This window comes from Haemaphysalis longicornis, unplaced genomic scaffold, assembly GCF_048455015.1.
Source record: "Haemaphysalis longicornis isolate Haplotype H1 unplaced genomic scaffold, Haemaphysalis longicornis Haplotype H1 scaffold_4, whole genome shotgun sequence".
Lineage (NCBI taxonomy): Eukaryota > Metazoa > Arthropoda > Arachnida > Ixodida > Ixodidae > Haemaphysalis > Haemaphysalis longicornis.
Window position 1 is genome coordinate 139,099,036 of NW_027526361.1, and position 72,089 is coordinate 139,171,124.

Here is a 72,089-nt window from a genome sequence, read left to right on the forward strand (position 1 = left end):
ATTAGGGCATTTCACATTTCCTCGGTAGCCCCCTTTCCATCCACTCGTGGGGGCAGGAGTAATAGCCACACACAACCGTATCCTTCATAGGATAGCCTCCTCCCTCCTGGTAAGGTTGAGGGGGCGAAGAACCGAGCCCGGAGGTATATGAGCACGCGTTTGGTGTCGAAGATCTTCTTTGCAGCCGTTTGTGTGGTCGGTAGGTTCGTCCTGGTTCGGTTTTTTCGGGTGACTGTATTTTGTTAGTTGTTACTATTGTGCTTGTTTAACGCGAGTAGAGAACATAAGCTTAAATGATGAATAGCGCAACAAAAGGACGAAGGACTGAAAGGATGCACAAGGACAAAGCGCTTTGCCCGCGTGCATCCTTTCCGTCCTTCGTCCTTTTGTTGCGCTATACATCCCTTAGATATGATCGAACGACTAGCCCAATAACGAAAAAGTACCTTATTAACAAAAGCTACGTTTGGAGTTAAATCATCTTCCTTCGTGCGCTCTCGGCATTCAAAGGAAGGTTATTTATGAACCAGGAAGCGTATATTACGCGTGAACAACCACTTTCCTAGTGTCGGCAATATAATCCCCGTTAAAGTTAGCTGTCCTGTAATACGGACACGGTAACGCTGTAGGTCAATGTTTAGTCCCGAGCACAGTAGCAGCAGAGCAGCCCGAAAGAGTTCGGGAACTTTGGGAGGAAATAAAGGACGACTGCACTATTCACTTGACCGGTGGATCACATCCATTACCAGCCTTGTGCATAACGCGGGTCGCACGAAACCCAATATAATTAATCTAGCTCGCTCTTTCACACCCGAACTTGCTATAGGAGGGCGCCAGGCCACAGAAACCCAAGAAAAAATTTTGACAATGTTTTCCCGCGTACAGGGTAAACACTAAGGTGTTGCTTGAACCAACCGCCTTCGACACAAAGATTGAAAGCCCTTCAGAAGACACCACCTATGTCCTTGCCTTAACATAGATTAAACGTCTAGTCTATGGTTAAGCAAGATCCAATGAAGCTGCTTCATTAAGGCTTCCTTGCAGTTGACTCAAAGCATGTCGGCCATTATTAGCGACTGCTGCGCCACAAAAGTTCAACCCCTGCCTTCTACACTCAGCTAGAAATTCAGACGGTGGAACGTCCTAGAGGTCCCAACTTCGACTTCACTCGCTGGCATGTTCAAAAAATGCCCTGCTACCTTCATTAGCTGTTCTTTCCATTCGCCAGTGCAGTTCCCGCCCACGCCCGTAATACGTATGACTTCACTGAACAGTTAAGCACTTCAAAGTCTGTGACACTTGTTTTATTGCCTCCTTCTGAATTATTTATTTGTTCATGTGCATACCCTCTGACTTAGCAAGGAGGGTGTGCCACGGGGCTGTCCGTTTGGAGCCTTTATTGCTGGAGGGGTTAGAAGACGTACAGAACACACATAATCTAACAAGAGCACCACCGCGAAGTCCGTGGCATAGCGATGGGGGCGTATTTTAGCGCGAGAGCATCTAGCTTGACCGTGAAGGCGCTGAAACACTTAGCGCACGCTTCTTTTGTTCTAGTGCCGATGGCTTTGCTCTTTTATGTGACTGACCGTTTTTTTTATCATACATCAGAAAGCGCCCTCTTCAACAGCATGAATGTTGCCATACGGTTTATCATGCGAAATGACGTTAATGCACACTTTCGGTTTTCACCCGGTTCGCCGAATAAGGAGGGGAGCACCTGGCAGTTAAGGCATATCCAAAGAGCAGACATGCCGGTGGTCATCGCCTTAACTCTATTCAACTTGCCTCAAACTAACAGTCTTGGACGTAGCCGTAGAACCTGCAAAAAACGTGACCTGTCGAGCGACGTTAAAACTATACGTTAAAGCTTCTGGAGTGCGAGCTACCTTGGCGGCATTGCTTAATCCATGGAAAGAAGAATGGACTCCCAGACTGCACCCAGTGCCAGCAAAATGAAATGGGCAGCCGTTGCGTATGTTCCCGGCACAATGTTCTGCGTAGGCACAATGTGCGCGTGGCAAACGCACAGCCAAAGCAGCTGTGACACACGCTGACCATGTAAATGGCAGCTCTCAATGCAGAGAATCCTCGATTTGTTTAACGAATTCTCGGCGCAAATTGCACCTTTGCATACTTTAAGAGAAACATCCTGTTTTCTAAAGCGGTGAAAGCAGCCATATCGCGATATCAAACCAAGAATGTGGCCTGGAATTCCCTCAACAAACATGCAGGAGAGACAAGCTATTTGATAAATGGGGCCCCGTCATCAACGGAGAGGAATTCCACCGCAGAGAGGAATTCCAACCTGGAATGACTGAGTGCAGGGCACAGCACAAACCATAACCGCACAACTGGAACCCTGCATTCCTTGCACGCGTACTGCCATAAACAAAACCTACAGCCAAATAATTTCTCCTGGTTAGGGCATTCGGATGCACTAATTTTCTTACGGGAGTGAGTAATGGTAACCGCCATGCGTGGGTTCTAAATTTTCTTTCATGTCGCGAGAACAGCAAGATGCGTCAAGTTGTGATTGCTGTAGCCAACAGAGCACCTCATCACCCGACTTAGCTTGTATTGGTAACCAAGCTCCTTTCCATCTAACTACTAATCGGTGCCGTTGAGACATGGCCGCCATCGAACAACGTCAGTGCTGTTAGCGATAGGAATAGTGCTGAATGTTGGGATGACACAAACTTGAGGGTTTTTTTTAAAGTAATCTGTGAGACCACACTGAAAGAGGTAAATTTCGTATCGGCGAAATATTTTACACTTATTCACACGAGGAGATTTAAGTAGTGCATCAGAAACCCCTTATTTTAACTGTAACAAAACCACAGGTAAAATTTCATTTCTGTAGTTATTTTGTGACTGCCGTGCGTTTTTTTAATTGCGCCGAACCGAGGGTACTTTCTCGAAGGCAGGCTTTCAGAGGGCGTATACTAGCGCGGCAATATACTTCCAAACAAAAACTCATATTTTTTTGTTCCAGTGAAAACTGCAAAGATGCGGTATGATGTATTGGCGAAAAACAAAACTTCTACACTACGCAGATGTTCTACTTACGTCATCGTATTCTTTATAGGTGTTCGCCCAGTAGAGTCACACTTGTACGTAAACCCCAAACGATCGGAGGACAAAACACATATACCCGTCATGGGCCATGAGGAAATTGTAATACTTTCCACGTGCACCCTGCTTCTAATGCGACGTGCAACCAGTGCCACGAATAACGTAGAAAAAACATGTTGGAACACATTATTTCATCATGAGGTCTCCTTGATATTGATACGAGACTTTGTCATCGGGCGAATCTCCAATTGTGATATCCAATAGTGAATCATTTTCTTGCTTCGGCTTTCATCGGCTGTCACTGGTTTCCAACCAAAATGAGCGTGCCAGCAAGTGATATCGCCGCCAGAAACGTTTATTCCTTGTTTGGAGTCATAGGTAAAGCTAATACTTCTTTGGTAGTCGCACACAGCCTCCTTATCTCGCCGTCGCTCGCGTGTAAGCCACTCAAATGACCGCGTTTTATCGTTCGCTATCCGTACCCCGAGATTCGCGGCACTTGGCGACGTTATCGCTTGCTTGCTTCAGATGCCCGGTACATGCAAAGGAAGGGAATCACCCGCCGAATAGGGTAGTGTAAACTTTTTTTATAGCAAAGGATTGCTTTAGTCTTGGATGGGGTGTGTCTTCGTTCAAAGAACCCGAGGTCTCTTGCTGCTCGCCTTGCCAGGGTTATTCACGTTAGCTGCTCGTTGGGGTATAGCCTCATCACCAGAGTCTCCCATTTGTCTTCTTCTGGTAATATTCTTGGGAAGCCCTTAGTTTTATATTCTAATGTCATATGGTTCAGAGCGTTAGCAGTTTCTTATGAAGGAGCTTGTATGATGAGACGGAAGACAGCGGTGGGGAGTGTGTCTGACCAAATGCCGACGACGAGGAAGTTGATTATGAAGATCAGGTAGCAGACCATGGACAACCGCCCTCTGTGGGTATGTGCCAGCAAATTGTTTCCAGAAGGAATCCGGCAGAAAAGCCCAAGATGTTAAAGCGGCGTCGGAGGAAGTGGAAGAGGTGATGGTGGAGGGGTGACGAAGCAACTTGGCCAATCCCCCTAAGTGGGTATGCGCCATTTTTCGGACCACCACCACTATCACCAGAATGGAATCGGAGGAGCCGGGATTCTGAGGGCTGCCCGGGGTAGTCGATGCGCTAGCCGTGGTCTGCCGAGGCCGTCGTTGAAAACGCCGAAGACCCAGCCAGGCCGCAGGGACAGCCGTGCCTACAAGCTGCCCGTCGACGACCCCAAATTCAATCGCCGGCTTCGACTGTGCACCGTAGTGTACCTCGTGTGCACCACCAAAAAGCCCCCGACAACTAGGACAGTAGCAGCGTCGACTGCATCGACGGTGTTACAGCACGTGAGACGTTTGTTTCATTACCGGTTTCTGTTATAACTGAACTTGAACGGTTTAGATTTTCCCCTAGCCAACCTTTTCGTGTTCAGGATGAAGTTCTTTATCACATTCTTGTTTCCCTTGTTAAGCCATTTTCATTACCTCGTCCCGTAAATGTTCGTAAATGTTCGCAATGTTCGTCAGTAAATGTTCGTTACCGTCTTGTACGCCCGTTTTGAGCGCCTGTCTCGTTTCTACGACGCGAATCTCTAGGGCTAGCCACGAATACCACCGCAGCTTGGATACATCGCATTCAGCAGTGTGCCTTGGAGGTGGGTTCCCGCTTGTAGTCGTCTTTAAATGACTTGCAGGTTGAGGCGATGTACTTATGGGAGCTGGGAAGTATTTTCGTCTCTGTCGACAATTGTCCTGTATTTAGCTTTGCTTTCATGATTCATGGTTCAGGGGGCAATCTCCGCATGTGACTGCGATGACCAGGCATGTGGAAAGCCAGGGCCAAAGAAGGTGAGTAACAGGAAGCGCAAAGCTACTTCGAATTTGCCCGGAAGAAATGGACTAAGCGGAGAAATTCCAGCCGAACTGATATGAGGTCGTGGCGAGTGGGACAACGACCGGCGAGGCTTATAGAAGTACAGCCGATGCAAGAAAGCCGCCGCGACGGGCGGGAAAAATATGGCCGAGACAAGTTGTCTGTGTGGGAGCGCAAGTACCAGAAGGAGCAAACCGTGCGACAGGCAGCCGGCCTCGGGGGAGCAAGCGAAGGGTATGCGGGAAGGCCATCGATTACGCCACGCAAGCCTGGGCAAGACCGGGCCGACGTCGCATTGGCTAAGGCTTCTTAGTCGTACTGCCAATCCGCAGTCGTACCGTCTTTGGTGTCCCCCGCGGCGACTGTGGAGCCCTTGCGTCCAGCATCTACAGCCGTCAACATATGTCGTGACGGTCCCTACACGCGGCGTTTCCTGATCCTCCCGGTTGCCTCCTGCTGTCACAGCGGAGATGCCCAGTACAGGTACTGCCCTTTGCTGAGTCAGCTACCACAGGGGTAACCAGAGGACCCGTGTTGGGACACGCGGCTCCGACGCAGTAGCCAGGACGACCGCGCTGCGACGCCGGCACTACCACCCCTGACGGCTACGGGTTGTACCCCGCAGCCACGCAAGGTCTGTGCCACGTCAGTGCCAGCGACTAGGGTAGGCCCGTCCACTAAATACACGTATTAGTTGTCCATTGTGTACGACTTGGTGGAAATCGCAGTTGGTTGTATATTGTGTGTGTGGTTCAGTATTTGGGGGTGTGAATTGCTTTTTTTGTTTTTGTTTTTTTTTTTTTGTTTTTTGGTTATTAGTGTGCTTCGAGGGTATCTGTATAAAATGTACAGTTCTTTCAACCTGTTTACGGCTCTCCCTTGTCGCTTTCTCCAAGTCGGTAGAGACATCACGTGACACGTTGGATGGCCTCTTATTATACCTCGCAAGCTTGAAACCCGTGGACAGGTTTTGTGTTCAAGTTCACCAGCTTCGTTGGTTGAAGCAAGGTTTCTTTGAAGGTCCTATTTTAGAATAATTCCCTGGACATTTTATTATATTCTATGCACCATTTAGGACACTCGACGTTTCGGATTGTGATGGGCTAATACGGAAAGTGCCCGACGCGAGGCAAGGCCACAAGTGCGGCACTGGGCCCGGGATTTTGGTGATGTTTTCATGGTTGCCTTATGCACGATACTTTCTTATTCCTATCAAGACCGTATAAGGCTGGTAAAAACATGCCCCAAAGGTGGTCGGCACCCTACGAGTGAGGTTTAATGTGACAAGACATTTAGGATGTTCATTGTTTTTACGCATTTGTGGTTAAGTCGTTTTCTATCTAATAGTAGGTCGTTTTTTGTGGAGCGAAACATTTAAGTGTTTGTGTTAATTTTTGACGCTACTTGACTGTCTCGTCAATATGATATCTAGACCTGTCAGCATTTGGATTAATCTTAAACCAGTGTGTTTGCCAAGTTAGCAGGTTCGTTACACTAAGCTGGACGTGGTGTTCACAAATGGCCAGCTTAAAGAAATTTAAAGACACATCGACGCCGTCCACCTACATAGAATTAAAACCTGGTGGAGGCAATGCCTTCCAAGGTGAGTTTATCGAAACAATAAATAATAACTAGCCTTTAAAACCACCTAGCGGCACGCCAATTTGTTGTCCCTGAATCGTAGCGAGTGCATTGATTGTGTATGGGATTTAACGCACCGACGCAACGCAGGCGATGAGGCGCGTCGTAGTGGAGGACTCCGGATCAATTGTGATTTTGGGGGATCTTTAACGTGCTTCGAAATTTCATACGCACGGGCGTTTTTGTTTTTCGCCTCCGTCAGAAAAGCGAACGCCGCGGCCGGAAAACGAACCAGCGTTCTTGTGCTCAGCAGCACAATGCCTTAGCCACTGAGCCACCTCTGTGGATACCTAGGGAGTGCAGGTCTAGCACTCAGGCTATTTGTTCTCTTGGGCAGGTAGCATCCGAGTGCGCTTGCCATGTTTCTCAATAACTAAAAAACTTCAGGTCACGGAGGCTGACTTAGCGCCAAACGGGGTCATAAGCAATTCGCAGGTAAGAAAGACAATTATGCAGGGCCGTTTCAAGGCGTCATTTATGAAGGAATTTATTGCCACAAGTTTGTTGTTCGTGGGTCTCCATGCCCTGACGCTTGCTCTGGGAGCACTCGAGTAGACCATTGTATTTTAAAAGTATACAATTGTCTTATCACATTTGCAGGAACCTTGCCCAGGCGGATTGTCAGTGCTATGGGGCGATAACTATCAAGGTAGGGTGCATCCTTCTTTTTGCTTTTGTCTTTCTGTCTGTGGCTCAGCAGCGCTGTTGTTTTTATTTATCATGTCTAACATTTCCAAGTATCCACGTGAGATTTACAAGTGTTTCACGTATTGTTCTCCTGTGAGGACTTTGTCACAGGTTTTGTAGCATGAACGTGTTCGTGCATTGTTACCACTTGGACAGTGTTAAAAGGGCTGTTGATGCATATCATCCCAATCTTTAAGTGCGTCGCGATGTTTTCAAAACAGGGTGGGCTATGTGCCTGTGTGCATTTGAGTTTTCGTATTTGCTCCTTACATTGTGTGCGGCTCTTTCTAAATTTATTGACGTCCAAAAAGAGCGCCAACTCTTTCTGTTTGCTTCACGACGCACAAGCCTTCGAAGACTCGTGCCCATTTGCAGGATATGAGGTTATCTGATGTGAGTAATGAAGAAGGATACACCAAGTCTTGTTTTGGGCTTAATGGTGCTGAAACGACCCATGGAAAGAACCTTGGTTGTCGAGGTCATCATGGGAAGCTTGAGGGCTTATTAAGACATTCGAGAACGTCAGGGTTTACATCTCAGCATAAGGTGGTGCGTAAAGTAACCCATACTTGTGTAACATGGTTCAAAAAGTTTTACTAAGCCCGTAAACCTAAAGATAAACATTATGCCCGCCGTTCCGCTTTTCAGTTTTGATGGTCCACCCCGATAGAGGGTGTAAGGGCCGAACATTTCCGGTGAATCTTTTGAGCTCAGTTGAGTAAGTATATCTTTGTGATTGTACTTAATATGGCATTTATGTAGCCAGTTGTGTCTAGCAGTTTCCAAATTGGGTTGACGTCGTCGTTCGTAGTTTGCATTTAACGCTAATTATTGAGCTGTATTTTGCTCTACTGGTCGAGTGACTCTTATGAAGCGAAAATCAAATGGATCATTGAAAGAAGAAACCCGGCGCGGCATGAACAGCGGGCGCTTGTGTCGGAAGCCGTGAAAGGGTTCGCAAACTAGTTATCGGTGAAGTATCTATACAGCGATGCTTTCGATAGCGCAAGTTGAGGCTGGGCAGTTGCGAAATGCATTAATTCATCACGGTACACCACAGACGAACTAAGGGAGAGGAGGAACGCATCAAAACGGGGGACGTTGGACGCAGAGGCTGCGAAATTGACTATCGTCGTCAAATCTCCCCATATGCGGCAGCTGGAGCGAGCACCAGCACAATGCGTAAACTACAGATCGAAGCCGTTCGATATTGTTTATCCGGAAGTGGATCGCTCAGCTAAGCACCTCAAGCAGTAAGAGGACCAAGCTCTTCGAAAACTCGAGGCGAAAGGAAGGCCCCTTGTGCGTCGACGAGGACACTCGTGCTTTCGCATTCATAAACAATAGGGAGTGCTAAGCTGTCCTTCTACTTTGGCTGCATCTCATCCCGCCTTGAGCTTCTGCGCAGTGCCGCAAAGTCCGTGAAAAGAAATACAGGTGGAAGCTATTTAAATTTTCTTGAAAAGGCTTCACAAAAATCTCGCTTTCGTCGACTCGTTCTCTGACATCCGCGAAGCAATATTACTTGCGCTGGCAGCTTAGCTGCTCTCGCTGAGACGTGTTAAGGGCACATAAAATGCGGAAAAGCTGCGGGTCATTTTGGTTCAGCTTTTGTTTTTGGTAATGGCCGGGAATGACTAGATGTTTTAGTTTTTGCACATAGACCTTAAAAGTTTTCGCGTTTTGTATCTTTTGTGCGCCCTCGAGACTCGATATAGCTAACTCGAAAATTTGCGGATTCCATGTGAGCCGGCGGATCTTTTCCCGCGTGGATTAAAAGAACTCTAGTAACGGCGCATCGCTCTGCACATACACGCTTTTGGACATATTCACTGATTTGTGCAAATCCTTCGTGTACAAAAAGAAGAGGTGAGGAACTTGATTATTGAGATAAGGATCGGCGTAAAGCGTGGGGCTACCTGATATATAGTTAGCGAAGGAGATGGGGCAGTTTAATCCAGGAGGATCGGGTGGAAGGCGAAGAGAGGAGGACTGAAAAGTTGAATTTGGTCAAGGTCAGTAAAGAAATGAAGTCGCTACAGTCACAAATGACATGTTATTGATAGCGAACCCCCACTAAAATCTGCTAAATATCTGTTATCTGTGAGCTATGATCTGTGGCTATGTTTTGGTTATTTGGTTGTGTATTGATTGTCTAACTATTCTAACCTGGTGGTATTCTAACCTGGTCTAACCTGGTGGGTGCTAGCTGGGGGGCTGGTTGTGAAAGGGGTCCGGAGACTAGGTGTCGTCACTCCGTCGCAGGTTCTCCCTGTTCTTCGATGTCGGAGCTCAGATGTTTGGAACCTATAGTGGGGTCCGCTGAATTCCAATTGGCACCGTCTGACGCCCATCCTGAGTTTTCAGGCCTATTTTAGGAGTCAGACATCTAAGGATTAGAACAAAAACCTCGCTGTCCCCATTCCCATCCTCTTTGCCATAACCCATTCCTTATCAACACCATCCACATCCCTTATCCCAACCTTTCCTGCTACCGTCCCAGGGGAGATCAGGGGAGTCTCCCCGGGCCTGCTCTCCTGGCTGTGGTGTCGCTGTGTAGCATTTTCCCTTTTATTTTCCACTTCGGTGGGTATTTCCTTCTCGTCAAAACTCTAGTTGACCTCGGTCCAGTTTGTTTATTTTTAACTGGCGTCACCCGTGATACGTATGTGGTACGGGGTGGGCTTTTATTTTATATTATACCCCTTTAGCTTTATGTCTAACTATTTCTCCCATCTAATTCTAGACGAGTGCGCTTGCGCGGGATTTGCTGGACTGGTGCGCGCTTTCCCTCGATAAACTTCCGTCGGAGGTTTAGCGAACATGTGGTCTTACCCTCGTCCACAGGTCCAGTTTTTTCCTCTGACCAATAGTTAGCCAAAAAAATCGTTCTGTCGGTCGGTCGGACAGATAGGCTGATCAAACTTGTGTTTGGCAAAGTCCACAAAATACTATCGTATTAAAAAGAACAGAAAGTGGCGCGAGATCTATGTGGAGAATAGATGCCTTTTAAACACCTGCGATGCCGATCCTTGGAAGTGTGCACGCTCTTACAGCTACTCATAGATTCGTACTTTACTGCAACATAAATTTCGACAGAAAAAAGGGCACTTAATACTATTTATAGCCCCTTTGCTCTAAGGCCGGACCTAAGCACCTGTAGAAAGTTGGCTTCAGCTTATTTTAGAAGAAATTGTTGTGTAAAGCTACTCCTTATTCACTGTGGAAATTCGCTGGGTAGAGTTTGAACGGCAATTGCCCTCAGTGCCTACTGAAGAACCCCTGAGAGCGCTTTCCTTTAAGCATTCATACCTCTAATTTATTTAATTTTATGTTGCTGCGGTTAAGGACGTACCGATATCTGATAGCGTCGCCGGGCCGACCTTATATGCTTTATCGTCAGCGGTCAGCCGCCGCCCTTGTAAGCAAAACCTTCTTTGTATATGCTATCTTCACAGTTACATTTATCGCTTATCTTCGACTATGGAAGGAACTGTGAGCGGAGGCTTTCCGTCTGTAGTGTAAATATTTAGATTGGCTCCGGTTTGTTCTGATATGTTCAGGCGGGGACACAATATTCCGGATTACGCGAGCGAGTAGCGAAAACTCCGCTGCGCACTGTAAATGCACGGCGCCTGTTGTCGAGAGCGACGGAGCACCCATGCGCGTCCTTGTTTACTCGTACACACGCAACTTTTCTCGCTTTCGGCAGCCGCGCTCCCATTGTCAGTAATGCTCCACGGGGCGATGCCTTTCCGCGATATCGTGCCCACCGATTACGGATATAAGGCCTTGTGTGGGTGGTGGTTGCGCCGGCTTTTGCGCATGTGTTTTCTGCGTGTTGATCTAGCGTAACCCGTAATGGTCTTTTTGGTGCTTCCTGTTTTTTACCCAACTGTATCTAAAGAAGGAAAAGACGTTGTGAGGGGCGATTAATCAGAACATGAAAAAAGCATGCAGAAACATGAGTGAATTGGCCCGTCCGGTCGTAGGCCGGACACCGAGGCGTAGGGGATGCTACAAAGGCTTCGCCCCGTGGTGCGTTAGGCGGGGTTCAGACTGTTGCCGCAACTGTCGTAATAAGTTTAATAAATAATGATGTCATTTCACCTCTAAGCCAACCGAACTGCGTGACATGCCGTTTTTTTAAGTCCATAGATCACGATAATACTTTTGTGTCGGTAGTCTGAGCATATCCTTACTGACAATCGTACCGCGGCTGTCGAAGCCAGAACGTTTGCGTGCATGAGATAAAGCAATGACGCGCATGCGCGCTGCGTCGGTCTCGACAGCGGGCGCCGTGCGTCCAGAATAAGTAGCGGCGGTTTTCGCCACGCGCTCGCGTGGTGCGAAATATTGTGTCCCCGCCTGTACAACAGTTTTTAGAGTAGTTCAGAAAGTAACGGTTATTGACCGAGCGACAAGGTGGCATACAAAGATTACTGTTGTGCTGATTTTTTGTGTGTTACATTTCAGCTGATAAAAACAAAGGGCTCACAATTGGCTTCAACAAAATGTGTAGCCGGAAACTGGCGCAACGGGCAGCCAAGAAGCCCCCAAGAGATCCGCCCTGCAGCACGCGTTGGGAGGCCCACTTCTCGTCATATGCATGCTTCTCGCCATCAGTTTTCGTCATAAGCATATACCTCACTTGAGCACTAGTTTTACGTGGCTGGCGTTTCCTAGTCAGCACAGCCAAGCGACACATGGCGCCATCTAGGGGCTTGTTTGAAGCTATGTGCACGTGCATGTGACCCTCAATTTAATCGCTTAGAACTGCTTGCTCTCGCACATCGTCTGGGACTGTCTGAACTTCCCAGAAGATTCTACATCAGGAAGGCTTCCGCCCGCCTTTGAAGAGGCTAAGCGATCTGGCAACCAAGACCTCCAACTCGAGGCCGTCCAGCGGGTCATCGTGGCGTTGGCCAGGCAGGAGACTTCACAGCCCGGTAACGGGCGGGGGGCCTCTAACCCTGGTGGCGACAGCGAGGACGACACTGGCCAAGTCTGAAGTCCTAACTTGGACTTCAACCGCAGGCACAATAAATGTTTTTCCAATCCAATCGTAGTGTAGTAGTTCCGCTCCTGCGATGCGATCATGCTAACACGGCTTCAAAGCCCGCTGCCGCTTTTTTTTTTTTTTTTTTTCAAGGGTTTGTCATACCTGAATATGAACATTTGTTATCGCGCATATAATCTATTTAGACATCTTTAAGCTTTATAAATGGGATTTCGGGTGTTTTCGTTGCCTTTTGGTCACTTCAGCTACTGCTTCTTGTGCGTTTTTGCGGGTTTTCCCCTTTTAGGTCGGTTTCGGCTATTTCTGTTGAATATTTTTCTACGCCGTAGTTTTCAACCATTGCAGGACCATTTTGGCTGCTATTTATTTCAGTCCGGGTGGGTTTGTGTGCTTTAGGTACGTTTATGCTGTGATATAACCCCGATAAGCAAGCTCAGGTGACGGCGTGCAAGGGTGGTTGTGTAAGGGGACGGCGTGGTGCTTTAAAAAAAAAGTTCTAAAATTTTATGATATGTCATAGTTATCGCTTCATTTCACGTCAGGTTTGGTTCGGAGTAAGGGGTGTCAAATAACGTAGGACTTCTCAGCGTATTCCAATGGCGGAAGTATTGCGCGACACTCGGATTCAAACAATGCGCTTTAATTGTCTATCTCAGTGCTTTCTCTGTTGCATTACAACGCTTGTCGTGATCGTTGCTTCCCGCGCTGGGATGCGCGAGTAATCTTTCCATCGCAGTATACTGTGTTGTGCTGCTCTGTGCTGCGCTGCTGCCACATATTTCCTGTTATGTGTTTTTACTTACTCACTTCTCTTTCTTTTGCATTGACCTGTTTTATTTTTATTTTTACTTAACTGTTGCGACACTTGCCTAAACAATGCAGCCATTAAATTGCAGGCGTGAATCCTTTGTGAAGTTCTGTAGAAACCCATGTCTATTTGATAAGACGCCTGGACAGCTGCAGTTCATAGTGGTTCGCTCCTTGCACTTTTGTGAATCGGCACTTTTACGGCCTGGTTTTCTGCGTCAAGATGCAGTCCCTACAATATTTCCTGTTAACGGTTTTTTTCCGGCGCGTAAAGAAAATTATAATGCATGTAGTTCCCACGAGAATTTTGTTTTGTATTTCTTTCGGGACGTACCTCCCGAAACAGGAACCCCGCAAGGGCTCCATCGAGCACAAAACGAAGTTTGTCGCATGCACAATGTCGGTAGTCTATGAGATTCCATTGTCATGCGGCGAAAAGTACGTGGGCCAGATGGGCAGGTGTCTGAACACAAGGCTCAGAGAACACAGTAACAACGTTCACGAAAGTGTGAGAGGGCACTCAGGCATACACTGCCGAGACTGCAAGGGCACCACCGAGAAATGCACTCCGAAATTTGACGAATGCCAAGTCATTCAGCATCATTGTGACCAGTCGAGAAGGGAATTTGTGGAGGCTGCGGAAATCAGCAGGCTAGGCGAAGATTGTGTCAGCGCTCCTTCCATAGCCCTGTCCACAAAGGAACTTGAGTATCTACACAAGCGAAACGAAGCAACCTAGCTTGCCATCTCAATGTACACACACGTGCTGAGCGCGAGGGGGCTGATAATCATTTGGGGGTCTGTTTTGAATGTCATGTTCCCGGCACAGTTGACAAAGATTACTTATCGGGTCGTATGTTTCATCGTAGTAGTGCGCATGCGTGCGTATAAATAGAGCTTGTTTTTGTAATAAAAGTTCAGTTGGAAGTCAGCGCTCGTCCTCTGCGCCTCAGCTTAAGTCTTTATTTCTGTTGCGCCGTATTGTTAAGAAGGACTCTGTGAGTGTAACGCCGAAGTATTTACAGGATGACGCGCGATCCAGTTAGGTGCTATTTGTGTGGTAGTCCAAAATTTAATTTCTCACGCTTACGGCTAAAAGAGACCACCTTACACTTCTTTATGTTTGGGATCATTAAGAGCTTTTTTACACCTTCCAGAAATTACGTCCGCGTGTTTTTGAATGGAGAGGTGATCATAATCACTGAAATTTACTGGTAGATAATGCAGTCATTGGCAAAAATAAGCATGTGAGATGATACATTTTCGGGCAAGTCACTTATGCACATTTGAAAGATTAAGGGTCCAAGAAGGCTCTTTTGGGTATACCGGAGGTAACTTAACATGTGGGAGAAGTTGTATGCTTAACGGCTGTAAATGTTTGTCGAAGTGAAAGAAAGTTGAGAGGTTCGTAAATCTAATCCAATTGCAAACAGTTTAAAAATGATGCGGCGACGGGGTACTCGGTCAATCAAAAATAAACAGTCAGTTTCCTGGTCAGTATTAGTGTTAATGGGAAGTCAGTCGCGAACTCCAATAATTGCATCTCACGTGATTGGCGTTTCTTCAACCCATGTTGGTTAGAATAAGAGAAACAGAACTGTACAAGATAGGCAACACGGGCCAGTTGGTGCGTACTGCTTCAACGAAAAAACAGCACAAAAGACAGGATAAAGAGTTTTGTTGGAAACACGGATGTTTTTTTAGCGTTTTGGAATTAAAGCTATGCATGGCAGCAGATGTAGATGCCTTAGCGAGAAGAAGCCGTACTTTTAATGTATTTTGAATGCATGTAATACATACATAACTTTGTATTTATTTTTCATTATTTTGTCGACACTGCATATGCATTTTAAATACATTTAAAATGTATTCCAAATGTATCGCCCAAATACAATAGAAAATATATATTCAATGCATTTTATATTAACTAAAAATGCAAAGAAAATACATTTTAAATACTGACAAAATGCGCCAGTAATGCATTTTAAATGGACAGAAAATACTGCTCCAAACATGCTCAAAATGTGTTACTTGTGTATACTGAGTAAAACCCTAATTACATAGAGAGATGCCATTGCAATGTGTCTTAAACGGATTTGTTTATGCTCAAGCTAGAAAATTTTGTTTTGTGGTTTCGAAAAGTGTAATAGGTTCTAGCCTAAACATAAGCTGGATTGTGAAAACCAAAACCCGCCCTACCCCGAATGGGGGCCAGCAAATGACTAAAAAGAACAGCACGTACGCATACAGATTGGCATTTTGAAATTTGTTTTTTGTACACGTCAGCCGAGTTGCCAATTTCGCCATTACTGAGCCGCATGAAATGAATGCCTTCCAGCCACCTCCATAGCCAGCGTAGATGCAGCGTTGTGTATCAGAGTCCTCGTACTTCGAGTTCTCCCAGGCGGGGAATTTCGCCAGCACCTGCAGTAAAAAGAAAAGAAAACAAGGGAAGATATGAGTGAAACACTGCTTTTTCAGAGCCAAATGCTTGATAAATCAGTCAGGCCTTTCCTCCAGCCGTGGCAACCTTTTTCAAAAGGAAGAATTTGTTAGCTCCCCATTCAAAGGAAAACTGAAAAAAAAAAACGTTATGCAAACAACGCCACTTTGAAGGACCTAAGAGAATGTATGTAATGTTAAGCATATATTTTATATTGGCACGTGGCATTGAATCTTCAACATCATTATAAAGCAAGCCTGGTGGGTGGGAGGGAGGTAATGTTCGGAGATAATCTAGAAATGACAGTTAGCGGAAATTAGCAAAAAAAGACCCAGCTAAGAGGAGTAGGTTATCAAACAAGCAACATAATTCTTAGCGTTAAGCTACCTCTTTTTTGGGGGGGTGCTTGAGTTAACTTCAAATCGTGGTAATTCCAAGTTTTCGACTAACTTGGACAATCCTGGTCTGTGACCCCACAGGAAGCTAATAAAATAAGATTAGTAGTAATAATGATAACTGTAATTATTGTTCTATGTTCCGCATTTCGGTGTCGCCTTCTTCAGAGATTGCGTTTTAAAAAATAGTTCGCAGCAGAACAGTTTAAAAATGCAAGGTCAAGAAGGTAGTATAAGGCTTGCATAAAAGCCATTAGATTGGCGTGTGCACTCAACTATGCCTTTAAAGGAACGGAAAAGTAAGTTTATTTCGAAAACAAATATAACTAAATGTTTACAAGCCGTGCTTAAAACTACAAGGTCTTGTACGGTAGGCACATAATCAAGGCGATTAAAACTAGCAACGCAAGGAAAGTCGATTTCTGCTTCCACATGTATTTAGTTTTCTTGCTCTCCACCGCACATCAAGGGTAATTTTATAGTTTTTCCTGTCCACAGAAAATGCAATAATTTTATTAACGAGGGAAGCGGAAAATGGTTGTAAATTCTAGCGTCTTTAACATACAGAAAAAAGAATATGAACACCAGTTAGCGGCAGGTACCAGCACGTAAAAAGTACTGGCTTCATTAATACTCCAGACATCTAAAAGCAACTCGTTTAAATAGTGCTGAGACGCAATTGCTGCTGCTAAACGCACAACCCGCCAATCAGCCCACGTGTGCCCGCTCACTTGCTGTTCTGCCTTGCCTTTGGGCACATTTTTGTAATTCTCACGCCGCCACAAGTGTCCTAAGGGCCTCTCGAAACGCGCACACGTGTTAGTCGTGAATACTCTATGAAAAGAATGCAGCAAGGAGGGGAGAAGATGCTAGGAAGCACAAAAGAGGAAGGGAGGAACATCCTAATATTTCAGGAAGTTTTGGGGGAGTGATCAAATAAACGAAGAGAGGCGAACACGGCCGTCGTGCGAGGAACTGGGTGCCTCTCTACGATTCCCCCCTCCCCCCTTCTTCTTTCTTTTTTTCCGGTTCTTGGTTCTCTGTGGCGGCACGAACGGCAACTGATAAGAAAATGGTGCAGCGACTTACCGATGACTCTTGTACAGTTTGTCTTAGATGGATAAATCATTTAAAGTCCCCGGTCAGAAACCACTTAGTGTCGCTACAGCCACTTGTAACGGAGATTACATGGGTCGCTTTTAACACTTTTGGTTGCTTCCAAACAGGCGGCATAAACTCTTTCATGACTTTTGGCTTTATATGACAGAGTGGTGGCATGCGACTGACAAAAATCACGAACTGCGGTCACTTGCGCGGCAGGCTACTCGGCTTCTCGCCGTCCGGCCCGGCCGCGCGCATTAGACACGGATGCGTGTATGCCACAAACCGGGTTCTTTCCTCGCACAGCTGTGAGCATGCGCGGCTGTGAGCGGCTGCTGCGAACAGAAAAAAAAGCTGCCTCTCTGATTCGCAAATTTCTCAATTGTGTAAACATGGACGGCAGACTTTCTGTGAACAGGCTGTACTAAAACGTCCCTTGCTAATTTCTGTTTACTGCTGATAATAGTCCTCAATAAGCTCAGAACGGAACAACTCGATCTACAAGGAAACTCATAGCAACAGTCCCCCGGCCACTCCGCAGGACCCGAACTAAAAAATAAGCTCAAAAAGAAAGCGCTCAAATACGTTTCTTTACGTGCTCTTGCTTTCGTTGATTTGTGAGCACATTTCTTTGCACGGAGTACTTACGGTGTGAAATCTTGCCCGCAGGTGGAGGTGGAGGTCACAGCGTCGATTGGACCCAATTTGTTTTCGGGGAGCATGCACTCGAGTGCCTCCCGCAAGGCGTCCGCCATCTCGTGCGTTCGCGCCCCTCGAAGAACCATTTCCGTCACAGTTGACAGCATAACCTCATTCGCTTCTAAAAGCGGCCGATCCTTTGCGGAGTACAGCTTCGACGGTCGCTGCAGCTCGGAGGTGTTCAGTTTTTGGGCCCTGCGTATAGACGATGACATGTAAGCATTTGAAAATAAACCCTACACAGTGAGCCTGCATTGTTAAAAAATGCCTGAATTGGGAAAAACATATGTTGCCGAGTGTGTTTTGTTCGGTTTTGTTTTAACCGGTATTTTAAAAGGCGAAAGGAGCAACTGGTTCTGATAAATAGCGGTTATAAGAGTTCCCTCAACTCTCTTGCAATTCTCAAACTTACTAAACTAACTAGGTTAAATCGGTATAAATGGGAATCACTAAGCTAACACGCCGATTTGTTTCGCTGTCGGCGCTTGAGTCGCGCTGTGGTGTAGCCCCGAGCTAGCACATCAGGGTGGCTAGGTTCCGCTGTCTCACCCTTCGAATGACGCTCCTTGCCGTTTTCTTTCTGACGACTCACGGTCGGGCTACAGCGGCGGCGTCCGCCGCTCTAGCCCGGACGGGGCCGACGCTGCTGCTGCGTTCGGGCCGCCGCCCCATAGGTAACGGCTGGCAGAATCTCTCGTTTCGTCTTTGTGGAGCCACGTGTGTGAATTCAAGTGACGTCGCATGGGCAATTGGTGTGGGTGTTGTTTACAGCTTCGTTTCAAAACCACCTTCACAGTGTGGATTGGGGCCATTTTTTTATTGATTGATTGTGGGGTTTAATGCGCCGACGCAACGCAGGCGATGAGGCGCGCCATAGTGGAGGGCTCCGGATTAATTTTGGCCACCTGGGGATCTTTATCGTGCGCCGAAATCTCGTATACACGGGCGTTTTTGCTTTTCGCCTCCATCAGAAAAGCAAATCTCCATTTTTTTATAACTTGGTGCTGCGTGGCAATGCACTAGCCTTTTGTTAGCTCGCGGTATTACTTGTTGAGGATCAACTTCGCCTTTTAGTTCGCTTTCCAGTAAAACCCGCCCCTAATCGGCAAACGTTGTGTATGATTGAATGCTTCACTGCGAGATGAAAAACAGATTTTGTAGTGCTTGAATAAAAGAAATTGATAAAGAAGTGGATAAAAAGTTCTCTGTCATGTACGATATACGCAGTGATTCTGCGAAGGGCTCCATGTCGGGGTAATGTCATTTCGCGCTAGATTTATACAGAGGTTTAAAAAACACAACTTCCTATTTTAAGTGCAGTCTTGGAATAGTAGCCGTTAGGAGCATAATTTTTTCGTGTTGCTATTTTCTGAGTACGTCCGACAGCGACTCGTTCAATTAACGACCTCATGTTCGAAGTTTTAACTAGAACTGCGTAAACATTGACGAAAGATCGCTAAGTTTTGTACATAATACCATAAAACTCGAATGCCTCGTGAAATGAGATTGTTATAAATGGGGCACTGAAAGGTGATGAGCATGTAAGATGTAAATGCTTTTTAAATGATTTAAAAAACCCTGTTTTCTCCAGCTTTAGCGGCGGTGGTAAAAATATTCGCAGCCGTCGAAACCCAGAAGTCCAACAATACGACACGTAAGCAAAGTTGGAGTCACAAAGCACGGATTGATTGTGTGTGCTCTCGAGGTTGTCAGGAGAGTCTAGATAATACGATGAATTTCTCTTTGTTTCCCATGTATCAGTCAACATCCTTGCTCTTTTTCCTGTACTGTATATTCTGCTTTGGAACCGTCTGCCATAATCAGCTTAGACATTCAAGGTTTTCGCCTCATAATTGGTTACTGCTACATATACTCCTACTGCTACAGATACAACGCCATTTTATTTTTATTCACTGTTCGTGTAGCCAAACGTCGTTTTACTGAGGAATGCGCCTTACAGAATTTCAGCAGCCATCCGTCGCCCACCGAACTTTAGAAAACTTGTTTCGTAACCAGTAACATTGTAGGTGATGGGTAAGATTACACTGCAGTAGCGGGATGGTAACACATAAAAACAAGCTCAAAAGTACAGCTCAAACCGAAAACAGAAATTTTTTTTTTAAGTCAGCGGTTTCTTTTTGTGCTTTTAGAAGAATAACAATTTGTAGGGAAAAGTTACGATACGTCTACGAGGACAAAAACATAAAGAACAACAAGCACAGTGAACCAGGGCACTCTCAGGCACGCAGTTCAACAGATCATCATCCAGTCAATGCGCAATGGATTCAATGCATGCCCGACGTATCACGCATGTCGTACTTTCCAGCGAATTGGAATTGGATGCAGCATCATGTGGTCGTAGGTCCGTGAATCGCATTCTACGTTTTTTAGCGTAGTCTGAAGCATTAGTTAATTTTCTTTCTTTCGCTGGGAAACCGAATGACGAAAAAAAGACCTCTAAGTGTCAAGCGATAAGTGTCCAGAAAAAATGCGTATTAAAATCCGATGCACACCTTTCGCCAACGTAGCTACGTAAAGAAACACACAACCCCACGTTATACTGTAACCTATACCTGCGAAAAGATAGACACCTATTTCTGCAGCAAAACAATTCTCGTTGACGCCACTTGGCACCCACGTTCAAGCGTACCTATCGGCCTAAACCACGCCGCAGTATAATATTGAGGGCGCGTCAGAAAACTTTCCAAGCGCTATTTCGATCCGCTATGCAGCAACACATTAGGCCTCGAATACCCACTGAAGAGCACGTGAGGGAGATGTTTAACGGGCACCGCCGACACTTCTCTTTTTGCCAAGTTGCTACCTCCACCTGGAGCTGTGTTGCTGGGGTGAACTATGTTGAGATAACCGATGACACACACGGGGCGACTTGATACCCGTTATCGCCAGCAGTTGTTTTTCGCCGGCGGAGGGGAAATATCCGTAGTATATCTATGCGACATTGACATCAGCACAATCGCTAAAGAAGTGGGGAAGATAGGAATTTGCTTTCTGTTATATTTGCAAAAATTTAGCATACAAAGGCGAAAGAGGTGAACGAACCACTTGTATGAAAAAAAGCTTATGTCGCCGTCCATCAGCTACACATGCAGACTTTTTTCTCTTTTTTTTCGCACTACCTAGAAGATTAGGGCTGCGCAGCTAATATACGGGTAAGCCATAAGCTTAAATACCACAGCTTTCTGCTGCAGACTGTGGATGATACCCGCAAATAAGGTCATTCTTTTTGTTTACGATTGAGGTCCAGAGCTGTTTGCTTGGATGCACATTTGCGGGCAGATGAATTGAAAAACTTCCAAGTGTTTATATTCTTTTGGCCAGGGAAGGAATTCATCTGGAAACTAATATCGATTTAGATATTTTGTGCAATAGATTGTGGCACAAGCGGTGCCAGCAACACAACCAAACTCAGGCTAACAGAAATATTTCCTTCTTTTTGTTGGGTTTACTTTTCATTACTCACCCATCGGAGGTTCTCTACTTTGCTCGGCCCCATCGCTATAGCATGTCGTGAGGTATGTTTATTTAATTTAGACGCATGCATGGTTCTTCCGGAACCCTGTCGGTGAGGCTTTACTAAAGGCTTCCACCTACGCAGGTTACCTTTCGTAGCGAGGGGTGGGAGAGGGTTATGCAGCTCATAACACCCTGAGAGGATGTCGATGAATGGCGCCTGCAACACGACGGGCATCGGGTGAGGTTTCGCCTCTTGCCATTACGCTCCGCATGTACAGGTTGTAGGTCTGCTTCCGCGCAGGCGTAATTGCAGGTAATGGGGCCCCTGCGCATTTGTATAAATGGGGCGGTTGGTTTACAAGATGCCAATCGTGGTGGACGATGGGATGGAGCCTGGTGGCGCCTCGCTGACGCTACTCCTTCATCGGGCACCTGTTCCCGGCAACAGTGGCGTCTATCTGGCGCGTAGGCACATTATGGATGCAGTTGAAACGGCCCCCGCGATGTCACAGACATTATCACTGATTGGCTCGTGATGATTGGTGCCTCTAGTCTGGCATTTGGCGTCATGGAAAGGCCACAGGGCAAGGCTTATAGGGAAACCCGTGGCGGCTTCGGTACGGGAAAGTACCATTTTGTAAACGCTCTCTTGTGACCGAAACTTCAATGAAAAGACTTGGAAGGTCCGGGCTTGTGAACGCTCCGCTGAAACAAGAGAATTTGGAATTTGCCGAGGGATGCACAATGGTACAAATCTGCTTGCAGGTGGCGATAGTTGAAACCCATACAGACTGTACTGTTTTCTCATTTTAAAACGATAGAGAAAGGTTATGGACATTTCGAAGAGATCACAGGAAGGTACGAATTATCTTGCTTAACGGTTAATTTTTACCGGCAATTTATGAACGATGGGTTATAGGCTGTGTAGTGAATTAAATTGACCTGGTGCCCCTCCGTTTATCTGGGGCACTTGAAGACGATCGCCAACGAGGGTTCCGCACTGCAGCGTATGCAGAAAATATTCCGGTCTGGCTTTCCTTACCGCTAATCACTGATATGTACTTTAAAAAATTGCCAAAGCCTCAAGGTGGTGGTGTTGCATTCGAAACCCAAGAAAAAAACCTACCATTATGAGTGTATACCCAAGAAAGTGTGGTTGGGGAGCCGGGGCGGACCGGGGATTGCCTCGGGAATGAATACAAATAGAGGGTTTGACCTCCCCGTATGGAGCTCCTTGCGGTTACGTACAAGACGACAACGCCCCGAATTTCCGTTTTCCTCTCGTTAACTGGGCATAAAGCGCTCAAGAGCTTTCATTTCTCTGACATGGGAAGGGACGGTGCTCACAACAACGCGCCAAATTTAGACACCGGTTGAAACAGGCGCTTGTCCTGGAAGGGTTTAGTGGAGATAGTCCGAAGTCGTGTTGTGAGTCGAGGTAGCAAAGCAGTAAAGAGGAGAGTAGGTTCTGTAGGTGGACCCTTGTGGAGCCGACCTCCACAGTTGTTTTCAAGTCGCCTTGGCTCTCTAATTCTCTGAAAATGATCATTCATTCAATTTCAATTGTCGTTTCACTTTGTGTACATTTCAAGAACGAAACCTAAAGAAAACTGCTTGGACCCGCAGCCAAAGGCTATTAATACAGTGTCCAATGTAGTGATACAAGGCAGTGTAACGTGATACAGAACACAAGATGCGAAAACACAGCGAACATAGAAAAAAAAGATTAGGGTATTATACCATTATGCATAGTCTCACACTAAAATATGGGTAAGAAAACAGAGATGTGCAATTTTTATACACAAACAAAAAGAAAGGGGAATTTACACTTTGTTAAGTTTAATGGCATGTGCCATTTGTTACACCAGAGGGAGATGTTGTCTAAGTCAGTTTGCAGGGTGCTATGATCGTTTGTGGCGGCAATAGTTGTGTACAAAACGCAGTCGTCAGCAAAAAGTCGGAGTTTTGAAGTGATGTTTAAGGGTAAGTCATTTATATAAATTAGAAAAAGTAGAGGCGATAGACTTGCCCCCTGCGGGACACCGGATGTTACGTTGGTTAGATCGGACTTGTGATGATTAACAGAGGTAAATTGTGTGCGTCCCTTCAGAAAGTGTTCTATCCATGAAAGTAAGTTAGAAGGAATGTTTAAGGTAGATAGTTTAGCAAGTAAATGGTTATGGCTAACCCGGTCGAAGGCTTTTGAGAAGTCTAAAAAGACAGCGTCTACTTGAAGGTTAGTGTCCATTTGTTGTAGTAAGTCGTGGGTGAATTCTGCAAGCTGTGTTTGACATGAGTAGTGTTTGCGAAAGCCATGCTGGTGCGCGTAAAAATAGTTAACAGATTCCAGGTGAGCCATTAGATTAGAAGTTAGGATGTTGCTGAGCACGAGGTCGCGGGTTCGATTCCCGGCCGCGGCGGCCGCTTTTCTGATGGAGGCGAAAAGCAAAAACGCCCGTGTGTACGAGATTTCGGCGCACGATAAAGATCCCCTGGTGGTCAAAATTAATCCGGAGCCCTCCACTACGGCGCGCCTCATCGCCTGCGCTGCGTCGGCGCGTTAAATCCCACAATCAATCAAATCAATCAAAGAAGTTAGGATGTGTTCAAGTAGCTTGGAAGGAATACTCGTTAGGGAAATAGGGTGGTAGTTGGTGGCTAGTGAGCGGTTACCGGCTTTGAAGATAGGCGCAATCTGGGCGATCTTCCAATGGTCTGGTACGACGCCTGATTTTAATGACTGTGTAAATAATAAATAGAGGATTAGGCTTGAGAAGTGTGCGGTGTTTTTTAACAGTTTGCTGTTAATCTTGTCCCAGCCTGCCGACGATGACAGCTTCAGATTACGAATTAAGTTTGTTATTCCCTCAGGGCTGATCAGTATATCTGGGAAGGTGTCGCATGAAGGAGGTTCTAATTGTGGGATGGTTTCGGAGCTAGAGGTGTCCTACAGCGGCTCGGGCACCTCTAGCTCCGAAACCATCCCACAATTAGAACCTCCTTCATGCGACACCTTCCCAGATATACTGATCAGCCCTGAGGGAATAACAAACTTAATTCGTAATCTGAAGCTGTCATCGTCGGCAGGCTGGGACAAGATTAACAGCAAACTGTTAAAAAACACCGCACACTTCTCAAGCCTAATCCTCTATTTATTATTTACACAGTCATTAAAATCAGGCGTCGTACCAGACGATTGGAAGATCGCCCAGATTGCGCCTCTCTTCAAAGCCGGTAACCGCTCACTAGCCACCAACTACCACCCTATTTCCCTAACGAGTATTCCTTCCAACACGTACGCCGCGGCGGTGGTAGCAGCCACCACCGGGGCGCTGTACACGGCCGGCAGCGTCAGGGCCAAGAGCACGGACCAGGCCGAAGAGATGGCGATCGCATTAGCCCTTACGAACCCAGAGTGCACCACAGTCATCAGTGACGCTAGACAGGCGATCTCGCACTACGCTACGAATAGTGTCTCCCTCAGTGTTGTGAGGGTGTGCGGGGCCCTACACCCCAGACGATCATCGGTGACTATTAAGTGGTTCCCGGCGCACGCCGGCCCGTTGAGCACGGGCGAGAACCGCAACGAGGAGGCGGACCGGGCGGCACGCGCGTTTACCAGCCGCGGCGCGAGCCCGAGCCCCCAACTTGCGGCGGAGGAAGACGACGAGGTGGTGCCACTCACCACCTACAAGGACACCCTGGAGTGGTACCGGACTAACCGCCGGACGCTACCCCCACCCCACCCTAAGCTGACGCGACGCGAAGCAGTGGTGTTTAGGCAGCTGCAAACACGTGCGCTGATGACGCCAGTAATAGCTAACCACATATGCCCGGAGGTGTACCCCAGTGATGTGTGTGTGATGTGCAAGAAGGACAGGGCCACGGCGGCCCACATCCTGTGGGACTGCAGAAGACACCCGAGCGAGGCCAGTGCAGCAGAGCTACGTCATACAACACATGGCCGTCCAGCAAGTGTCGGACGCCCTCGAGCTTCAACGCCCGAAAGTGTCACCCCCACCCGGGGGTAGGCATGAGTAGGTGACGGAAGCCGAGTGGCCGGCTGACACGACGTGAGGCCGCGTCGCGTTTGCAGGACAAATAAAGATGTTTTCTCTCTCTCTCTCTCTCTCTCTCTCGGAGCTAGAGGTAAACACGGAGGTAAAATAATTGTTCAGTACGGTTGCACATTGATTGCTGTGTGTGGGTTCACCATCAGCACTTGTTAGTTGTAGTTGTTCGCACCTAGACTTGGGTGATAGAATGCGCCAAAATTTGTTAGGATTCGTTTTAAGAATTGATAGTAGATCAGAAGAAAAAAATTTGTTTTTTGCTTCGGTAAGTGCTGTAATGTACTGTTTGGCGCACGCATGGTATTTATCCCATGTGGCCGGGTTGTTCTTTTGATTCGCTAATCTGTAGAGACGTTTTTTCTTGTTTAGAATGGATTTCAATTGCCTACTGAACCACTGATTGTTCGAGTCGCAGGTTACGGTTAGCGTTGGTATGTATTTGTTCTGTAATTCAAGAAGTTTGTTTTCATACAACTCCCAATTAGCGTTCACGGAGCGGGCTAAATATGCGTTACAAAAGTCGCCGTAAAAAGTAGCAAGCTCATCATTAATGGCATCATAGTTCCCTTTGTTAAAATCCGTTATTACTTTTTTTGCTGGGAGTTTCTTTCCTAATGGCAGTGCTATGGTAATATGGAGTAAATCGTGGTCACTCAAACCGGGCAATGATGTCACGCTTGTAACGTCATCGGGGCACGTTGTTAACAGCAAATCAAGCGTATTATTACCTCTAGTCGGACAGGTTATTACTTGTTGAAGGGAGTAATCGAGTGACAGGTTGACAAAACGATTAGCTTCGTTCGAAGGGGATCTGCTCGGCATGGAGAGCTGGGGCCAAGTAATCTGAGGGAAATTAAAGTCTCCAAAAAGGAAGATAGGAGCATCGGGATACGTCTTAGAGATAGCGGTTAGGGAGCGGTTGAGCAGGTTGCAAAATGTCGGTTCACTGTCAGGTGGTCTGTAGGATACGCCGAAAATGGTTTTTACTCCGTGGGAATGAATTTGCACCCAGGTTAGTTCAATTGTGTCGTCGTGACATACAAGTGATGAGTATATGGTGTTTTTTTACAGCAATCAGAATGCCACCCCCTCCTCGGCGATACAGAGTGAAGTTTGGATTAAGCGGGAAGATTTCGCGGTCAAGAATGTCATCGTGTAGCCACGTTTCTGTTAGGATGACTATGTCTGCATTAGCGTCACATATGAAACTGTCAAGATGGTCGCGCTTTGGTATTAGGCTGCGTATATTAGTGAATGCAATGCTAAAGTTCAAGTATGACAAATGCCGAGGGGTGTCGTTATGGTTGGGGCGGGGCGAATCACGTCATTTACTGTTTCCGGTCGGGTTAGTGGTTTAATCTTCGATTTCTGTTAGATTTTCAAGTAGTCTAGTACATTCTAGGACGGAGTCGGAGGCGGAATTGTAATAATAGCATTTCTTGCCAACATGCAGCCTGTCGAGACGAAGTTTAAATGCACATTGCGCAGGCCTGATGAATTTCAAAAGCTTTGAGTGAGCAAGACGGGTGGAAAAGGCAAAGTCCTCTCTTATCGCAAAGTTTGTGTTTTTTAGTTTGGGGCCGCAAGACAGTATTTCCTCTTTGGTCTTAAAGTTCATAAATTGAACTATTATGGGCCTCTTTTTTTCAGGGGAAGGTGTTCCGATGCGATGCGCTCGCTCGATACTGTTCGGAAATATTTCAAATGACAGTTGTTCCTTGCAAAACGCCAGAACTTTATCTTCCGAGTCTTTCCACGTTTCCTTGTCATTATCGTCGATTCCAAGGAAAAGTAGATTGTTTCTGCGCAGTCGGTTGCTCACATCAACACTTGCTGCCTTGAGAGCAGCAATGTCTTGTTTTAGAATGCCCGATTCTACACTGATGGTTGCGGCGTTAGGATGTTCGTGATAGGCCTCTAGCTTAGACACCCTGCTGGACAGCGATGATATGATACCTTCCTGCGTTTCATGGGCTTCCTTCAGTTTTTGGAATTCTGCGCGGGTGGCAGTCTGTTGATCCTGAAGCTCTTTATTCGCGGTTAGAATGGCTGTGATTTCCTTAGTGGGACCGGGGTTTAGCTCTACGTCTCCGCTAAGTAGCAACAGTAGCTGGCTCAGTAAGCCTTGCGCGAGCGTGGGATAACAGGCACAGTTGATACAGTGGAAGTACAGGGCGATGGGGCACGACACCGCAATAACATAGCGATTGCTAGAGCGATATTCTTTAGTACGGTTGAGGTAACTAACCTGGAATGTCAGAATGGTGAGCATGGTGCGACTGACGATGTCGTGCCCCGAGTTGTAGGTGTTGTCGCACAGATTATGTACGCCGCGCTCAGGCCACGTGACTTCTGGCGTTGTTGTTGTTGACGGTCGTTGCCAGGCGAACGTCCCAGTGCGAGCCAGATTTGGGGGTTCTGGCTGCTCCGCTTCGACGAGGTAAGGGCTTTCGATGTCGCAGGGTCCAGTCAGCAGCTACGGATCCAGGGACGGGCAAGTGCTGACGGGGAGCCAGCATGCCAGCACCTGGAATGTCAGAATGGTGAGCATGGTGCGACTGACGATGTCGTGCCCCGAGTTGTAGGTGTTGTCGCACAGATTATGTACGCCGCGCTCAGGCCACGTGACTTCTGACGTTGTTGTTGTTGACGGTCGTTGCCAGGCGAACGTCCCAGTGCGAGCCAGATTTGGGGGTTCGGGCTGCTCCGCTTCGACGAGGTAAGGGCTTTCGATGTCGCAGGGTCCAGTCAGCAGCTGTGGATCCAGGGTCGGGCAAGTGCTGACGGGGAGCCAGCATGCCAGCACCTGGAATGTCAGAATGGTGAGCATGGTGCGACTGCCGATGTCGTGCCCCTGAAATTGTCTGAATTTCTGCATTTTTTTTTGCGCGCGCGATGCAGCTGAAGTGTGATGAGTACGGGCCGTTGTATCCGAAACAAATGAAGGCTAAAGAATGGGTACATCTTCAATTTACCCCTCGTTTAGCCTGAATTCGTTTCGGATGCATTCGTTTAGCCTGATCCCGCGTGTGACAACGTGGCATCGTTCGAGGGTTCCCGACAACCGCCTGGAAACAGGGGTGTACCCCTCACAGAATATAAGTCCACCGGATATTTATTGATGTCCTTGTTTCCCGATCGACGCAGGCGTTCAGCTTCGCAGTTAAAGTTTCATTTCATTTCATTTCATTTATTGAAGCCTTAAGGGCCCGGAGGCATTACATAAGGCGGGGGCAAACAATATATGAGGGACTCTTCATCACACAAATGACCGAAAAAGGGGGAAAAAAGACGAAGAAATGGAAGAAAAACATCGCTCAGAAAGGAAACAAGCCAGCAGAAAAATATTCAAAATCGTACAGTGGAAATTAAAGAGCAATATACATAAGTAATAAGCATCAGAATGCATGGATCACTAAAAGTTTGTTACTAACATGGTTCAAGTAGCAAGTCATTTTAACAAAAACCATTTAGGTCAAATGTATTGTTAGTTTCTCGCAAAGAGTCGTGCTGTCGGCAGACGAAACAATACTGTCGGGTAGGGTATTCCACAGGGTTATTGCGTGAGGGAAAAAAGAATCTTTCATCGATGGTGTGCGGCGCTGAATGTGTGCGATTGGTTTGCTATGGTTGAGGCGCGGCGAGATTCTGGGAGGGGGTTGAAGTCGAGGGTGCCTGGCTAGTAGGTGATAGTAGAACGAGTGAAGCAAGCAGACGCGAAATAATTCGACGTGATTGGAGATATGGAAGGTCAAGTGTACGTTTGAGTTCAGTGATGCTAGATTTACGCGAGTAGTTTGACATAATGAATCGAGCAGCGTGATTCCGGATGGGTTCTAATTCGTAGGTGAGATATGCTTGTGAGTAGTGCGAGATAGATGAAGCGTATTCCAATTTAGTCCGAACGTATGTCTGATATGCAAGTTTTGTAATAGCTGGCGATGCAGATCTGAGATTGCGGCGCAATGTGCCAAGTGTGCGTGAGGCGTGTGCGCATTATGTTTAAATGTGAGTGACCGATGATAATGACGATGTCAAGTGAATGCCTAGATACTTATAGCAGTCTGTTCGAGTTATTTCATTTGAACTGATATGGTATGCGTGATTTGTGATGCTGCGTTTACGGGAAAAGGACATTGATTGGCACTTATTACGGTTAAGAGACATGAGCCATTTTTCACACCATGCAACGATAGTGTCAATGTCTTCCTGAAGATCAGTGGTATTGCTAGGGTTACGAATGGCATTGTAGATGACGCAGTCATCCGCAAAAAGCCGAAGCCTGGTTTTTGTGTTAGATGGCAGGTCGTTGACGTAGATTAAAAATAATAGGGGGGATAAGCCTGCTCTCTGGGAGACATTGGATGTAACACTAAAAATTTGCGAGTCATGAGAGTTAGCAGTTGTGTATTGTACGCGTCCTTTTAAGAAATGTTCTATTCAAGTAATCAGTGTCGGGGGGATTCCAAGATTAGATAATTTTGCAAGCAGGTGATAGTGTGGGACACGGTCCAAGGCCTTCGAGAAGTCGAGGAAGATGGCGTCAATTTGTAGATGATCATCCATATGTTGCAAGATATCGTCGCAATGGCAGTACTTCTTGGATGGCTCGCAGAGCATAGTTTCGATGCCTCTAGGTAATGCAATAAAATTTAAGCAAATGCCGGGGTGTCTCCAAATATTTGTCATTGTGCAGATACCGGAGAGTCCAAGGAAGGAACGATGATGGTACCGGCATTCTTCCGGAGTTCGGGAGTGTTTCGCCGGCCTGCATTTGGCGTGCAAGGGACCTTTTTCCGGCACCGGTCCTCCTAGCGGCCGCCCCGGCAAACCAAAAATGGCAGGTCAGGCACGCCCCTCAAGAAGTATGCCTGTCGAAAAATTAGTACACATTCAGTATACGCAAGGAAGCACACATTCCCGAAACTGATCGTCACTGCGCGGGACCCCTTTTTCTGTGCTTCTTGTTAACTTTGCTACTCCCTCCCTATAATAGCCACATGTGCTTACAGAGTGGTCAGCTTCCACCGTCTTTTCTTCTTTCCTTTGTACGATTTTTTGAACAGGTAAATAAGGAGGTACAGCGCTTGAAAACATGGCGGCCATCCGATCAGCAAACTGGGGGTGCGGCCATTCGTTTACATTGCCTTAGGCAACTGCCAAAAATAGCGGACCGGCAGCCCGCCCATGCACAGGCCGCTACTGAAAAAGAGGTCCATTATTCGCAGCGTACTCAACCTGTGCCATGCTGCCCTGCTGGCTCGTCGTTTTCTGTAGGTAGGTTCGTAATGACTTCTTTCCATTTGATCGCATGCTCAGCAATTGTTTCCGTCATGAGACAGCATGCTCTGCTGCACCTTAAAACTGACAATTTGTTAGTTTAAAATGGCTATTTTTTTTACAGTTTCCAAAACAGAGAAAACAGATTTTGCATACTGCATTTTTCTACAGATTCATTCTTCATGTGTAGAATACCTAGCTTTAGCTAGACCGACCTAGCCAGACTCATTAAAAATCGTGTTCTCCCTCTCCTATGGTGGGAAACCGACGGGCGCCCATTCATTACAAGAGACTAAAACTGAGAATGCGGTTTTCGGCTAAGGTAACCTTAAAATGTGTACCACGTAAAGGGTCAGAACGAATTCACTAGAATTTATCCAATTAGGATGTATATCGCAAGCTAATGGGCCAACTTCATGGGCCAGGGTAAAAGCAAGGGTTGAAGCCAGGGTTGGACAGAACAACGACGTTTGTCTTTATAAAAAAAACAAGAAATCGGTAATGAACGAGCTTTTATTAATCCTTCGCCCCAAAAGTGGGTGTTCCTAAACGTTTTCATTGCGAATGGCCGGAGCCGGACAATTTTGCCCAATGGTGCGTACCTGCGAGGGATGATCTGAAGGCGAAGCCATGGGGAGATTGTACTGCGATTTCGGACGCGGCTCAGGTGCGGCAATAGTGGTAGAAATATCTTCGAATTTGCTATGGTCAGACCTCCGCTTCCTCACCAAACAAAGAGCTACGTTTAAATCGGCACCCGTTTTTCCTATACAGAAGCTTGTGAAGTACATTATAGTTTTGCAAAAAGCTAAAATGAACCAGAATCACGCTTGCTTGAAACAGCTCCGCAATTCTCACAGGCGTGAGCTCATATTGCGCACGGAGGCTGCGAAGTGCCCCATCAAGACTTTGTCGTCTCCGTTCTGTCCACCTACGAGGTGCACACTGGGGTTACCGCTGGCTTAGAAGGCATGGATTGAGTGTTCGACGCCACGCCAGCGAAATGGCTGAACGCTGGTGCTGCCAATTTCCCCTGTCGCTGCCTCGTCGCAGCAGAGCGATAAAATAACGGAGGGAGGCGTAAATTCTTCGCCTTTCAAACGGGAGCCTCAAGTATAACTACAGGTGATGCAGTGAACTCACCAGTCCACTTTCGAAGGAAAAGTAGAAGCAAGAGGTGACAGGCAGAACCAAAACAGTTCATCTCCAATTGCAATCAGGAAATGCTTTCAAGCAGTCCCCCAGAGCCCTTGCCCGAGTTGCAAAATGTAAAGCGTGCCTCTGAGCAACCTTAAACTAAGCGCTGCGTTCATTTTGTTGACTCTGAGGGGCTCCTCTGGCGTTTTGTGATCAACACGTCGGGTGTGCGCGGTGTCGGAAGGAATTTTCATATTCACCGGAACCTTGTTCCTTGCAGTCATAGCTTTGCAGCTTTTATGAAGTAGAGAATAGGGCCCGTGGTGTGGACGACGGTCGAAGTCAATATATTTAGAAGCTTGGTGCCGATCCCTTCCTCGGCGCCACATTTAGTAACCGGAGGCCGGGCAAAGGTGTAAACGTTGCTTCAATTCCCAAGGCGCACACAGGCAGCCCTCAGTACTAAAGAAGGCCCGCACGCAAGCCGGGTGGGCCAGTATATACACAAAACGTCCCTGCTGCGCATGCGCAGCCATTCCACCATTGCGCTCATATCAACACCATTGCCGAGGTAGCCTGCTCGGAATGGTGGCTGCGTCACGACTTGGATGGGTAAGAACACTTTGCCGCAGCTTTAAAAGCCCGTTAAGAACGTTTTTCACACGTCCGTCGCATATCGTGCAAACTTAGCCTTGCGCTATAACCCTTCAAACTCAAGAACACATCAATCCTAACTGAACGATGAACAAAATTTCGGGGAAAGAATACTGATGGTTGGGGTATTAAAATACAGTCAGGCCTCGTAATACCGACATCGCTATAGCGAATTATCGGCTACAGCGAACCAAATACGAACTTTGGTTGGTCACGCTTTATTTCAGTGACAGATTCTTTTTATGACGAAACAAAAACCGCCAGATCAGCTATAGGGACCGAGCAGCTGGACGGGTGGCGCCACCACTCGGCGCTCCCCTCGTCAGTGGAATGAGCCGGTGCATTGGACTACACAGCCTCCCGTTGTTTTTTTCGTGTTTGCTTCGGTGCTTTGAATGTTTTGGTGGTGTTTTGAGCGTATATGTGCGGTGAAACAAAGTCTAGACAGATGTGTTGGGTTCTTAGATGAAGTAATGACTACGTAAACTTGTCGGACGCTACTAAAGTTGGGTATCGGCTGCAATGGCATGAGCGCTTTTTGCAGCGATCTGCACTTGGCTACACCCGTTCTGAGTACGAATAAAACTATTATTAGTAGTATTATTTTCTTCTTAAATGCACTAACGCCTACGCAAACTTATTGGATGCTTGTAAGATTGGGAATGAGCTACATTGACACGAGCGCTTTTTGCAGCACTCTGCGCCTGGCTCCGCGCAATCTGAGTAGGAATAAAACTATTAGCAATATTATTATTCATTTCTACCACTTTAAATTATCTTCACTGGTTTCAATGACTGCGGTTTCCACGCCAGCCTCAGCGCTGGGGTACCTCTATACGTGTGCTTTAAATAGAAAGGCACCTGCATACGAGATGGATTACCGTGTGGCCGTAGAAATATTGCGGTAGTTTACACTTTCTGTAACCGTGAGCTTTGTGCCTTCGGTTTTGGTGAGCGACACTACGACAGCATGGGAGCCTGAAAGCCGAAGTGGAAATCCCACATTTGTGGTGGTCATTTTATCAAGAGCCAAAGTTATTCACCAACTCAACAGCCCAAGCTACGAACTATCCACCATCCCTCCTGCCCTTCCCGTTTTACCACCTGCGTAGAATAAAGGCTGGCACCGATAGTTAAAAAATGTGGGAGCGTTAACGTCAGCCGGTGTTTTTTAATGCTTAAGTATTATTTGCAGAGTACCTAAAATCGTGTAATGCCTGGTGAAGACACCAAAAACGCGCGATTAGTTGCCTCAAATATGGGTGCATCAGCCCGAGTCCTCCAGCACAGACACATTTCCGACACGCTGGACAAAGTTTAGATTTGGAGAGGGGGGCATGGAAGTTCAAAATTAAACAGAACAATCGTCTAGCCCTCCGTCTAATGATTATGATGGTTGAACGCAAAGCTTTCTTCCTGCAAAATCGAATGGGAAATGGTCAAAGTCAAAGACGCTGCGTTCAAAAGACCAAACTGCGTGCTGGTCAAATTCGATGCTCAACTAGTCAAAGTTTAAATCCAGAAGGCAACCAACGAAACTCATATGATAGAGCTTTGCGATAAACCCTCATCGTCGTTAGACGAAGGTGTGCATGATTTTTCAAGCGTAGGTGGCAGCTAGCTTGTAAACCGACCGCAGCATTCAGTTGTGAAGCTGAGTACAGGTTTCGGGCACCCTCCTATCTTGCGTCCTTCAGCTACGCAGGAATTGGTTTTTGAAAAACCATTTACCAACTAGCCAGCAACTATTGCAATTCTTGTAAAGCAATGCTTCTCCGCGACAAGCAATAACGTTCTACTATCATGCGGTATTTATTCTATCAACGATTCCCGATGACTGTAGTAAGAACATTTCTGTGAAATTAAACACGTTTCAGCCGTAGGTAATGAAGTTACGGAAGCGTCGTCCATCACAATTTCTGTTTTGGGGTAAATCTTAGAAGACACCCCCCAACTTTGTCTTTCGCTTGTGCACGACGTCGATGCCGTTTAGTCATCAACTGCCCAAGGCCAGCGCCGCAGCATTCCTAGATCGGTTGCACACACCGGCTTTGTGGGAGCATTTAGCTGCAGTATATTCCTCGATACGCGAAACTGCATGCAGGCATCAAAAATTGCTTGAAGCAACGAACTTTCACTTCCAGCTTGACGTCCAGCTTGGCGCATTGAGCGTCGTCTGCTATTTGTAAATACCGAGTATGGGCGTAAATCACACACAAGGCATGCCTCGTAAACGTCACATCCACGCTCAAGATTTACAGATCTGAAAAATGCACGTGGGGTTACATACGCTTTGCAAGCCGCACCGCAGAAAAACGACAGAAAGCCATGCACAGTTACGCTGCGCTGACCGCCACCGGCATTCCACTGACGAGCGGTTCGCCACGGGCGGCGCTGTTCGCTGAAGCGACGGTGGTGCCATACAACGGCCGCCCGGTCCCTATAGCGCGACATCAGCTATAGCGAAGAAGTATTTTGTTCATGCGAGGCGTTATACAAGATAGCTAGTTTTAAAAAAGCAAAATAGAAAATATGAAGATTAACCGTCTGTAAAACTACAAATGTAGAAAAGGCTCTTTCGTGCGCGGACACTGTGGAAAACTTGACCCGGCAGTGCTGTGAATAGCCGCCAGGCGAAGATCACAACCCTCTTCAAATAAATTTAGTCCGCAGGCTTGTCTTGTGAAACGTGCCTTTTTCTGTTGTAATTCCACGTTGCGATGTTCCGTTCATTTACATTCAAATGCCAAATGTAGACAGCTAAGGATTACCTCGTGTATAGCGGGTTCGGAGCCTACAGTAATGTGCTTATTATCTAGCATTTTTGCGTGCTCCAGATTGTCGATTGGTTAAAGTCCATTTTTACCGCCATTGTTACGACGAATATCCGATATAACAAAATATTTTACTGCCCCGATACTACTTCGATATAACGAGGTTCGACTGTATGTGAAAGTATTTTTTTATTTCTCAATCAAAATGGTCGTGTAATGTCTAGAAGTGTAATGAACCTCTTGCCCTGCTGGGTGCAATGCTGCTTCTGACACCAGCAAGACACGGAATGCGCTGTCACTTCTCCCGCAGTGAATTAGAAAGTTTGCTAGTGCTGCAAACAGCGAAGCTGTAGGAGGCGTTTCAGAATAGAAAAGTACGGCAGATGTGGGATCGACGAAACTTCAACACGCGTCTGGCTCTGCGAGGTCACAGGCCTTCCTGCTACTGCGTATTGTCGCTTTTAGCAGGCAGATACCTTCTTGTTGCTAACGAGCGTGCAGGCACTCCAGAAAACAAAAGGCCCAGTTACAGGCACTGAAAGAAAAAATGCCAGCACGCCCGTGTTGTGAGATGTATACTGTATCGACAATAAAGATAACCACGCGGAGCTTTGCCCTTAGCTCTTTTGGCTTGCTAGTTACAAAAACGTGGAAAACAGCGCGAATTAACGGGATGCAGAGTAGAAGATACACACACGGCACTGACTAACAACCAAACTTTTATTGCTTGCAGGCGGCTTAAGTACACATCTGCAAAGCAATGGAAAGGGAAACGAAAGGAGGCGAAAAAACAGAGAAGGGACAAAAGTTATTGTCAGATAAAGCGTTCACATTCATCGATAAGTAAAGCCCTGTTATTGATTCAAAAGATACATGATTTCACATTCATTCAGTAACACAGACGGTTTGCTTACACACTTGTCGCAGCTCTGACTGATGCATAAAGCTTCATAGATTTCACGTATGTGTTTGTCAGCATATCTTCGAATGATCTGACAGGGGTTAAATTCCGGTTCGCTCTTACACTGGCGACAGTGTGCAGCTAAGGCTTACCTAAAGGCTCGGTGTTGGGGCCAATTTTATTTTCTATTTTCATAAATGACCTTCCTGTGTCCGTTCCTTTTTCAGAAGTTTCAATGTGTGCAGACGACCCTGTTTTATTCTCAATTGGTGAAGGTTTGCCAACCCTTAAAAATAATATCATGGCGGATTTAGGAGCCTTTTCAAAGTGGTTTTGGCATAAAAAATCAACTATTAATATTGATAAAATAAAACGTGATTTTTCTTTCAAGATCAACACGCCTCAATTTTGGCACATTTAGTTTAGCTATAAAAAATTGTTGAATTGAAAACGTATGCTCTAATAAATGCTTCAGAGTGATTTTTGATCAACACCTGCATTAAAGGGGGCAAATTCATAGCGTATGTAGGAACCTTGCTTTTGGTTGGTACACACTAATGAAGGGCCGTCAACACTTTCAACTTAACATTTTGTGCTGCCTATAATTTTTCTTATTGCACTGTCATATAAGTTACTGTAATGAAAGGAGGTGGTGACACAGGCGAGCTATTTAACCCCTCCTCAGATATTGTGCTAGCGATTACCTTGGCAAGTACGTTGTATACGACTGACAGTAAACCGATCGGCCTGTAATTTTTCAAGCCCTTATGGAGAAGGATGTTGTTCGGGTTCTTGCAAGATTCCGGTATATTCGCGGTCATTAGGCATTAGGTAAACAGGTTTGCCAGTTTATCTAGTACAATTTGCCCGCCATCCTTCATGAGGTCGGCTGGTATGTGATCCTCACAAGGTGCTTTGCCCCGTTTCATTTCTTTCAAGGCCTTCTTTACTTATTCTGTCGTTACTGGTTGGATGTCTATCTTCTCTGAACTACTTCCTCGTTCGGTATTATCCTGGATGTCGAAGCTACGTTACAAATGTCTACAGACTTCATCGACTACTATAACTGTTCTGTCTCTATTTGTGATGACGTTGCCTTGCTTGTCTTTAAGTGCATACATCTGATTCTTCCCTATGCCTAGACACCTCTTCACTGCTTTCAGGCTGCATCCCTTGTTTACAGCATACTCAATCCTCACCATATTATACTTCGGTATGTCAGCAGTCTTAGACTTAATAATTACCTTCGAAAGCTCCGCTAGTTCTATTCTGTCAGCTGGGGTGTTGATTGTGATGTTTTGCCGTTTCCCAATAAAATCTTTCACCTCCTGGTAACGTTCAGCAGTATCCTGTCATGTGATCGTACCTCCGACTTCTACTGCAACCTCCCTGATAATGCGTGTAAGATTGTCGCTGGCTTCCTGTGTTGTAAATTCTGCTTCATGTGTTAGAGCTGAATATCAGTTCTTCATCGCGATCCTGGATTCTTCAACTTTCCGTCTTACTGTTGGCTCATTGATCGGCTTCTTTCGTACTAGCTTGTTACGGTTCCTCCTTGAGTCTACCCTAATTCGACATCTTACCATATGGTGTTCACTACACCTCACCCTTCCGAGCACTTTCACATCCTGCGCCACGCCTGGGTTATCGCAGAGTAGCAAGTAGATTTTATTTTTATGATCCCCATTCGGGCTCCTCCACGTCCCCTGCCGGCTTTCCTGTTTGCAGAAGAAGGTATTCATGATGCGTAGATTATTCCGCATTGTGAACTCTACTAATAGGTCCCCTCTGTTATTTTTGCAACCCATATTATAGTTCCCAACTGCCTTGTCTCCAGCTTGATTCTTGCATGCTTTAGCACTGAAGTCTGCCATAACTACGGTATACTGTGTTTTTACTTTAGCCATTGCTGACTCCACATCTTCACAGATCTCCACATCTCCATACGGTGTATCTTCTTCTTAACGATAGATTATTGATGACCATGTTCCGAAATGCTTGAGCGAAACATCATCCGGCCCTCCGTTAGACCTTGGTCGCGCCCCAGTCCTGCTTCGCAAAAAATAAAGCCCCTTTCTTATAAGAAAGATGGGTAAATCACAAAGCGTTCTTCCATGCAACCTGAGTCAAATGCAAAGTCGAAAATGCAACCTGCTGCGACCTGGTCTGAACGACGCAATCAGATAGGCGTGGGCTTCATAACGCTAAGGACCAGGCTTGATTCTGACCACGGGAAGTTTTTGCTTGAGGCGCTTGATATGTCTTCCTTTATCATCATCATTGTTTTGTTAAGCCCGTTGCGTAAAGTTGACTTTCCTGCAGTGCGTTTTACTCAGGCGAACGACGGCACCTGTCATGCATGAAAACCCTCATTTTTAAAAGATTGATCGGTGCGTTCCCCCGTTGATCACCGTAGACTCAAAATTACCCGAAAGGATATATAACCGATACTCCGAATAGACGATGCTTTGGACTGCTTGCAGAGTGCGGAATATTTCTTGAGCCTTGAACTTCGCTCCAGCTACTGGCACATCCCGATGCAGTAATCTGACAAGGAGAAATTTGCATATTGCAGCCTCGCCAACCTTAACAAGTTTGACGTTAGGCTCGTGTGACTATGCAATGCTCCGACTTTTCAATTGCTGATGGATACAGTGCTACGCTGGCTTAAATGGAAGACGCGCTTGTGACATCTGGATGATATCGTTATATTCTATTCCAGTTCACCTCAGCATCTTCAGCGTATGAATAAAGTTCCGAGATGCCTTGAAAACGCCGCCTTTCAGCCTAAAACAAATAATGTCTTGTTTGCGGGAAAGCCATGAAAGTTCTCGGCAGTGTTGTCAGACAAGTAAAAATGACCCAGAGAAAACTTCCTTGTACTCACCTTTCCCCGTTCGCTTAATTCAAACATTCCCTGCAGCTTTTTTGGCCTCTCTACTTTCGTCGGTTTGTCCGTAGTCTCGCCACTGTTGCTTCGCCTCTCAACATGCTTCGCTTATCCGACCCTTCATTTATCAGGTCCGGGGATTGTGAAAAACTTTTCCATCTCTGAAAGACGCTCTCACTTCTCTCCAAGTGCTGCGCCACTTTGACGAAGCAATACCGGCCATTCCTCATAGCGATGCCATCGGAACAGGCCATGGGGCTGTCCTTCTCTAACAGTATGATCACTCCCCTGAACGGCCTGTTGCTTAAGGCAGTCGCTCTCTCACGCCTGCCGAAAAATTACAGCATCACAGAACAGGAGTGTCGTCCGGCAGTTGAACTGTAGAGAAATTTAAACCATACTTATACGGCTGCCATTTCCCTATTGTGAAAGACCAGCACGCACTCACTCGCGTGGTTGTGGACGTTAAAGAACCTTTCTAGATTCCTTTCCATTGAATTATTTTTTTTTGCCAGAATACTTGTCTGTCATATAAAAGTCAGCCAAGAAACATTTTGACATATCCCGTTGACCCTATTACTACCTTCCCATAACGCTTGCCTTAAATCACCCGCTACCACTTTTACGCTTGCATACGTCGACTCCATCGCGGTCGCAGAATGCACTGAACTGGAGAAGTTGAAAAAAGACGTCCATTATTGCAAGACCATGGTATATCGACTGAACGGCACCAGGAAGCCTGTGAAAGTTACTTTACGTCACCAGCTAAAGAAATTCCAGGTTGTAGGTGGAGTGTTGAATGGTTGTAGTTACCGCTCTGCTGGAGATAAGTCGGCTCCTGTTAGCCCCGAAAATTGCAACGGGAAATTTCAAAGGACTTGCAAAACGATGCCACCGCTGGGCCCCTTGGCTGCCAGCGAACGTATGACCACTTCTCGGCTCGCTTTTGGCCTGCTGTGTTCACAAATGTGTGCAAGTGCGCCACGTCATATATTTTCAGCCAGCGCCGTTAGCACTCTACATCTCCTTCTGATGTACAGCTACAGCCACTCACATTCCCTGCTAGGCCTCTTGAAATTGTCGGGATCGATCTATACGGACCTGCGACTTTTACCTATTACCGCTGATAGTGACCGCTGTTGACCATCTCAAGAAGTGACCACATTCTTCCTTCATAACACCCTCTTACAGCACAGCCCACCTCGTGTCATTTTGAATGACACGGCAGAAAGTTTTTCTCAAGCATTATTGCAGAACTCCTTAAAGTCTCACGAACTATTCAGAAACCGGCAGCCGGATATCATTCGCAGGCTAATAGACTCACTGGAGATCTCCTCGCGCGCTTTTCGACATGATTTCCATGTACATCGCGCCTGATCACAGTAATTGCAACCACATTTCTTCATTCCTCACATCTGCTTCCAATGCCCAACCAGATGCACCAAGGGCTATTTCCCATTCTTCCTTGTAACCTGGCGTCAACCGTCCCTTCTCCTAGACACGTTTTCTTTCACGGGAAATAACCAAGGTCCGCTCGGCCTGTTGGACAGTTCTCTCTCGCCTGAACGGTTGTCCCGAGCTTGCCGATGAACCCACGCCTCAATAGCGAGTTTTAGCCTAGCAGATAGCGTATGGTAAGTTAACGGCAGCGGGTGCCGGCACCCGATTGTAAATGCGTGGGCGGGCATATCACAGGGGCCATCCCTACCCTGGAAGGAATGCGCCCATGCGGCGTCGGCTCCCGGCACCCGTCGCCGCTATCGTACCATACGCTAGCCGCTACGCTAGAACTCTCTAACTTCATCAGGACGGGAAGCTTCGTTACGACTCCCCACATCGTGCAAATAATTTCTATCCCGGCGATGAAGTGTTATTATGGACTCCCATCTGCGTTCCTGGACTTCACCAAAAGTTCCGTCACTGTTTTACAGGGCCGTATACCGTTCTAGAAAAAAATACATCTCCAGGTATCTATCGCGTACTTCCTCTTAAGCCTCACTACGGACCGTCACTACCGAGGCTGCGGGATTGTACATGCGTCCCGGCTAAAAACATTCCATCGTCGCTCCTCCTTGTGAATGTGGACAGGCGGCCGCCATCCGTGGAGGGGGAATTAGTGCGACCAACAAGCGATGGAGCGCGAAGCTTACTATTCCATTCCCCCCCACCGCCAAGAGCAGTGTGAGACATTGCTGTCTAGCACCTCCCTCCAGGACCAGCTCATCCTCATCGAAAGGGCGGCCCTGGTCAACGCGGCCAATACATTCCCGTGAATAGGGAACCACTCCCCCATGATCTGATCAATGTTCATAATAAAGGTTGTTCTCTCTCTCTCTCCTGTGTTTCATATTGCAATTATCCCAATCATCAAACTGTCGGAGGGTGGAGCACTTTGTCTTCTTTCCCGACTGCTCATCACCCATCAGCGTTTCTTGTGGCTGTGTTTTGTTCGGGATGCTCACGGAATAAACAGGATTTCCGCTACTCAACTGCCTTTTTCATTACGATATCATTTTATTTGTTGCAGAAAACACACTTGAAAGTTATATAGTTGTATAAGGCCAGTTTGTAGTAGATGATGGATGTCATCATGGGCGTAGTTGAGACAATTCAGGTACCTGAGCAAATTGGCAACTTCTAGGCGGCAGATTTAAAAGGCACTACTTCCAGCATAGGGTGTGCTTATTGTTTCCAATGGTCAGCAATTTGTTGACGTTCTCTACTTAGGAAGCCAAAGTTTGAGTTAAGCACTATATCAAGCGAAGCATTCTTGTATTGGCATAAAAATGGCACACTGAATTTTAAATCAAGTTGACGGCTGAGTAGAACCACAGCCAGTCTCAGACCATACACGACCTATGAAATACTACTGAAGTCTTTCTCAACGTGGGGGTTCGCAGCAGCGTATGGGTACAGGCGGCCGTTGGCTACTTGAACTGTGTATTGTTTTTGCAGCATTCTGGTGGATCTTCGTTTGTATATCGTGGTCTGGGCACGGTCTAGTGCGCCACCACCAGCCTCACGGGTTCCGACAGCTAGGCTGACGGGCAGGGGCACCACGCTTACCTCTGCACTCCTGTATCTAGGCCAGGGAGAGCAGCCTACTAAAACGAAAAATGAAAAATTATGGTGGAAACGTTCATCATAGATAGAGATGTGTTACATATTTTGTTGACGAACTTAAATATTCTTATCACTGCACTTTTCCCTCCAATACCGTCCAGTTTTCATCTCTTCATCCTCCTCGCATTCCTCAGACTACCCACCAGTCCTCCACTCCATCCAGCTGATTAGTTTGATGTTCAAAAGTTACAAACTAGCTTGCAAATTTTGTCTTTGCGGGTACACGAAATAACAAATTAGATGTTCGGGTAACACATATTTGTTTAATATTGTTCTTTATTGCAGAGACCTATAAGGGTGTTGGTATAATACAAAATATTACACTAAAGCGCATTGTAGCGACTGCTAGCGAAAAAGCTGCACCCGTACTCAATAATGCCAAACAAATGGTTCCTAAAAAGGTTAGCTATGGGAACTATAGTCAATATAATTTTGGAGAAAAACATCGCTCTGAGTGCAAAACGGTGCACGAGAGATGCCTTAGTGCTCTTGGTAACTAGAGAATGCCCATTTCTGCGGTTTTACATGGCCTAAATACGTGTAAGTGTTGTTTTCTAACTTTAAACGTGTTGATACGTGGGGCTCAAGAGCTACTGTGTATTTTTCGTAGGTTCTATATGCACACTCTCTTTCTGTGGTAGCATGTTTGACCGTGATACCCACTTAAGTATCAGGGCCCAAAAGAATTGTGCGTTGAAGGCGGAATGCCTCAGCAAGGTTTCGTGGCATCCGATCGAGGAGGACGTCGAGTTCACGGATGGATTGTTCTTCGTAAGCCATGAAGTGCTCTTGAATATTTAGTTCCTTGTAAACGGCCTTCACTGCAGCTTCATCAGTACCACCAGGAGAACCCCGACCAATGTGTGCCTGCGAGTAACACAAAAAAGCTATACTTGTTTCTTTCGCGTTTCGTAGAACACCAGTTGTTTCTAAAAACGCTACACTAACGCATATATTTTACACGTTTTCACACTGCAGAGGGGCATGATACTTTTTAATTTAGGCACACGAAACGTGAAATGTTGCGTTTCACATTTACGCAATTATCAGTTTCCTTTTGCATGTCAAGACGGCTAACATTTGCCTAGTTGTGCAGCTGTTCTTGTATTGGAGATACCTCTGGAAAATGAACGGAATTTAATTGTGGCACCTGATAATGTGCTGCACTTTAACTGTGATAACGTTCAGTCAGCCGTTATATTAGCGATACTGTGCAATGTTTTTTAAATGTCTAAAATCACTTTGGCATGTACCAAATTGTTATTACCACGTGGATCTTCGGTCAAAGGTTGCTGTTACGCCATTTGGAAGATTTATTACCAACTTGCCAATTGCAAGCAAACTTGCAAAGTTTGCTTGCAATTCAACGGTCTTATATCGTGCTTGAACTACAACATTTTGGATGGGCAAACAGAGTGTGCACATATACGGATAATCTTTTATAGCGAGGGTGCTCAAGCGCGCAAAAGGCCATACACCCTAAACACAAACAGAGAGTATCAGTGTGCACAGGAAGAGACTAATGCAAAGTAAGTCGAAGGGCTCAGATGACGAGGAAGCGCACTGTGAACTCTCTGTTGGCAGGCACTTACCTCGAACCCTAAAAAAACGTCTGGCAGAACATCTGGCAACAAGTATTAGAAGACCCTAGTCAGCTTTGACATCAGTTGAATAGGAATTTCTGAATCTTTTAGGCTCCAAAACTTTGGTTTTGTTTGAAAAGTATGGAAAGGCATTACGTCGATTCAGATGAGCTACGACGGCATAATGTGCTTCCCATAAAGGCGTTTTGTGTTTATTATTACTATGTGCGAGAGGGCAAACCCTACTTGTTCCTCCTGCTCAGACCAGGAAGTGGTCTGTAGTATTTTCAATTATATATAATAATAGATCTCACCTGGATATGTTCGACTTGCTCTGGTGATGCGAGTTTGAGGGCGGTGATAAGTAGCCATGTGTGCTTGTGCTCTACAATGTCAGTTCCAACTTTTCCCGTGAGCGTTGGGCAGCTAAAGCAGTCATTGTAATCATTACGTGCCATGTAGATTTGCCCCAGGGCCACACAAGCCTCTTTCGCTTGGTGGTGCAGGAATTTGTCTTCGACGCCGGCCTGAAAGAAAATGATGCATTAGAGGAAACAAGGAAACGTTCCTCTCATTACAAGAATACAATGGGGCGCTGCACCGAGCATAAACTTGGGCTAGTGCGTGTTACCGGAGGGTATCTAAAAATGTGTGTCTCCTTCAGATAAAATGTGTCTCCTTCTTGTGATAAAAACATTGCTTTGGCTGACAGGACACGTTGAAGCATTTATATTTCCGGATATTCGGACTGCTGAAAGCAAATGATTACCATACTGTGAATTATATAACTTGTGCCAATAACTACAAATTTTTGATCGGTTTCGAATATGTAGAGGAGGGTAAATGAAGCTTGAAGGACGACGTTAATATGGTAAATTATCGGCCCGGGGAATGTAATATATCCTTCCCTTTGCTTCAGAACGAGCGACCAAATTTATTATCCATGAAACTCTGTTGAAGGTTTTGGAGTGGAATTTCCAAAGCGTTTAGCTTGTGAGAACCCCGACGAATGCGAACTTCCTTCGTTCATCTCTTGGCAGTGATCAGGGAACCCACTATGCCACACATGCCGAACGCCTCATTTCAACAGAGGGCTTTAGATCGCTTATTGGAGCACAAGGCTGGACTGAGCTAAATCCGCATTATCGCTGCCACCGTGAAAATTCTAATCAAACCAGTACACCACAAGACAAAAGTAGTTATTTAGGGATGTAAATATGCAGCCTTACACTGCAATGTATTTCGAAAACAATATAACTGATTTATAATATGAATATTGGATACTGTTAACGCATTCTCAGGGTAGTTAGATTGGACTGCTGACATGAATAACTGTTGTAAAAACTTTAAAACGTCTCTGGAGAACTATTAGAATAAGAGGCGGTCAAACAACGGGACACGCGGGAAGAAGACTCAATAGTGTGCTGAGTGTATTTGCGCGCCCATATACCCGAATATCCTTGCACAAAGAGCCATAACACGCAGCGCGAGCCTCGCAACGTTTTTTCTTGGTACGCAATTGCAGAAAGCTGAAGGAAGGGATGTACCATGCATCTAACCCAGATAAAATAGTTGTTATGGGGATATGATGGACCCGACTAGTCGGACTGGCGAGCAATACGCTCATGTTGGATATCGCCGAGCACAATATAATACGCTCTCATACCTTGGTAAAGGCCTCTAAAGACAGGCCCTGTCCACTGTAAGTGGTGCCTGGCAACACACCACGCAATCCAAATGGGGAATATTCAGTTTCTTTTGGCATTAAGCAGCCAGTGGAGAAAAAAGAACCAGTCATATTATATATGGATATAACCTAAGCTTCGGAGTCACCGTAAAAGTTTCCTATCCTGCTAGTGGACCAGACGGACGGAAGAACCAAGCTTTGCATCAGTTTCAGGATCCTTGGATTTCTGCTTCTTTCGGATAATAAAAAAAACGTAGAGGTTGCACGATAGCGGCTTAGTTTGAAAGCCGCCGCTTGATTTCGCCGGTCGATTTCACAAAAGAGTATGGACAAGTTGGCATGGCTGGAAGTACAAAGCATTTTTTACCCCTATGCGAGTGATGCGACTATGTTAGTTTACTTCTGCAACGCTTGGTGTAAAAACTGTCCCAACCATTTCAGATGTTCATTAACTCGTGGTGTCGCTGACAATCCTAACATCACCATTGCGTTTATGATGTCGTCATTGCCATAAAGACCTCGAAAGGCGCGTTAAAGCCCTTTAGGCCTTTTCCCGCAGTGTGTCGGCCGGGGACAAGTCCCAGCGAAAGCGAATTTGGCTACTCTGTTGTGACATTTCAAAAACCTCATAGGCACGCTTAGGAGTGCTTGCGAACATAAAATGATGGTACACGTCACGAGAGAAAGGAGAGTTTTTGCACCCATGCCGCAGGCCATAGATGAAGGTGCACGAACACATGATGATGAGGAAAGGTAATAAACTGAACATGAAAATGTTTGCTTCATGGATGAAGACCAAAAGTAAACGATGACGGGCTTGTGTCTAAGATATGAAAGAGTACGCGTCGTCTACGCAGACGCCCGTCGCCGCAAGATGCGGGATCCCTGTCGGGTGAAAGGCGATGCAGAACCCGCAGTAATTAATGAAGGTCAGTTTCTGCATCGCTGCTGCGGCAGACTTTGAAACCAGGATTTCATAAAGCCCCTCAGAATTGAGACATTTGGTGGCTGCCGGTAGGCGTTCTGGCCCTGCTACCAGCTCCGGGGGGAAAGTCGCAGCACCAGGTGTAATAAAAGCGCGTGTGCGGCATTGGAAGTATTCTTGGTAGCACGAGGGTGTCGTTTACGAACTCTAGCGGGGAGGTCGGTGAGGTAACGAAGGCTGCTATCCCGGCTTCTATGTGCACCCGTCAGTGAGGTTCAAGCAGGTCACTCGGAATCAACTCGATTTGAGTTTCATGATCAATCAGCTTTTTCTCAATAGAAGGGTACTGAGAGTCCACGGCAAATTACGCTGACCCGGAACAGGGAAACTGTTACGCCCATTTCCGGTGGCCTGCCAAAAACAGCGTTTGATACGCTTAATTAAGCATTCGTGTACCTGCTAGCCAATATGTAGGGTTTGGACTTCTTCAAACGTTTTGTGCACTCATCGAAACACTTAACGGGCGTGGAGGAGGAGGAGAGAAACGTTTATTGGAGCGGAAAGTGCTGTTGTGGGTGGCCGTCCTAGTCCGGATAGCCGCGAGTCGTGGCAGCTGCTCTTGCCCGAGACACGAGGTAAACCTGCGTCTCTAGCAGGCAGCTGGTCAGCTCGCACTCCCACTGCTCCAGGAAGGGGGACGAGGTGGGATTTGGGCGTAAAGGAGAATTTTTTCCACACGAGTGCCGAAATGAGTCGTCGTCTTCTGCCACGAGGGAAGCGATGATGCTTTGTGTGAGGTTAAAGGAGCCATGAAAAGAAAACACAAGTTTGGTTCATTCGAAAGATTGCCTCGTTAGAACCATAACGACACCACTTATAACGCAAACTTCACTCAAATAAGCTATATAATTAGGAAAAAAGGAAATGACCATGCGACCCACCAGCTCATTTTCCGCAACAGAACCTGTGATGTCACTTGGGAATGCTCTGCGATTGGCGGAGGCCGGAAAGCAAACGCATGTTAGGCAGGGCTTACAGCTTGCATAGCGAGCTAAATGCCCGTGAAACATACTGCACATTCTTTTTATGACAAGAACGCTGGAGTAAACGGTTGAAGGTCCGAACGAACTCGCAAGCGTGTGCGCCAATGCGTACGAAACTAGCGCCGGCCAAGCTCGACATCTCGCCGTCGCGCAGACGAATTTTCGGGTTCGAGGCTCTTCGGGGCCAACGAACCGTTCCAGCACGCACAGCCGCGACCTTGCTTCGTATCGTAATCCCTTCACAGGAGGTTGGCCGTCATATCGCCAACCAGCAAAGGTAAAAATAGAAACGAGGGGAGTAAGGAACAGCAAGAAGCGACGAGATAGTGCCAGTCGACGCGTAAGTTTCGAATGGTGTTGGCTTGCTGCTGTCGTTACGAGCTCGTTTCCAGTTTACAACCACTGAAAACTTCAGTTTGTTCAGTTACGGCAGGGACCCTTACGTTAGCTCACTCCTGGGACATGCTGGCGCTCGTCGCCGACTTCGTCAAATCGCTGTGACCTTGGGGAAAAAAATGCCGTAAACACCGCGCATTGACGCTCGTATCTTTCTGGTCGAAGCAGAGAGCTCGCGCCAACGGCTTTCCATACACGACACCGGCCAACTGGCATAAGTGATACTGCTACTGAAATTGAACTATTATTAACCGTAATCAAAATACGGCACATACGTACCAGTCTATATTCGTCCGTCGCGACGGGGCTGACGAGGCAGCGGTGCCGACGGCTGGGCGTTCGTCTGTTGTGGCTATCGCGGAATGGTCGCTTTCCCGTCCACCGCGTATCCCACAACTCTTGCCGCTCGTGCACTTAGAAGCATTGAGCGTTTTTGTGGTGTGAGGTTGTTAAATGCAAGCCCGAGCTCCTCGGCGAGAGTTTTGTTCTCCGGATCAGGCGATTGCATGACTAGGGCTGCGGGTGCACTAGGTTTTACTAGTATTTTTAAAATGGCCGCCGTCTCGATCGACTCCCGCGTGTGGGTGCTATATGGAGTCGACATACTAAGTATCTGTTTCATGGACCGGCTCTATGACGCCATTGTACACGTCACGGAATGTTCAATTTTAGCGGGAGATTTAAAATTTTGGCTTAAATTGCCTTATTTCTCAGTGAATAAAGCATCATTTGCTTCCGGGAAAGCGCTTGGGGTACTATGAAACACCTAATCTTTCGAATAAAACAAACTTTTGTTTTCTCTTCATGGCTCCTTTAAGCAAAAGGACGTATATGTTTTTGTAAACCACTCCATCTTAATTTCTAATTAGAAAGCAGTTCCTTTTAGAAAACTCCCGGTGGCCGTTTCTTACAGGCACTAGAAGAGACTCACCAACAGACATTATTAGAGAGTACAAAAAAGGTATTCAGAATGTAATAGCGCGTAAAAATCAGTTGCGTCTCCGCGGATTAGACTCGCGGTTGCTACCGCCTTTTGGGACACTTCGAGAGAGTTGACTATGCGTCTGCGAATCTTTAGGTAATTCTGCTGAGAGTGTCAGTGGTTTTACAAGTGATTTTATTTTGTGCTTGGGGTTCTGCACTTCGGGAGGGAGCAATACGGTCGCCCACTTTCTCGACTCCGTAGAAACGCCTGCTCGACCTCTCGAGCAGGCGTTTATTACGATGTCAGGTTCGTCGGCGGAAAAAGGAGAGGGGTAGTCGCCCATGGTAAATAGTTGGGAGCTGGAAGAAGAAAAGTTCTAAATTGGAAAAAAAAAACATCGACACTAGGCACAACAAGGGCGACAAGAACCAGGTGAGGACGATTGAAACCGGAGCTAGAGTGGTAGCTTCCGGAAATCCGTCTTCAAGAGCAGCCACCACCGGAAGAGACTATACTCTGTCAGTCCGAGATGATAATACGGCTCCTGCCGTCCCGATGCCTGAAGGGGCACCGATGCCGGGCGAGGCCTGAACTTTGGCGTCACTACCGGGGCGGTGGCTGTCAGGCGATACGAAACCTTTTGCAGCTGCCGTCGTCGTGGTGTCTCGGTCGTCGCTTTCCGCTTCCAAAAGCGCCACTACAGCTCGAAGGCACGACATACGGCACACAGAGGATTGCACAGCTGCATCCATGGCGACTAAACGACGTCCTTAAGGTGGCACATAAACACAACCCTGAGCTAAAACCAACCTAACTGTAGTGTTCACGTTGGCTCCAACATTAATCTGCGCTGCGGGTTTTATTTGCGTTATCCGTTGTTCCTAATAGTCCTTGAGGAGTTCTGTAACATATTACGGTTTCCCCATATGCCGTAGCATTCATCTCACGGCATATTGTCCAGAATCAGCTACTCTGCGCGCGTGTCACTAGTCCACGCACATAGAAAAGCCTTTCAGAGTAAGCTTTCTCGTGTTTTTGGTGAAATTTATGTCTATTGGTTAGCTTCCTGGGCAAAAAAGATATGTTTGTTATATAGACATTGAGATTTCAAAAGACTGAAACTGTAAATGTGAAATTATTAGTCGCAAATTAGGTGAAATGTTCATATGGAGTACATCATCTGTACCCTGGTTTTTAATTGTGCTGAATTACGGCGCTCGAGCTGCAGGCTCTTTCCTACCATCTTAGTTAGCAATGACACATTACGTTCAAAAAACTGCCACTGTATGAGAGCGAAAAAGTGATACTGATATTAGATAATAGATTTTTAACAAAACGTCTGGAACTATGCTAGTGAGAAGTCTGTAGTTGGAGCATTTCATAAAAATACAATTCAACAGGAAATTGTGAGGAGTAAATTAAGTAGTTCTTACCGCATACATGCCAGCCCGTATGGGTAGCTCTAGGCCGAAGGCGCTTGACTTGAATATTCCAGCGGCCCAATAGCGGTCGAAAGAGGGCTGCCGCCGCTGTTGACCGGCGCTCGTTTTTGCGGTTGTTAGCACATCAAACATTTCACCAAGCATGCACCTGAAGTTGCATTCGTCAAAAAGCTCCAAGAGTGACCGGAGAATGCGGTGTGATCCGAGCCGCTGCTTGAGGACAAAGCATGCGGCTTTCTCGAAGAGCACTGCATCGAAGATTGCCCGCCAACTGATGTCTGGGCGTGTGTGCAAAGCTGGGCGACCACGACGGATCGGCGACTGGTCCACCATGTCGTCTATCACTAGGTGGTAACACTCCGCCTGAAAGAAACAAAGCCGAAACGCGTCTAGGTCTGCCTGCAGACGTTATAAGTTCAAGATAACGCTTCGAGCACCTATTTAACAAAGCTAACGAATCCTGCTTGGCTGCGTACCTATTGTTCAGGGGAGTGTAAGTTGAAAATGTGATTTCGTGCGAGCGTATTTCATCAGCACTAAATTGTCACCAGCGCATACAGCGCCTTCCTATTGGATTTTCGGGGAATAAAATCTTCATGCCATTTGTATTGCACCAACAAACCTCTACAGACCGCACTCTATTATATGTTACTTAGCGTGTCTCTTTTTAACGTGACACGCGTAATAAGGCGGGTGCAATGGTGTTCGTTATCGCAGAGGAATAAGGAAGTTTCATGAAAAATTCCTCGAGACACTTAGATCTGCGTACGTGCTTTCAAGGCAAACGCCTGCCAATACGTGTTGACTGCGACATCGGATTTGAATCACTTTCTTCACTTCCGCTGTTTGTCTTAAGGCAGCCATTCCTTCATTCGCCTTCCTTTCGTCTATAGCGTGTATGCGCCTCATCGCTTTCGTTTTTTCCGTCTCATGGCTCCAAATACGTCAGCACGCGGACTGGCACACGCCACTGCTTGTCCAGATGCTTCCCCGCAGATGTGCACCCGTTCTAGTCACGTACCATCACGTTTGGGTGTCATGCGGCACTCATCAGTCTACGAATCTTACCTTGCAAATTCCCAGTTTTGTGAATTATGTGGGTTGGGCATATTGCCCCTCAAAGCTCCCGAATACTGGCCAGTCACCCAAGTGCGTATGTGCCACGAAAAAACAACAACGACAACTTTTGTTCTGCGCTGGTAACGTGCCGAGATAGCATAGTTGGTAGAGCACTGTACTGCTACTATGTAGATCCGTGTTAAAATCCCATCGGATCACGCATGTTGCTGTTATTTATTTACTCCTTACGGCGGTGGCATTTTCGTGACAGTACAACAGTAATAACACCTGCACAACAACGCCGCCGCTTTTTCGCCGGGTGGGGTACTTGAGGCTTTCGCCGTAGCAGAATTCTCTTCCACAGGAACGAGTACAATATTCTGTCTCTTGCTGTTTCTAAGGCTTAGTTTACGGTTATACGTACCCATCAATAAATACCAGCGGATCGAAAGTTTTCCAAAACCGCGCTCTTGAACGTTTTTTTCTTGCCGAAGTGCGGAAGCGGAACTGCTGTATTTTTGCTGTGCAAAGTTCGCAACTTCTGTCTGACGGAGTGATGAAGATTCAGGTTACTGCGAAGCTGTTTATACTTGGCTGGGGATAAACGAAGATTGCCTAGATCCTTACGCAAATGTATGAAGAGCCATAGCTCGTGTGGCCGCCAGTTTGAGGTTTGTAGCGTGAAATTCGCGGCTGTGATGTGAGTTCCAGCAGTTGTTTTCGCTGAGTAAAAACATTAAGGGACGATCTGTTCCAGGTCATTATATGTAAGTAAACACTGAATTGTTCCTTTGCCTAAACGCTGCAACATAACGACTAACTCTCGCAATGCAGCGAGAACTACGGCGCACGCACACACGCGCGCAGACGCAGACGCACACGTAAACACACACACACACACACACACACGCACGCACGCACACACACATACACACACACCTAACATAGCCTCTGCGTTCACCTCAGCCCAAGTCTTCACTCCAAAACTCCCCAAGTCTCCACCGTGTTCCTCCCTAGTTTAGCCGCGGCGGGCAGTGGGTGTTTCATTCGTCTTCGTTGTACTTTTGTTTCTTTTCCCGCACTGGACGCTCGCTCTGTACAATCGTTCGTCCTCCTGCATTGAGCATCTCCCTCAGCGCCTTTCACACGCGGCTTACGCGGATATTTGCGATCTGAGCGTCCCACGTTTAACCTAAAAAAGCGTTGTCGTGTCGAGGTTTCACCGAAGAGATAGATTCACCAAAGAGTTTTTAATGAAGATTGGGTAAAGCGTCATACCTAGTCCTTGGCAATGGATGGCGTATGAATGTTTGAACGTTTTGAGGCTCGTTCCCTGCGCCGAACAGCAATGTTTGTAAACCCGTAATTTGTATTGTGTGGTCCTTTCATCACTTACGCGCTTACGGAAAGTCGGTTGTTCATGGAAATGAAGATTCAGTTGTAGAAAAAAGGGTTTCCTTCGTTTTTAATATACTGCATGCATCCAAAGTACACTTGCTGAGTATTGTAGTGCACATTTTTTTGTAGATTCTTTGAAAGCTGTTTGGGTAATTGCCCAAAACAAGCAAATTTATATCATTGATTGAATTTGCAATACAGTTTGGGTACTCATCCTTTTCCTGAAATTGTGAGGGCTGGCCACAAAAAAGTTAATTACGTGAAGCTCTCGAGGCAAGTGAGTTTTAGTGATATTTCAAATAGCAAAATAGTTGGCATCTCTAGGCTTGGAGGAAAAACCTGACGGGTAGACACAAGCGGGGGATATATATCAAGATCTAATTGAAGGCGCAGGTTTTTGGGAGGCCATCGCTTGCCCAGAAAAGAGGTTCTTTATGACACAGAGTGAAAAGATAGCATGCGTTTACCATGCTAATCTATTCAAGATTTGATGGTTTCATGCTCCAGCGCTACATCAAAGCTATGAGCCGCGGCGTGCAGGAGGATTCCGGAATTATTCTGGGGATCTTTTTTACTAGGCGCCGAAATCTTGAAACACTGGGGTCTTCATCTGAAAAGCATCCACCAACGTTTGTATTGAAGCCGCGCTTTACCTTGCTGATCGAGTTTTGGCATACTATCATCGGCGTCCGCCCTCACAATAAATCAAGAAGCAATGTTTTGTAAAGCAAGACGTCGTCCTGTGAAGAGTACAGGTCGACTCGGTTGCGGTTTACAAAAATGGCCTCCTCTGTCGAACATACGATTCGCGCATGCAGCTCAGCTCTCGGTGACGCCCTTGAACCGTTAAAAATGTAGGGACGCACTTGAGCTACAAGAATTCCATTCATTGTACCTGGCTGTAAACCGGATTAATGTGGTCGCCAGAGGAAGGAAGCTCATATTGTACCTCATGTTACCTTAAGAATTTTACTTGGATAAAGGGTTCCTCCTACCCACAGTAGATACCATGCGAACTTTGTACTGTAAAGCCTATATTTTATTTTCTGATAGAAATGACTTAATTGAGAAGCATCGACACCGGCTTGATGGAGTCGATGGCCCGAGCGGATGTTTAAGCTTGAAAAGCGACCTTTATCCCCGACGTCCGCATTCTGCCGTGGACGCAAATTGGATCTTCCGAAGCATATATAATTTTTGAAATCGATAAAAGAGGACCTAATGCCGTCAATGTGCCTGAGGGTATGTTATGTAACTTGGATAAAAGAGATTGGGGCTGGCAAAGAAACCCCAATCCTGTCAGTGACAACTGGCAAGCAAACTACGCTTTTTCAGATTCATTTTCGGGGTCTGAAGCTCATCTGAAACTCACTCACTCGCACTCAAGCCTCTTCTACCAGCTAGGCAGGCCCCAGTCTTCAAAGCCTATCTGCTGTTACACCGGGGGCCTGGTTAAAGATTCCTACGACGGAGTTCATCCGGCCGCACTTTCCAAGGTACATGACGGCAACACTAGGATACACCTACATCGTCTGTCATTGCGCATGATCGCGTCTAGGAGTGTGTCCATTTGAAGTCATGCTTTCTTCGCTTGCAAGCAAATTTTGATGCCCAGCTGTCGCGTCTTTTGGTACATGCTTTCATCTGTTCTGTCGATAGTATAGGGGTTATTTCTCCAGAAACTAAAGCGTACGCTTGGGAAAGCTCACCCTACGACAGAAAAAAAATTGCTCTCAGGGGGATGGCTTATTCCACATACTCATTATCTAAGTGGAGGTCTCACAGTGCAATGTGTATGTGCAAGGGGAGGGTGAAGTCGTTTTAGTAGTAGGAAAAGCTAACTATGCGAGAAGAGCTCGTCATCAAATAGGTTTATTATAGAGTTGGTATATTTTTTTTGTTAAATACCACTCCCATGCGAAAAAGCTCACACCATAAACGCGGTAGTTGTGTAACTGATTGCCCCAGAGAAGACGACAGGTTAGTCAAAAAAGTACTGCTCCCATTTCCGAACTGCCCCAAGTAAGGTAGTATCACGCGGCTCACAGATACAACGGTTCTTACGAAAAATTACGATCTCCGAGGATGCATCAGTGAAGAATACCCATCCCTGTTAGTAATAAGTACCATTCTTCTTCACGTACTCAAATCCTCTTGAAGAATGCGTCAGGGGTCACTTTATGAAAGAGCCAAAAGAGTTTCAAGGCTGAGCTAGCCCTTGGATGGGTGAAAATGCGGAAAACGCGGGAGAGCATGTGTAGCTTCGTGGCATTATGGAGGGTCACATCTGCAATAACAATGTATTTTTCTCGCCTTGTGTGCCTCTGATTTATGCCCACAACGCTTTCCCGGCCACGCAAGGAGGTTACTGTCAAGCCACAGTGCCACGAAAAGATGAAGAGGGCAGTAGGGCATGCGTTGTGGTCCTAACCATTAACGACGAAGAAATGTGTGGCGCGCAGCCTGCGTAGGTTCGGTCACGGCCGCCATATAACGCGTAAATGCATCGTTCGCATCTCTCACGGTTCATGCCCATGTGTCCCGCCACTCCGCAACAATTTACTATTACGCTGAAATAAAATATCACATTCGGTATGGCCGTGAGCAGCGCTCTTACCATCTCGACGCACCAGCCGATCAGAGCAGCCAAGGGCAGATTCCTGTCCGGCTCCTCCGCCAACAGCTGGTAGGTGTGCAGCACACCCGGGAGGCGAAGGCGGAGTTGAGAGCGAAGGGCGTAGTCCAGTGCCTCCAGCAAAGCATCCAGCGCCTCACGTGCCCTTGGCACGCCACAGTCCATCTCCATCACAGTCGACAGCATCAGCTCCTTCGCCTCCAACACCGGGAGGCCCGTCAGAGAGTATAACTTCGGAGGTTGGTGTAGCTCAGAAGAGTCCCGGTTCGCAGCTCTGCACTCGTGAGATGGCATGCAGGATATTAGAAATGCCCCTCAAATAGAGAATGCCTTTTGCTCAGGCACAGTTCGGGATGCGCTCCACCAAGACATGTAAACTCGTTGAGTGTTTGTCCTTCCATATACTCATGAGTTATTCACTATGAACAAAAGCCATACAAGGTAATCATCACCAACCCATTCTTGTCGTTTTCCTCATTATCTTATTTATACGTACTGCATTATAACGGCTTCCTTCTTAGTGTTCCGAATGCTCCTGTCGTGCGCTATTCGAAATAATTCGTTATTCCAAGTAAATGCTTCTGGGGCAAATTATAGTATGGGTATCTTTCGATCTACACTTTGTTAGTACCCCTTGTTGTATCCCTTACCTGGCCACGGCGATGGTTAAGTAACCTACTATGCGGCTCATAGTACGTTCCGTGAGTTGATATTTCGGGTCTAAGTATGGCTGCTGCCGAATACTTCACCAGGTGGCAAGATCCTCTACTGGTGAGGGCGTGCTGTTCTGCCCCAGGAACTCTTCCTACCGTGTTCGACCCTGTCAAATGTAGCCTCAGTGGCATGGGGGCAAATATTTCATTTTTTTTATTAGCGCTACCGAGCCCGGCGATGTCTGGATATGCTAATAAAACAGCGTGTAAAACACATATAGAGAAATCGTTAAAAATACTTATTCAGGACGGAATGCAAGGGGTCTGCTATCATTATAGAGCTTGCTACTGTTCTTAAGGCTAGATTCGCCCCATTAAATGTTAGGTGTTGTATGGAGGAAACGATGAAATTACTTAATAGACATTAGTAAGCGCTACATACATGAGCAAACACCAGTTCAGTATGCCAGGACGGACCGGGGAGAGAATCAGCGCTTTCCGAAACAAACATTTTAGCGTTTCACAGGAGAAACTACTCTCCCAAACCTCGGCGGATTAATGGTATCCGGCGCCGTATACAAGAGTATACAGAAAAGGCCTTGCGGGAAACCATATTTATAGCGAACGCTATGTAGCTCTCACTTTATTGCCATTGTTTTCGAACAAAATATGCCGTAGTTGTGCGCTATAACGACTGTGTATCTACGAAAAGCTTTGTGTACACGTCAAAATAAGTTATTTCACCGCGAAGTTGTAAACAACAATCTTGTTGTTTATTCTCAATACGTGGGCTCTTTAATGTATCCTAATTAGTTGCTCATTCACTTTTACACAGTTAGAAATTCCCCTATGCTGTCAAAATATGGTCTTCTACAGGAGGATTGTCGTTGCAGAAAACGGCTGTAACTCGTGTGGTAATAGAACTATCGCGACACAAATAACGTGAAGTCTTACAGCTCAAGGGCTGCGCAACTGCGACAAATGCTGTCGCAGGGGGTGGATAACCATCAGTCGCAGTGTTATAACAAACTTTATATGTCTAACTATCATGAAGCTGCGGCTCCGGAGCCATTCGATCTCATTATGAAGCCACCGTCTGACGGACAGACCCATGTTTGACTGCTAGGATACTTGATCCCTGCAAGTTCCATTAGGCCTATTAATTTATAGGAATTGTCTATGCCAAATTACACATATTCATGTTTAGTTTCTTGCACCCATTAGGCTGCGGAACGATAAAACATGTTTTGTGTTGTGCACCGCTTTGGTTTCGAAGTGCCCCCATGTTTGCCCTGTGGCGATAAGACTGCGAGATACACTTACTGAGTTGTTTCTGCAAGCGGTGTACGAAGGACCTGACTGCGAGGATTTCTGGGTAAAGTTGCGTGGTCGTAGAAGTTTCTCACGGCATGGTTTTCGTTCTAGTACCTAAGCGAATGCAACGCAGAAAACTGTGGAGAGATATCATGGAAACTTTCCTACCGGTTCCAGTCTGCTTATTCATAATCGTTGCAGGCACAGCAAGGAATGACTTAAAGCGAGTCAAAAAGATGGTGGTGAAGGCACCAGCCGGACGTTTGTTTCCAGCTGCACACTATGGCACTGCCGGTATAACCATGGCTGCAGCAAAGGGTGATATTCGTGCTCAGTTACACAAAGTGTGCTTTTTGTCATAAGCCGGAACCAGTCGAACGTATGTTCTTGGATAGTTTTGATGCTGCGTTTTTTCCCCAGTGAACAATAAAAGAGACATTGTCCATAACGCCGTATGGCGTACGTTTCTTGCCTACCAGAAATGCTGACGGTGCTCATTTTGGTATGCTCATTCTACTAGACCTCCATAGATTATGGCAACTCCGTATTGATGGCCACCATGCAAACCCGAATGGGCAGCGTGCTAAGGATTGTTTCACTGATAGTGCTGCTACATCAGAGATGTGTACAAACTCGAGGTACGCAATCCCAGCCGACTGCACGTATTGGATGACCTCCTAACCGTGTGACGCTTTAAAACGAGATGCACCAGCCAAACTGCTTTGGTTAGTGTTTTTACCTTGAAGTGTATGTATGTCCTTTTGTTTTCTTCCATTGTACCAAGCGGGTAATAAACAAAAAAGAAACCTGTGTGACCTAGTGGTAGAATCGTGGGTTTTGGAACGAGCGCCCCTGTACCGAGTACCAGCAATGCCCATCTTATGCAAAACCCGGGATCGTTTATTTTACAGTGTTCTCTTAGCTAAATTCTGCACATTTCTTTTGTTAAAACATGAAGGAAGCTCACACAAATACGTAAGACTTGAGGGTAGCGAAGCTGTACGCAAAAGTACCACTCTTTTTGGCCTCACGGCGTTGTTTAAGCCTCGCCGCTGTAGGAGGGGCCACAGCTGGCTGTTCGTCTTCGTCTATCGCACACGGTTCTGCGCCGCACGCGGCCTCATGGCCTTCCTTCGTGGCGCGGGCTCATCGCTGCGGCCATAGAGTTTCTTACAGTATACACTAGAGAGGAATCTGGCGCTAGCGTCTATGCGGCTCACATCAAGGTCATCTGTGTCGTCATGAACCGCCATTATACGCCTCGAGATTCGCGATCGCTGCGCCGCCTGCCGCCGCTTCTCCGCGGCGTTAGCGGGATTAGCGCTGCGTGGCTGATAGGTGGTCATGCAGTGTTTTGGTTCTCTTTCGCTTCTCTTTGCCTTTCCGCGCACTAAACAACTTGTTATGGTGACGTCTGTAAGCTAACTGCATGTTTAGCGCACTTAAAAAAAACAGCTGCGTCTTGGTAGAGCGCTCTAACGCCAACAAGAGCTACCCGGGGAGGCGGTTCTGCGCGCGTCTTGGCCGCTCTTGCGGGCGTCGGCGACGGCAGCAGCATATCACCGCTGTCACCTTCGAACACGTCAGCACAAGTGAATTCTATTTATTGTCGCCTCGTTTAGTCCTGATATTGGCACTGTAAGAGGTTGGTTTGTTTTGCAGCGCAGACAACAAATGCGGCTTTGCTTCGAATATGTACGTCGTAGAAAAATATATTTCGGGGATGTAACCCAACAGCTGACAAAAACTTGTGCCTTTTATGGGAATATAAGCCACGCGAAAATGTTAAGTACACTCAAAGGCTGTGCATTGTCAAATATGTGCCCACTCATGCCTTATAGTAAGAACCAAGGTATATGTTAATGAAACCACGGGAAAATGAATGGTCGGCAAGTCAGGAATAAATATAATAGTCGTACGGGAATGAAAAAAAAAACCGAGTGCAGCTTCTGAAATGCTAAAGACGTTTGCTTGAGCAAGGTATACTCTTCACCAGACCAACTAGATGCGAAATAAATGCACTGATATTTCGCTATACATGGGGGGGGTGAGGAGGAGGACGCTCAACTATCCTTGTTCACAAATGCGGAGCGAAATCAACGACTGAACGTTTTAGTAATCACACACACAAGCTGCGTGTTCACTTTTCGTTTGTTTTTTGCCTTCAACGAACGGCTGATCACTCGGCGAACGCATTTTTTTAAGAATACAGGGTAGGCAGTTCACAAGCGATACGAGGTGTCGTTGGAAGAGTTGATTGATTGATTTCAGGGTTTAACGCGCTGACGCAACGGAGACGATGAGGCACGCCGTAGTGGAGGGCTCCGGATTAATTTTGACTACCTGGAGATCCTTAACGTGCGCCGAAATCTCGTACACACGGGCTCGTTGGAAGAGTGTCGTATCTGATAAGGGTCTCTGATTTCGGTTTATGCTAGATTCTGCAGTCTCCCTGTGTCATATGACGATGTCTCGAAGAAGAGTTTGGTCACGGACGCGGATTACTCTATAAGCCCATCTTCACGCTTCTCGTGGAGGATAAATGTAACAGATGAATCTTTGCGAGCGCTCACATCGGGACAAAACGACCCATCATTAAATTTGTCGTCGTGTGCTGACTCCGGGGTGTTATTTTGCATTATCTATCGTACTTCATTGGTACAGTGTTTGTGAACTTTATGCCGCATTGGCTTGTTCATGGTACTGATCAATATCTGATATGTGATATTGGCAGGCGTAACTTACGTGCTGTCAGGTATGAGTGCTCCGCTGGATTTTGTAAGTGCACAAAGTCGATTTACATCATAGTGTGTATACGGCCGCATACGGAGACACTGCCGCTAAATTTCAGGGCAGCGGAATTGCAATCAGCTGCATGCAAATGCTGGCTTCGGGACGCCGGCCTGTGACACACGCCCGGCGCTCATATAGATCTCACTATCGCGTCATAAACGTTTATACTCTCGTGAACACTCCACGCTTGCAAACAGAGTGCCTGCTCCACGTTATTCGGTATTGCGAACGCGGACAAACGGTAAATCGCTGTCTTGAACGAGCCAAAAAGCAACGGCGACAGGGCGGAACGGGCCGGGGACTCCCGCGCCTGCTTTCGAAACGGGCCGCTAGGGGGATTTCAGTGGCGCCCCTACAGGCCGCGCTCGAGGCGTATACATCGCGCTCACCTTTGTTTCATCATTGGCTTGGATTGAAACGTTTTAGTGACCGCAAATTTAAACAAAGTGCTACAAAAACGCGAAGAATAGTGTGCAATTATGAAAGTGCAAAATAAAAACAGGCTGTTTTAAAACTAAGAAAAAAAGAAGTAAAGCGTATTTTTGCCGGAACGGTTGTGCCTGCTATTCCGCAGGCCAAGGTTGTAGTTACGAACAATGTTATTATTTGGGGGGTAAATCATTAGAGAATGTAATTTTATTAATTTTACCATTATTTCAAAAAATAAGTTGTCTGAAGAGTTTCGAAAGTTTTTTGAGCGTGCCTATGAAAACGTTGCCTTCGTGGTGAACCAGTGCACCGCGACCGCCAGCTAGTATAACAAGAAAAATGAAAACGTGGCGTTAAGCAGTCGTGGACCATGACAAGATAGGACGTATGCAAGCGCCCGTATCTGCCGTATCTTGTCGTCGTTGAAGTACGTTTTGTTTCTTCTTTTCGTCGGCTACGAATTTCGCCGCGGCATATTACCCGCTCAGTCATACGTCCTTCGATTGCGGCGTGAGCAACGTCAGGTGCGATCACGCATTGCTTGCTGTTTCATTGAACACGGCTACCACAGAAACTGGAGGATTTCGGCTTCCTTGTAGCTCGTAAACGTGTAAATGCATAGTGAAGAAAGCAAATCCCAAAAACCGCTTAAGAATCCAGTTGTCAGGCAAAGCCCAAGCCAAACATGATGTCTTCCCATGAACCCCCCCGACGACATGGCTTACGAGGCGCAGTTTCCTCTCTAGTATACTTACTAGGAAACTCTATGGCTGCGGCGGCGGCCTCCTCGCTTTCCTCCGCTCCTGCGCGTGGGTCCCGCGCACGTCTTCTTTTTCTCCTGAGTCCTGGCCTACCTCTCCCCTGCCGCAAATCTCTCCCCGCCATTGGGCCGCTGCTCCGCGCCAGGCGCTTGAGGAAGGGTGCACGCTATTGTTTGACCTCTAGCTCTCAAGGGCAAAACTGGTCACCCCGCGAAGACTGCCTAAGGTATCGTAGTGTAGCTTGCGCTACAATAAATGAAATGCGGTGCTTTGCATGTCGCTTTATAGGTGGAGAGCGGAAAATCAATACGGTTAATTGACGGTTTGCGTAGGACAGAAAGCGCCCGACTTGTAATTATCTTGGAACGAAATGTCTTTCCATGGAGACGCGCCGAGGGGCGGGGCTTAAAACGTGTGAGCTTAGCGGGCTCTACTGGCCACAAAAACAGGTATTATTCATAGCGGGAACGGGTCTATATGGGTGTAATTTTGAAAACTCAAGGCTAGAGCCGCTATGCCATGGTATAAATGTACTCCAAAACCGTCAACTCTGTAGGTCCAGCGCTTTCAGCGGGGCTTTGATGAGTCGGTCAGCCGGTCCGTCAAATGGCCTTTCCATCCGTCCGCCAGTCGGTCGGCCAGTACATCGATCAGTAAGTTGGTCACTCGTTGGGTCTGTCTACCACATTTTTGCTTGACGAATGAGTATGCCGTCATGAACTAACGACGATTTTTGATTTCTTGTTTCTTATATTTTCTCCCTTTTTCCTCTCGTTTGGAAGCTTGAGATTGGTCGGCGCCTTGCACGAGATCGAGCCCTTCGCTTGAGCGCTTGGCGCAGTAGCCCGGGTTGCTGACTTAGTGGCAACGTGGCTAGCGTCGTCTGCCTTTTTCCTTCGTCGTCTTCTTTTGCTTGGTTATGTTTTTGCGCGGTCTTCGCATCACAATATACGCACACACCAACACACACGTCAAGCTCGTGATAATACGAGACACGCATGGGAACCTGCGTTCGCAGCAATAGTCCGCAATAAAAAACTCATTTTAAGGAGCATAGAACTCATGGCGGAGCTCACCGCGACTTTACCCTACATTCGCTAAGGCACGCATGTCAGTGCGAACATGAAAACACTAGCGATGTTCGATTTGCACTGCTGCTTAGAAATCCTTCAATAAAATCATATCCATCAGCTTTGAATAAGACTTTTTGTTTTCAATGGCTGCAAAATTATCGCCCCGCTTCCAAATATATTCCAAAACGTTACTACAACCACAAGTGCTTAAATCAGAGGGCAATGTGTTGGCAATAAAAATTACCGCATGGCCTGCCTGAAATCTGAAAGTGAAAATTGGTTTTATGGAATTAAATAATTTGCTGAATGTTTTGAATTGACGCTTAAGCATACCACTGCGAATAAATGTCTGCGTCTATGCAGGCCAAGCAGGGATTTCGGGCCTACCGGTAATTTGCAGTATAATCGCCAGTGAGACTGGTCGAAGGGACGCAGCAGGCCTCATGTCTTCGCCTCATCACCAAGCTGGAACGCAGCTTGTCTGGCAGGACCCGCCGGCATAACATCCACCTGCACAGTGTGCCCGACGCAATGATCCGCATCCTATGTTGTAGTGGCCAACCTTTTGGGACCTCTCCCTGCTCGATGTTTCACGCGCCCGCTATGCTGCAAACGTGAACTCGTTACGCGCGCATGATGGAATGAATGATACGACCGGTCTTTATCTTTTCAAGATGTTGAAGCGCAGCTCTTGATTGTTTCGAGAGGTTAATGTTATCCTGTATTATCTGCCAGCGACCTTTTCTCCGCGTACCGTTATCGCCACGTGTAGAGTTTTATTGACGGGCAAATATTTTTCTTCAAAAAGTGAACTCCATGTAGAGCAGCCGACCTTGGGTAAGTTTACAAATTGCTTTCTTTGTTTGAGTAAGCATGCTATGCCAACTACCCCAGCCGCAAAAAAAAAAAAAGTTTAACCCTTTCGGGCCTGGTGTCGGCATTTGACGACACCACACAGATTATCTTCTAGTGCCTTGGGAACAAAACAAAATTGCTGGTGTACTGGGTAAGCGCTCTTCAGGGAGGCCTCTTGCGAAATACATCACCATTGTTGCGGTTCGCTCAGCTGGACGCTATGAAAAAGAAAAAAGGTCCACTGCATACAGGGCATTATGACGGTACTGTTAAGGGAGCTCTAACCCTGGTTTGTCAAAATGTCAATAAATCTGCGAATACTTGCGCTACCACCTTTTTTTTCATGTAGGCTCAGAGGGCCGTAGGCTTTTAGGAAATATTATTTCTACTTTGGTGAAATTTACCCAATCACCCAAGTACTTCTCAGCCCTGTAAATTAATAAATACTTGAACCATCAGCTCAATTTTTGTTTCTGCGCTTCTGAGGAACGTCCAAAACTGTACGACAGCATCCAGAAAAACAATTTTTGCTCGAAACAAAATTCCAGTACTGAAAAGGTTAACGACCTCTAACTGGAGGAAACCCGTAATCGGGGAAGTTAGAATCCTAATTTGTTTTATGTATGCATGCAAATTGTCTCTTGAAAATAACAAAAACTATAAAAATCATAACTTTAACGCCAATGATGTAGCCCTAAAGGTCATCTGGAGAGCCGCACTTACGCGATTACGACAAAAAACTGAAAAACAAGACGAAAAAAGACTTGAGGAGTTCCTGGTCTGTTCACAGTATTTAAAAAAGAATTACTGCATTAATAAAGGTGGAATGCTTCAGGATGATGAAAAAACCCCGACATGGCTTCCTGATCTAATATTCCAGGACGCGGAATCTACCATCGCCAAGGCGGCCGTTTTCAGATGCAGGAAAAAAGTGAAAGCGCTCGCGGCTCGACACACTTCCTGGCTTAAAAGACCCTCACGGGATAGAAATTATCCCGAAGCCTTCCCCTCATAACCAAATTGTAGCACCGGCGCGTTAAATTACAAGAAGCGGCAACACACATATGCTTCCCTATCAGCAGCTCGCAAACCAGTCATGAGCCTGAACACCTAATAAAATTGAAATAGCATTTTCACACAATTACAGCCAGTCCGAGTGGGTAGTTTCAAAACATAGCATGTGCTTCGTTCCTGGGATTTGGGCATGATTCCCGAATCGGCACGTGTAGTTCCGAAACCCCATTTTATTTCCGAAAAGTCGTAGTCTTCCCAAAGATCATAGTTTTGCAAATGTTATGATCCCCATTGCATTTCTGTTAGATTCATTGCCATAATAGTGTTCAATCGGGAATCACGCGACTCCATCTCTGTGTTGGCGATAGCTTTACGAAGTGAGTGTTTCGCACCACCTGTCGCTTTCGATGTATCTTTTTGAGAAATGGATAAAGAGATTGCAACAAGGGAACTCACTTTGCAGCAATTTCCCCACGTACAACTCGTGCGTGGCTATATTGCTTTCTACACAGATTAAGTTTTCTTTTGCTGTATCTTGGCCTCATATGCGGAACACAAAACGATACACTCAAAATAGTAGCATCGTTTACTGCAGGAGCGCGTGGAATTATAAAAGCAGTCAACACTTTCCACAAATAAAAGCGTAGCGGTGAAGTTGTTTGTAAGCTCATTGAGCGTCGCCACACTTGGGGAAACCGAGCAGAAGCATGGTACTGAAAGGGGTACCCCAGACAATTCATAAATGGCCTGTGCCGAATCAACGATATACTGTGTTGGAAACCGGAACAATGCTGCGTATGAAGCAATTAAATCCCTGGCAAGAAGTCGGCTGTGGCCCTTCGTCCCAGAGGTGTGGTAATCCCACAGTTCCTGTAGCAGGACATGACACCGGTGATTCCAAGCGGACTCGGCAATCACAGCCAACTGTGGGACACGCCGTGGTGGCTCAGTCGTTGTGCTTCTGAGCACAAGGACGCGGGTTCGATTCTCGGCCATGGCGGCCGCTTTTCTGATGGAGGCAAACAGTAAAAACGCCCGTGCGTGCGAGATTTCGGCGCACGTTAAAGATTCCTAGGTGGTCGAAATTAATCCGGAGCCCTCCACTACGGTGCACCTCATCGCCTGCGTTGCGTCGGTGCGTTAAACCCTACAATCAATCAACCAACTGCGGGACAAAGATACTCAACAACATGCAAGTTATAAAACCACACAGAAAAATACTTAACAAAGAAAACAAATTCGCAAGCTATCCGTCCAGACCCTGTACGCACACTTTAAAACGGTAACACGCACGCTCCGCATTCGGACCGCCAAAATGGGACACCATGCACTACCACTCCGCAGCAGCGCTGAAGAACACCTTATAACGCTAGCAGAGGTTAATTACGCAATACAAACCCTACGAGTTAACTCTGCACCTGGACCGGATGGAATCACAAATAAAACTCTGCACCTGGACCGGATGGAATCACAAATAAAATGATCCGAAATTCAGACGACACCTCAGTGGAGGTGCTGACAAAATACTTCAACAAATGCTGGGAAAGTGGCAACATACCAAGGTAGTGGAAGGCAGCCGCAGTAAAACTGATCCTAAAACCAGGAAAGAAACTAAATCTAGAAAATCTGAGACCGATATCCCTCACGCCATGCCTAGGAAAGCTTCTGGAACACGTCGTACTCAACCGACTCAATCGATACATGGAAGAAAAAGATCTGTACCCCTTCACCATGGTGGGTTTCAGAGAAAAGCTCTCCACTCAAGACACCATGCTTAGATTGAAGAAGCAGATTGTCGAGGGGCATGGCGGTTCCCCTCTGGACACCAGAGTCATACTTGGGTTAGATCTAGCCAACGCATTTGATTCCGTAAGGCACGAAGCTATTCTCCAGAGTCTCCAAAAGATAGGGGTAGGAACGCGAACCTATCACTATATCCGCAACTTTCTAACCGACAGGACAGCCACACTCAGTCTCGGTTGCATCCAAAGCGAAAATAGCAACCTCGGCAGCAGAGGAACGCCGCAAGGCTTAGTGTTATCTCCCTACCTTTTCAATATGGCTCTACTAGATCTACCAAGAAACTAGAGGGGAGAAAGGACCTAAAATTCAGTTTTCATGCTGACGATATCACGCTCTGGACAAATAAAGGCAGTGACGGAGAAATACAAGAACGACTACAACTCGCCGTAGATACGATAAACGCATTCATCTCTCCTAAGGGTCTGACCTGCTCCACGGAGAAGTCAGCACTACTTATCCTCCGCCCTGCACACCGTACGCGACGGTCAATGCCCTATGATGATCTCCAGATTGAGCTGCATCACGCGGGAAGAACCATACCTACTGTAAACTCAATTCGAATCCTGGGTTTAAATATCCACGCCACAGGAAGCAACACGGAAATCATAAAGGCATTGGACAAGCAAACTACACAGACCATCCGCCTTATCTCTCGCATAACCAACCGAAAAGGGGGGGTGAAAGAAGAAAGCACCATAAAACTCGTCCAGGCTTTCATCATCAGCCGGATAATCTACGTCACCCCTTACCTCAATCTCAAGAAGGGGGAAAAAGAAAAAAATCAACAATATGATTAAAAGGGCATATAAACGAGCTATTGGACTGCCAATGTCAACCCCAAACGACAGGTTCGATGCCTTCGGCCTTCACAACCGCATCGACGAGCTCATAGAGGCACAGCAAATGTCACAATTTGAAAGGCTCTCCAAAACTCCTACGGGGCGACAAATTCTAAGAGAACTTTGCATTCCCTATGGATCGACACAAGCCGAGGAAGTTGACATACCCGCCACGCTACGAGAGCTTATACGCACAACTCCACTACCCTTAATCATGGATCCGACATATAATAAGGCCAGGAGAACGGCAAGAGCACAAGCTTTCACAAAACAATACGGCAACAACTGAAAAAGTGTGTTGGTGCGGGCTTGTTGGTACATAACTGAATATACCCCGACCCCCGAAACAGTATTTGTAGACGCAGCGGACTATTCCGACAACAACGCCATGGCTGTGGTGGTAGTGGACCACAAAGGACAAACGCTCTCCTCGGCGACAGGTCTCACAAAAAATACTACATCTTCAGAACAAGCAGCTATCGCTCTTGCGATCACTGCAACTCGAGCCAGATCACTGCAACTCGAGCCAACTCCGTCGACGTCGCGAGACATGCATTTTTCCGTAAGATATAGGGGCACACATTTTCACTTTATTCCTGTTTATTTCCAACAGACGTCTTTAAGCCCAACTCATGCATGCATTTTTCCGTAAGATATAGGGGCACACATTTTCACTTTATTCCTGTTTATTTCCAACAGACGTCTTTAAGCCCAACTCATGCAGGCGCTTACCGCCCGCAGCTTCGGAATCTCTCAGTACGGGGGGAGGGGGGGGGTGTGGCAGGGGGTGGTACTGAGGGTGCCTTATTTTGCGCCAGTGAGTCGACCTTTCAGGCGTCTTTCACCGATGCCCGTTGCATTTTAGATCATTTTAGATCTGCACTCACCTCTGCACCAATATTTTCCCCCGAACCCAAAAGCAGCTTTTTCAATATCCCTGCAATGCGTGTTTCAGCCACTTTAACAGCACAACGAATGATCACCAACACACACTCAGGGCGCGGGGAGGCCGTCGCGAGGCACGCACACAGGAGCACTCGGCATTTTCTTGGGTTTGTTAACTGCCGCGCGGTCGCCGCGAGGCCCGCGCTCGCGTGCGTGCGCTCGGAAATTTCTTGGTATTTTCAACTTCACGGACACGAAAAATTACGATTTGCTAAACAGCTTTGTTGTTAAAACCTCGTAGGACTCGAGCTTTATTCCAGTGGACACACATGTGGCTTTCCGGTTCCCTCAGGCGTCGTACACATCGCATGGTCTGTGTAGCACACCAACCCATGCCCAAACCGGTCGACCATTGAGGACAGCTGACAGGTCGCGTTGAGCCGCGATACTTCCACGCTTAAATTTTCCGCCAGCACAACGTGCATGTCATCGATAGCGGTATGAAGCCTAGCTGTGCATGCACGCTTCCATGCTTCCACTCCTTACCAGTGCACGCGTAAACCGGCAACCTGTGATTGGCGTGTGCTTAGGCGTGAAATGCCACGCGGAAAGCCTTTCATGCTGAAGAAGAATTGTGGGCTCACGTCGGCGTTCAAACCGGGAAAGTTGTTCCGTAACGCCTGATAAGGGCGCTACTGCCATTATCAGCCATTTGCGAAGGCATCGGTGGTGGCGAGGGGAATAACGGTTCTGAGAACGGAGTCAGCGGTGGTGAGCAGCAGCGCCGCAGCGTAGCATCCGAGTCTCGGACCTCGCGACCGGGATGTGTTTTAAAACCAGATTCGAGAATTGTGTCCTTCAGCTATTCAAAAGAAAGACAGGAGTGTTCAAACGTCTTGATCGAAGTAAAGAGGGGCAGACTTTCGCATGAAAGCGGTGAATATTAAACCGCAAACGGAAAGATGTTTCAGTCTGGCCGATATATTGTCTGCCGTAGAGGGTGCATTCCAGCAAGTGTACAACGTTTGCGGAGTCACAGTGAAATTTCCCTGTTTCATTAACATAATAATTTGAAGCCGTGCTGGCGGTGCGCTGTGTGAGCATCATTTGCGGGCATACCTTACATCGTGGTTTGTTACAGGGCATACAACCAGTAGTTTGCGGTCGGCTGATGCTGTATTTAGTGAGAAAGTCACCCATATTTTTGCTCCGTGTGTAAACAATACGTGGCAGCTCAGGAAATATTCTTTTTGGGTTTTCACTTTAAACAAGGATATTAGGACGTTTTCTGACTATGGATCCAACTTTCGGAGCGGAGGCTGTATGGGTTAAAACAAAGTTTCTTTGCAGATTAGGCTTCAGAGCTTCTTTACGGGGAATTTTGGTGTGGTTTCGTTGGTTAGCTCACGTACTAACGTCGTCAATTACCTGCTCTGAGTAGTTTGGATTCAAGAGCGTGGTTCTAATTAGTTCTCGGAAATTGGAAATTAAACCCGCTTGGCTAGTGTAGATTCGCCTAAAACGATGAGCTTTGCAATAAGGTATTGGGGTCCTGCATCGCCTATCATGGCGCCTGTGAAAGTGCATATACTGGCGCTTATCTGTCGGTTTCCTATAGAGAGTGTGTGAAGCGTGCTCTGAGAAACCATGATTCTGACACACTAAGACACAATAAAAGCCACAATAATAAACGTTAAAAGGTCCGTTGCATTACGTTGGCATATTATGAATACATCTTCTATATACCTTTTGTAGTGCACTGGCTCCAAATTTTGGGTTTCAGGAAGTTTGACTATTGGTTAAGTTGGTTAAGTTAAAAATAAGTTAAGTTAAATTGGTTAAAAATATTGGTTAAGTTCTGCCCGATTCTATTACCCGTTGCGGTTCCACTAAGGTGCACATAATTGACACCGTCAAACTCAGAATTGTTAAGTTCAAGGATAAGATGAAGGCAACTTTGGATGGCGAGAGAATCGATAGGTTTGTCACACGCCGACTGCTCGTACGCACATGATACAGCGGTGATGCCATCTGCATGCTGAAAGTTACTGTATGATTACAACATCGAGGATGACAAGTACTAAGCAGTTGTTGAGAATTTGTATCGTCATGAAATCTAAGAGAATATCATTTGTATTCCTCATGAAAGACCGATATCTGGGGAAAATATCGCGAATAACAGAGTCAACATAGCGCGAGAGGTTCTGGGTGACAGTACTAATGCCAGAAACATTGGGGCGACCAGCGCACGGGGTGACCATACAAATCTATACGTGTATCTTTGACAATGCGCTTATAATCATTAGTGGGACCACTAGGAAGTACTTAGTAGAAAGTTGATTCCAATAGCTGTCTACGAGCTTTGACGATTGACGAAGAACGGGCAGCATCGCCCCGTAGGACACCGTGCCCGACGTGTTCACCCGCGGTACAACGCACCTCGCAACTCCACGCACGGCAAAAATTAAGTTCGCACCAAATTAATAAGGACAAACGAAGGCTAATGTGGAACACGAAAACACGTGAGGGGCGTTTCCTAGCAGACGAACTGTACGCGCGCCTTTCCGAACACTACAAGGACTGCATCACGGCGCAATGGCACGTGCCATTCATCAGAGGGCGCTACAAAAAAGGTTTTTGAGAATGAATACCATTTTAATCAATTCTTTGCAGACTGTGCCTAAATAAATGTGGTTCGGAAATAATTCTCGTTCGCGAAATATAAATACTGTTTTATTGTTGAGAAAAAACTAGGTTTTCTGTTATATATGTTTGTACCCTCTACACCTAGTCGTGCTTCAATCGCCACTCCCATAACTCCCCATGTTGATGTCGCTGGCAATAGCTTCTGAACCGCTTTCCGCCCGACGCTTCGCAACCAGTTACATTTACCTTGCAAGCCACACAGAGTCGCACGCCTCCTTCAAATATGAGAGGACAGCTTAAGCACGGCTCTAAAGGACTAATTCGGTTTAACGCCTTTATCTCGAGCCTCCCGAAGATCATACACCTGCTTCAGTTTAAACATCAAAATGAAGTGTCCCGGAAGGCCTTTTCGCGGTACATTAAAGGGTCTTACAGTAATGCATGTTCTTCTCCTGGAATGCGAACTTTGGGGAACACTTTCAGAAACCCTACTGCGCGTTTCCCGAAACGGGAAATGTTAATGGGTTAAACGAGATGGCCTCGAAAGGGAAGGGCTTTCCAGGAGTTGGGGGAACCTTGGCGGGATGAAACCGGAAAGGGTTGTTTGAGGCTACACTTTTAAGATCACAGTTGCGCACTGAGAGTTACTGTTCCGTCAAAATGTGTCGTATTTTGCCGCTTTCAAGCCTTATTGATTTTCCTCAACATCTTTCCTTCTTCTAGCAAATGGCTTCTTCCGGGAATGTCGCTCGCTCCCAGATTTGAAAGTGCTATTATTTGAAACATTCTTTCTTTAACTGGCAGTTTTTGGACCTTGTGATAATGGTGCGAAAATTCGCCTGTACCAACTCATTCCTTCTGGCGTTCCCGAAAGCCTTGCTTGAGGTGCCGCGGCGTCACTACAAAACACCTTCTACGGCAAGATATCAGCCTCTAACCTCTGATTTTCAAGGAGTCTTGTCAAAACCTGCATATTCCTTCCGTAGACTGTCATGTTTCAACACGTACATCACCGTTTCTTTCTCGTAACTCTGCTCCGCTCAAATAAATCCTGATTTCGCACTCGGCTTATCTCTCGCCACAACTTTTATGTCGCTCACCCTCCCTCGGCGGCGGCAAATTTGTCCAAAGCTTTGTATCTTGTTTGTCCACCGTCTACTAGGTTTGATCGTTCTCTTTCTTTCTCTCTCTCTCTCTCGCTGTACGTGAAGATTATGGTATGATGAGTCACGTCTGGTTGTGTATCTGTGGCAGCTTTATGCCAACTTCGGAGCTCTCGCCACCTACTACAAAGTTTTGCTACGACGCGCAAGTGTCGCCGGAAACATAATGCTACAGTGACGTTTCAGTCATACCTCTAAAACAAACATTCATCCTAAAATGTGCATCAGCTTAAAAAAGAACTTTTTTGTGGAATGGGTGCGCCGTTCAGTTGTTGGAAGCTTGGAAAATTTATTGGAAGAAAAAAAAATGCTTCAGAGAAGAAAACAACATGTCGTGAAGTCATAGTACAACCAGTGAATAATGAACACCATGGTATGACCTGTTATGACATGGTATTCCTACCATTCAGGCGTGGATTGCTCACCTTCATTTCTTTTTCCCTTGGGACTCCAAATGCCTGGAAAGTGTGCTGCAGGCATTGATGGTATATAAGTTTCTAATAAAATAAAACAACTCCGTAATAACTGGATGAACAAGAAAGGGTGTGGACCCACCGCGGTGGCTCAGTGGCTAAGCCATTGTGCTGCTGAGCACAAGGACGCGGGCTCGATTCCCAGCGGCGGCGGCCGCTTGCCTGATGGAGGTGAAAAGCAAAAACCTCCGTGTGTGTGCGATTTCGGCGCACGATAAAGATCCCCAGGTGGTC

General features: G+C 46.5%; 1 protein-coding gene and 2 long non-coding RNA genes across 3 annotated transcripts; 1 reads left to right on the forward strand and 2 right to left on the reverse strand.

The window, feature by feature from the left end:
- Window positions 1–5,497: 5,497 nt before the first annotated feature.
- LOC144180595 (uncharacterized) lies at window positions 5,498–17,858 on the forward strand. Its single transcript, XR_013324464.1, has 3 exons — window positions 5,498–5,623; window positions 7,201–7,249; window positions 17,723–17,858. It is a non-coding gene; the product is annotated as an uncharacterized LOC144180595 (long non-coding RNA).
- On the reverse strand, window positions 15,416–27,978 carry LOC144180596 (uncharacterized). Its single transcript, XR_013324465.1, has 3 exons — window positions 27,551–27,978; window positions 17,702–17,947; window positions 15,416–15,538 (listed from the first exon to the last, which is right to left on the reverse strand). It is a non-coding gene; the product is annotated as an uncharacterized LOC144180596 (long non-coding RNA).
- Window positions 27,979–41,937: 13,959 nt separating this feature from the next.
- Window positions 41,938–55,448, reverse strand: LOC144180036 (farnesyl pyrophosphate synthase-like). Its single transcript, XM_077708442.1, has 4 exons — window positions 55,137–55,448; window positions 50,054–50,425; window positions 43,959–44,171; window positions 41,938–41,973 (listed from the first exon to the last, which is right to left on the reverse strand). The coding sequence occupies exons 1-4, from the start codon at window positions 55,446–55,448 to the stop codon at window positions 41,938–41,940; spliced, it is 933 nt and encodes a 310-aa protein (XP_077564568.1).
- Window positions 55,449–72,089: the final 16,641 nt, after the last annotated feature.

What these genes read in the sequence shown, in the direction of transcription:
- LOC144180036 (XM_077708442.1), bottom strand. Translation starts at nt 55,448, where the DNA reads ATGCCATCTCACGAGTGCAGAGCTGCGAACCGGGACTCTTCTGAGCTA. An exon ending in TACGGGCTGGCATGTATGCG is followed by an intron (nt 44,172 to 50,053) that starts GTAAGAACTACT and finishes ATTTTCTTTCAG; the next exon opens with GCCGGCGTCGAAGACAAATT. An exon ending in AGCAAGTCGAACATATCCAG is followed by an intron (nt 41,974 to 43,958) that starts GTGAGATCTATT and finishes CCGTCAGCCTAG; the next exon opens with CTGTCGGAACCCGTGAGGCT.